Source organism: Bufo bufo, chromosome 4 (assembly GCF_905171765.1).
Source record: "Bufo bufo chromosome 4, aBufBuf1.1, whole genome shotgun sequence".
NCBI lineage: Eukaryota > Metazoa > Chordata > Amphibia > Anura > Bufonidae > Bufo > Bufo bufo.
The window spans coordinates 36,885,537-36,957,625 of record NC_053392.1 but is presented as its reverse complement, the minus strand read 5'-3'; the positions used below and the strand labels follow the sequence as shown (position 1 = coordinate 36,957,625).

Sequence of the window (72,089 nt, the reverse complement as noted above, 5' to 3'; positions counted from 1 at the left end):
CACTGATCAGCAATAGGAAGCACATTCTCAATCTGTTCCTCTGTTTCACTGTATCCTTGAAATAAAAGTTGAATTAGATGTTGCTCTGGAGTCAATGAGTTGCTTGGATGGAGTTTAGCTGCCCGTCAACCTACGCCCCGCTCACACGTAAAGAGGACAGAACAACATCGCTCTGCGTAAACCAGAATGTGCTGCCGACAAACAAGGAAAGTGTATGGGGACGAAGGATGTCTTTGCTTTGTGACCCCCTCCACCATTGATTCACTATCTTATGGGCTTCAGGTCTAGTAGCCTGTTGGGCACGGAGCCATCGGCTTCCGGGACCAGCCATAGTATTCAACTGTACCCTGAGGATGGCGATAAGTTGACCTCAGCAGGGTGTCCTCCCAGACCTTTCCGGTTGCCGACCAGGTACATAAGAATCTGACTCTTCCAAGGTTAATTAATTCAAGGAGCGTTAGGTCGTAATGTATTTGACCAGCAGTCGTGAGAGACCCCCTGGGCATTTGTCCACCAGCAATGTGCATACATGTTCTGCTGACCTGACTAGGGGTCACATACATTTTGCCCACTACTGATATAAACAAGCAAGTGAGCCATTGACAGGTGCACTCAATGGAAAAGAAACTGTGAGGCTCTAAGAGATGCACCTACAGGGCAGGATTATGGGAAGCCTTTAGGAGCCTTCATCAGGTGCCTCATAAAGATTCACAGCATGGATCGACTACCCAGGACCTGATCTGTGTTCTGCATTGTCTATCACTATTATTGGAGCACTGTTTCGTGCCGTTATTTGGTCATTTTTCAGGCTGGTTTCCCCAGCATGTCTCCCTTTTAGGGTTCATGCACACGACCGTATGCCCTCCGAGACATACGGTCCATGAGCAGGCCATATGTCCCGGGACGGACATATGATCTCATGAGTGCAGGACAATAGTCCCACGGGCGGCCCGATGCGCGCAGCATCATAGTAACCTATGATGCTGTGCGCTCCCACGCGCACGATGTATGCCGCTCCGGGACATATGGACCGCTCACGGACTGTATGTCACGGAGGGCATACGGTCGTGTGCATGAGCCCTTAAACAGATGAAGCAAGCATTGAATAAAATTCCTCAAAGCTTAGACTATGGACATTATGTAATGAAAGTTTCCAGGATTTAATTCTGACAGGGGCACAGATTATCATTAGGCATCAGCTGTCAAAACAGAACCCACCCGGCTGAACTATATGCCCCCGAGACAAATGTCAGAGTCTGAACTGCTCAAAGTGTCTTCATCTCAATGTCATCTGATGCAAAGAGGCAACAGCCTAGGGTTAAAAGCAGGGCTAGTTTTGGGGATATCTAATTAGTGAGACACCAGGAGCAAAGTTAACTTCCTAGTATGGTGGCATTATATTGTAACTGAATTACAGTATTATGTGAGAACCATATGGAAGTATGATGCAGGCCCTTTAAGGGAGTATCATTTTAGACTGCATGTTATTTGGGCATTGTGATGTAGTAGTATGTTGGCTATATATAGCAGTATTATTGTGACAATATATCCTACACTGATCCTGAGTTACATCCTGTATTATACTCCAGAGCTGCACTCAATATTCTGCTGGTGGAGTCGCTGTGTACATACATTACTTATCCTGTACTGATCCTGAGTTACATCCTGTATTATACTCCAGAGCTGCACTCACTATTCTGCTGGTGCAGTCACTGTGTACATACATTACATTACCTATCCTGTACTGATCCTGAGTTACATCCTGCATTACACTTCAGAGCTGCACTCACTACTCTGCTGGTGGAGTCACTGTGTACATACATTACATTACTTATCCTGTACTGATCCTGAGTTACATCCTGTATTTTACTCCAGAGCTGTACTCCCTATTCTGCTGGTGGAGTCACTGTGTACATACATTACATTACTTATCCTGTACTGATCCTGAGTTACATCCTGTATTATACTCCAGAGCTGCACTCACTGTTCTCCTGGTGCAGCCACTGTGTACATACATTACATTACTTATCCTATAGTGATCCTGAGTTACATCCTGTATTATACTCCAGAGCTGCACTTACTATTCTGCTGGTGGAGTCACTGTGTACATATATTACATTACTTATCCTGTACTGATCTTGAGCTACATCCTGTATTATACTTCAGAGTTGCACTCACTATTCTGCTGGTGCAGTCACTGTGTACATACATTACATTACTTATCCTGTACTGATCCTGAGTTACATCTTGTATTATACTCCAGAGCTGCACTCACTATTCTGCTGGTGCAGTCACTGTGTACATACATTACATTACTTATCCTGTACTGATCCTGAGTTACATCCTGTATTATACTCCAGAGCTGCACTCACTATTCTGCTGGTGTAGTCACTGTGTACATACATTACATTACTTATCCTGTACTGATCCTGAGTTACATCCTGTATCATACTCCGTAGCTGTACTCCCTATTCTGCTGGTGCAGTCACTGTGTACATACATTACATTACTTATCCTGTAGTGATCCTGAGTTACATCCTGTATTATAATCCAGAGCTGCACTCACTATTCTGCTGGTGCAGTCACTGTGTACCTACATTACATTACTTATCCTGTACTGATCTTGAGCTACATCCTGTATTATACTCCAGAGCTGCACTCACTATTCTGCTGGTGCAGTCACTGTGTACATACATTACATTACTTATCCTGTACTGATCCTGAGTTACATCCTGTATTATACTCCAGAGCTGCACTCACTATTCTGCTGGTGCAGTCACTGTGTACATACATTACATTACTTATCCTGTACTGATCCTGAGTTTTACAGCAAGACACGGAGGCTTCGTATTGCTATCTCCTTCTTTACTTTTCCACCAATAGCAGCAAAGAAGAAATTTACATAATCATAACAATAAAGGACCCTCCCCTGACAGATCCTATAATAAGCAGTGTCCTCTTCAGTAACTTGCTCTTTCTTTGCTGCTTCCACCAAGATAAGTAACATCTATTCAGTATATTTTTGTGGCATGATTGCTGTGATTTAAGGGTTAAGCTCTGAGCTTCTGCAGCTCAGACTGCTGTATGTCAGACTGTGTCTCTTAATTGAGTTTATTCCCCTTATATATGTTTGTATATTGTTTCTAGGCCTTCATATCTTAGGGATTCATTCTAGGCCCCTTTACCTTGCTTAGGGGTTCTCCCCCCCTTTTTCTTATTTTTACCCGATTTGTTTTTCCCTGTATTATTTTCCGTTTGCGATTTTGGGCTTCCGATTCCCACCCTTATTCTGTCCGTTACCTGCGGCCTGCTCCGGTGTCCGGAGGTGTTCCTCCACTCTCTTCTCTCTTCTCCTTGGTGCCCCGTTCACCGTCTCTCTCCGGCGCCGGCTCTGTTTATTTCCCGCGGGTCGCGAGATCTTGCGATATCTCAGCGGCCATTTTGGGAACTCCCGCACGTGTTCTCGCGGGATTTCGGCACTGCATCTACACCGGCCGGTCTCGGCTCCTTCTCTGCGGCTCCTGGGGTGATTAACCCCTCGTTTTGGTTAGTTGGGGGGTTGTTAGGCTAGCACTTGCCATTTTAGCTCCCCCTTAAGTTACCTGCAGCTGTAGACCGGGTTTATTATTTATCATTATTATCTGAATAGACCAAGCATGTCATCCGACCGATCCCCATCTGGGCCTACCCCCCCTCCATCTGGGGAGCCCAGAAGGTCTGAGATGAATGCACAGGCCCTGGAGTTGCAGCGCTCAGTATCTAGCGCAATAATTGAAGCCATGGAATCCATGTCATCCATGATATCCCAGACCATCTCCCAGGCTTTGTCTGCCCATGCCCCTGGCCCCTCTAGTCTGACGCCTGCTATACCTCATCCGCGGCCTGCCGTTTATGATACTCCTAATATACAGGAGAACCTGACTGGTGTGATTTCAGCCACCCTTGATAGCGTGCATAGATCACGCAAAAGAGCCTTACCGCGCCAGGCAGAAAGGGCGCGCACGTGGAAATGTGCTAGAGCACAAACTAGTGATGTGGAATCAGAATTGGATTCTGATACGGAGGCTAATGCGGAGGCGAGCTGCCATTCCGAGGAGGAGAGTGAATATGATATTCCAGGCACTACTGGCCCTATGCCTTCCACCTCTGGGTCTATGGGTCCTGCCTCCACCGCCCCTAATGCGGCATCTACCCTGGTGGATCCCTCTGGCACCCCCTTATTCGACCCTGATGCCCTCCACCACCCTAGGTCAGCGGAGTGGCTGCCGATAGCTCATGTGAGCGATTATTTAGAGCATTGGGTGCGCCGTCCTCTGAGCAAAGAGGCGCGCAGCAAGCTCAGATCTGAGTGCCCCAGACCATTGATCCCCAACAAGGTCTGTGAAACGCCGGGCAGTTGATCCCAAGATGACACAGTTCTTGGCGAAATCCGGCTGGAACCCCCGTAAGGGGTTGGATTCGGCAATTAAGAGCTGCCAGGACAAGCTCCTTGACATTTTTGGCCCCCTTGCCAAAATTTTTGAAATGGCCGAATCGGCCAGAGTGGACGGCTCTCCGATAGATCCGGAGGAGCTTACTGGCTGGATACAGAGAGCCATTTGTATTGTGGGCAGCACCAACTCCTCCCTGGCCATTGAACGGAGTAAAGCCATACTATTCAAAATAGATCCTAAATTGGCCAACCTGGCACTTACTGAGGCAGGTAAGGATGCACAGGGTCTGCTTTTCGGGGATTCCTTTATCAAGGACCTCAGCAGATATGTGGGAGCATTTACTGCCCTGGACAAGGCCCAGTCCTCTATGCGTAGGGTTTTTCAGGGACGGGTCTCCACTAGGGCCGGCAGTAGTAGGGGCCGTCTGTCCGGCCATTCAAGTTTCCAGGCCCGCAGCTCGGGCAGAGGCTCCTTCACCCAAAGACCACCCTTCCAGGACCAAAGGAATCCCCCTCCATTCTTCCCGGCCAGAGGCGGCCAATGGCGCTCAAGGTCCGTTAGAGGGAATCCGAATTTCCGAAAATCCTTCGGTAAGTCTTTCCCCAGTGGGGACTTCTTTGGTTCCTTGTGTCGGGGGCAGACTCCGTCTTTGTTCCCACGTTTGGTCCAGCATTACATCAGACCCGTGGGTGCTGACCACTGTGCAGGGGTTCCACATAGAACTTACGGAATCGCCAGATCTTATCCCTTCAACCCCACCACTTCCTCTGGCATTACCAGACAGGGAGCTTGTGGATTTAAAACTGTATTCCCTTTTTCAAAAAATGGCGATAGAAAGGGCCCCTCCTACTCCGGAGGGTGTTCTCAGCCACATTTTTCTAGTGCAGAAAAAGGGTGGGCAAATGCGTCCGGTGATAAATCTCTGTGTCCTGAACGCTGTGGTGCGCTATCGCCACTTCAAGATGGAGGGAATTCACCTCCTTCGGGACTTGCTGATTCCGGGGGACTGTATGGTGAAGCTGGACCTCAAAGATCCCTATCTGACGGTCCCAATTGCCTCCTCGTCCAGGGATCTCCTGCGCTTCCTGTGGAGGGGCAAAGTGTGGCGCTTCACTTGCCTGCCGTTCGGCCTTTCTTCGGCGCCTTGGTGCTTTACCAAGCTTCTGCGCCCGGTCATGGCCTGGTTACGGAGTCGGGGTGTGCGTCTAGTCATCTATCTAGACGACATCCTCATTATGCATCAATGTCAGTCGACGCTGCTACAACACCTTCAGTGGACCTCGAACCTCCTTACGGCTCTTGGATTTCTGCTCAACCCCGAGAAATCCTGCCTCACGCCGTCTCGACGGATGGAGTTCCAGTGCTTCACGGTGGACTCTGTTGCGGAATCTCTCAGTCTTCCGTCAGAGAAGTTGCGGACGATACGCAAGGAGTTGAGACATGCCCTCTCAGCTACCTCTCTATCCCTACGCCACCTGGCTCGCATCATTGGCCTGCTGGCCTCCTCTATTCAGGCGGTGTTCCCCGCTCCTCTCCATTATCGGGCCCTACAGCTCCTGAAGATTGCCCACCTTCGTGCCGGGGCCTCGTTCGCGGACGCGGTGGTTCTGGACCAGGAAGCGCAGGAGGAACTTCGTTGGTGGATATGCAACTTGGAAGCCTGGAACGGCAGAGCAATCTTCGGATGTCAACCAGAATTCACGGTGGAGTCGGACACGAGTCTCCAAGGCTGGGGTGCCCACTGCGAGGGTATTTCCATAGGGGGTCGATGGTCGGAGGCCGAGAGCCAACTTCACATCAACGCTCTGGAACTCCTGGCGGGCTCGTTTGCCATCCGGAGTTTTACCAATGGCATCGCACATGCCTGCATCCGATTACGCATGGACAATGTGTCGGCGGTCCGCTATGTCAATCACCTGGGCGGCACCCAATCGGCTACCTTGGCCCGACTGGTGAAAGAGTTCTGGTCCTACTGTCTTTCCATGGACATCATGATACAAGCGGAGTACCTTCCGGGTCTACACAACTACCGAGCGGATCGGAGTTCCAGATGCTTCACGGACGGCAGCGACTGGAGGCTCGCACCGGAGATGTTCTCCACGATCTCGGACACCTGGGGTCCTTGCGCCCTAGACCTCTTTGCGTCACGGCTCAATACTCACCTGCCCAGGTTCTTCAGCTGGCGCCCAGATCCGGAGGCGGAGGCGGTGGACGCGTTTCTCCAGGACTGGTCGTCAGCTCTACATTACGCGTTTCCACCTTTTGCCATGATCCCGAGGATGTTGCTACAGACTCGTCGTCAGGATGCGGATTTGGTGGTGGTGATCCCCTTCTGGAGGACTCAAGCCTGGTACCCGATCCTCCTGGAACTCCTGGTGGATGTACCTCTCCTCCTTCCGGATCGGACGGATCTCCTCCAGGACCCTCTGGGTGCTCCACATCCCCTGCTGGTCGACAGATCCCTTCAACTTCTGGCGTGCCGAATCTCAGGACTCCCGGAGAGGTCGAGGGCATTTCGGAGGCAACTAGACGCCTCCTGGACAACGCTTGGGCTCCCGGCACCCGAAAGTCTTACCGGGCAGCTTGGGGATCTTGGGTTAGCTGGTGCGTGGAACGGGACCTGGATCCCAATTCGGCGCCTGTGACCCATTTATTACAATTCCTTACGTCTCTTTTTGAAGCAGGAAAAGCTTATCGGACCATTAATTTGTTCCGTTCAGCGATTTCTTCTACTCATCAGGGTTTTGATGGTGTTCAGGCGGGTCAACACCCTTCGGTGTCACGCCTACTACGTGGCTCACGCTTGGCTCGGCCTCCTCGGCCACGCTTCACCACTACGTGGGACGTTTCCCTGGTCCTTTCTTTCCTCTCTTATTGGCCTGAAAACGCGGCTCTTTCCCTCCGTCAGCTGTCAGCCAAGTTGCTGACCCTCTTTTGCCTCTTTTTCTGTAAGAGGGTTTCCGATGTCAGGGCTCTGGATCATGATGCGAGATCCTTTACTCCCGAGGGCGTCACATTTAACATTACGCGGCGCACCTAGACCAATATTCGGTCCGTGTCTTATCCCTGTTTCCCGTCTTCTCCGGCGCTTTGTCCTGTAGCCTGCTTGCGGGAATATGAGTTGCGCACTCGGACTCACCGCTCTGCGGACATCCCACTACTGTTCCTCTCTATTCGCCATCCTTTTGGCCCGGTGACTAGTCCCACTTTGGCGCGTTGGATGACGTGGGTCATGTCCCTTTCGGGGATTAATACGGCGGTCTTTACCGCTCATTCGGCCAGGGCCGCGGCTGCCACTGCCCTGGCTGTTTCGGGGGCTCGTTTGGAGGACATTTTGCGTTTGGCTGACTGGTCTAGGGCCACGACGTTTAGAGAATTTTATTTCCGTCCGCCCCCTCATGTGTTTTCATCTATTATTGATCAGCTTTGAACTTGCAATATGAGCCTCCGTGTCTTGCTGTAAAACTAAATGATTTTCCTATTTCATGACGTAAAGTCATAGTTTTATTAAAGACACGGAGGCGAGTATTGCCCGCCCTGGGTTTTTCCTGCCCGCCCTTTTATTGTGTGATTATTATTGGACTGTTTACATTGTCTTTTATTGTTATTTATTACGTATATTTATATTACTGAATATTTATGGTTCTGTTTATCAGTGACCTTACGGTGTACGACCGTTTCTAGGGTCGATCTTGTTCAGTTTCTTCCTGATTCTTACACTGGCTATATTATTTACTCTGTTTCAGGTTGAAGTTTCCACGGCGTATGGAATTCTACGTTGTCCCAGGTTTCCTGAGGTGTTAGCCAAGTTGGCTTGAATTCTACAGTTGATGGACCAGAATGGTTGTCGTTTCTCGGGTCCAGTTCCAGTTTCCGGTTACGGTTCCAGTTACGGTTATGCGGTTGGTGTCGCGGATACAAAGAAAGAGGAAGTTACTGAAGAGGACACTGCTTATTATAGGATCTGTCAGGGGAGGGTCCTTTAATGTTATGATTATGTAAATTTCTTCTTTGCTGCTATTGGTGGAAAAGTAAAGAAGGAGATAGCAATACTCGCCTCCGTGTCTTTAATAAAACTATGACTTTACGTCATGAAATAGGAAAATCATTTAGTTACATCCTGTATTATACTCCAGAGCTGCACTCACTATTCTGCTGGTGCAGTCACTGTCTACATACATGACATTACTTATCCTGTACTGATCCTGAGTTACATCCTGTATTATACTCCAGAGCTGTACTCCCTATTCTGCTGGTGGAGTCCCTGTGTACATACATTACATTACTTATCCTGTACTGATCATGAGTTACATCCTGTATTATACTCCAGAGCTGTACTCACTATTCTGCTGGTGCAGTCACTGTATACATACATTACATTACTTATCCTGTACTGATCCTGAGTTACATCCTGTATTATACTCCAGAGCAGTACTCACTATTCTGCTGGTGCAGTCACTGTGTACATACATTACATTACTTATCCTGTACTGATCCTGAGTTTTACAGCAAGACACGGAGGCTTCATATTGCTTTCTCCTTCTTTACTGTCCACCAATAGCAGCAAAGAGAAAAAATTTACATACAGGAAACCATAGCAACCAAGGTCCCTCCCCACTGGCCCCTATAATAGGCCGCTCTTCCTCTGGACCTTCCTCTTTCTTTGCTGCTGCCACCAGATAAGTACATTTGTGAGATTTCCTTATCAGAGATTGTGTTTTATAAGTGATTTGTCTTGCTGTGTATTTGCGCTCTTAACCCAGGGTGACTAACCCTGTTTTGCTAGCAGCGCTCCCCCTTTCGCTTTATTTGCCCGCTTTTACTCTGCTGAGTTTTGTTTGGGCCGTTGCGCTTATTCCCTGCACTTTATTATACCTCCACTTGCGCTTCCCTGCGCCCCCTTCACTACTGGCAGCCGCTCACTGCGGCGATCCATCTCGCTGGTGCGGCGCCTCCCCCCCTCCGTTTTACCCACCGGAGCAGTCTCCTCTCGTCCAGTGACGTGTGGGGGATGGCGACTCCTCTCCCAGGGTTAGCGGCGCCTCTCCTGAGCGCTTTCGGTGGTCTAAGCGGCCGCGAGATCTCGGCGGCCATTTTGGAAATGCTTCCAGTAACCCGGCCGGCCGCGAGATCTCGCGAGATCTCAGCGGCCGTCCTGTATTAGCTTACCGCATTTTGCAGGCTTTGCAATAGTGCTTCCGGTTCCTCCGTCACTTCCGGCCCGGCGTGTCTCCAGCTCCTGTGCTCGGTCGGCGGCTCCTGCTCTCTGCCTCTGCGTTTGCTGCTTATTCAGGTGCCATCAGTTTTTAGCCAGCGCTAATATTACTCCAGGTTGCTTGAGCTTCAGGCCTTAGTGTGGGATTATGTCTGCCCCTACGCCTCCTGCGACTAATATGCCCCCCTCCTCCCCTGAGGGTCACAATCCCACAGATGTGGATGCACAGGCGCTGGCCCTGCAGCGCTCTGTATCAGACGCTATCATGGCGGCCATGGGTTCCATGTCGACTATTTTGTCGCAAACCATTACCCATGCTCTGTCCGCCCAGCCAGCTAGTAGGTCTTTGCCAGACCATAGTACTACTCCGCAGCCTACCTATAATGACCCTCCTGTGCCACAGGAGACTTTGACTGGTGCGCATCCTGCCACCCCAGAGACCGTGCATTGTTCACGGAAAAGGGCCTTTTCCCGCCAGGCAGAACGGGCGCGGACATGGAAGTGCGCTAGAGCACAATCACCGGAGATGTCTGACTCAGATAGAGCATCAGACGAGGAGGCTATTGCAGACTTCGATTATGGGTCAGAGGAGGATGTCGTCCCCCCAGTTCAGGATCCCCCTCTATCCGCTACTGCGGCCTCCTCTGCCAAAGATGTGGCATCCTCTTCTAACGTTAATCGTTCAGAGGGTTTGCTAGATGCGTCAGGCGAACCGATGTTCGATCCTGAGTCTCTGCATCACCCGCGCTCGGCAGAGTGGCTCCCCACTGAACATGTGGGGTTTTATTTAGAACACTGGGTACGTCACCCTCTGAGCCGTGAGACACGTAACAAGCTTAGGGCCGAGTGCCCCAGACCTTTAGGCCCAACAAAGTGTGTGACACCCCCATAGTGGACCCCAAGATGTCACAATTCTTGGCCAAAACTGGCAGGAACCCTAAGAAGGGCCTGGATTCAGCTCTCCGCAGCTGCCAGGACAAGGTTTTGGATATCTTTGGCCCGCTGGCAAAGATTTTTGAATTAGCTGAGGCAGCTAGAAATGAGGGCTCCCCTATAGACCCCGAAGAACTGCGGGGTTGGACCCAGAGGGCAATTTGCATTGCCGGTAACGCCAATACCTCCTTGGCAATCGAGAGGCGCAAGGCCATCTTGTTTAAGATCGACCCCAAGTTGGCAAATTTGGCTCTCACGGAGGCTGGTAAAGATGCCCAGGGTCTCCTCTTCAGAGACTCGTTCATTAAAGATATGAGCAGATTTGTGGGTACCTTTACCGCACTTGACAAGGCCCAAGCCAATATGCGCAGGGTATTTCAAGGACGGGTCTCTCATCGGGCCGGCAGTAGTAGGGGCCGCCTGTCCGGCCGTGCAAACTTTCAGGCCCGTGGCGCGAACAGAGGTTCCGGTGGTCAACGACCTTCATTCCAGGACCAGCGCAACCCGTCACCTTTCTTCTCCACCAGAGGAAATCAATGGAGATCTCGTTCCTTCAGAGGCAATCCAAGCTACCGCAGACCCTTGGGTAAGTCCTCCCCAGATTGGGGATTCTATGGTGCCTTGTGTAGGGGGCAGACTCCATCTTTTTTCGAATGCTTGGAGTCTCATCACCTCAGATCCATGGGTACTTACCACGGTCAGGGGATTTCATATAGAACTCACGGGTTCCCCCTCCCTAATCCCCTCCCCTCCACCCATACCTTTGTCGCGCCCAGATTGCGCTCTTGTGGACGCGGAACTGGTATCTCTCAGACAAAAACAGGCGATAGAGCGAGCCCTTATGGGGGAGGGGTGGTCAGCAACATCTTCCTCGTTCGGAAAAAAGGGGGTCAGATGAGACCTGTCATCAACCTTCGCGCTCTAAATTCGGTAGTACGCTACCGGCATTTCAAGATGGAGGGGATCCACCTCCTTCGGGACTTGTTAGTTCCCGGGGACTGGATGGTAAAGCTAGATTTGAAGGATGCTTACCTGACGGTCCCAGTGGCCATTCATTCCAGGGATCTTCTCCGGTTCCGGTGGAGAGGAGAGATCTGGAGGTTCACCTGTCTACCATTCGGACTGTCTTCAGCTCCTTGGTGTTTCACCAAGTTGCTCCGTCCGGTCGTGTCATGGTTGAGGACACGGGGCGTACGCCTCATCATCTACCTGGACGACATCCTGCTGATGCACGAGTCCAGGGTCAGACTACGGGAACATCTCCAGTGGACAGCGAACCTGCTGTCGGATCTCGGTTTCCTCCTCAACAAGGAGAAGTCTTCTCTCATCCCATCCCAGAGGATAGAGTTCCTGGGATTCATGGTGGACTCGCTCTCGGAGTCCCTCAGTCTGCCGGCGGTGAAGTTGCGGGCCATCCTCAAGGAGTTGAGGCATGCTCTTCTCATTCCCCGCCTCTCGTTGCGTCACCTAGCTCGCATCATCGGTTTGTTGGCCTCATCGATTCAGGCTGTGTTTCCTGCCCCGTTGCACTACCGGGCTTTACAGCGGCTGAAGATCGCCCATCTGCGGTCCGGTGCCTCCGTTGCGGACGAGGTGGTTCTGGACTCGGAGGCCCGAGAGGAGTTGAGTTGGTGGATCGCCAATCTGGAGGCGTGGAACGGCAGAGCGATCTTCGGATTTCTGCCGGAATTGACCATCGAATCGGATGCGAGCCTCCAGGGCTGGGGCGCCCATTGCAATGGGGTCTCCACAGGGGGAGCCTGGTCGGCGGAGGAATCCCTCCTCCATATCAATGCCTTGGAACTACTAGCCGGTTCGTTTGCGGTGAGGAGCTTCTCCAACGGGATCGCCAACGCGTGCATCAGGCTACGGATGGACAATATATCGGCGGTCCGGTATGTCAACCGTTTGGGAGGTACTCACTCGGCAACCTTGGCTCGGTTAGCCAAGGAATTTTGGTAGTTTTGCCTGGCCAGGGACATCATGGTACAGGCGGAATACTTACCGGGGCTGAGCAACGTTCGTGCGGACTGGAACTCACGCTACCTAGCGGATGGCAGCGATTGGCAGTTGGATCCACAGATCTCAGCAATCTCGGAGATATGGGGTCCGATGTCTGTTGATCTCTTTGCCTCTCGACTCAACAGGCAACTCGTCCGGTTTTTCAGCTGGCGTCCAGATCCGGAAGCAGTGGCGGTGGATGCGTTTCTCCAAGATTGGTCGGTATCCCGCCTCTACGCTTTTCCTCCTTTCTCGATGATTCCGAGGACTCTCCTTCAGGTCCAACGTCACCTGGCGGATGTGGTGTTGGTGGTTCCGTTCTGGGGGTCTCAGGTCTGGTTCCCTTCATTGATGAGGATCCTAGTGGAAGTACCTCTTCTTCTCCCATCCCAACCGGATCTCCTGAGCAACCCTCAGGGTCTACACCATCCACTTCTCGACGGATCCCTACGGCTGTTGGCGTGCCGGATCTCCGGACACCTGGAGCTGTCGAGGGCATTTCGGCAGCGACTCGACAGTTACTGGATAACGCATGGGCTCCCGGAACTAGAAAGTCTTACCGGGCAGCCTGGAGAACTTGGGCTAACTGGTGCGTGGAACGGGACTTGGATCCCATTTCGGCACCTGTAGCCCACCTGCTGGAGTTCCTCACCTCTCTCTTCGAGGCGGGAAAGGCGTATCGGACCATCAACCTTTTCAGGTCCGCTATTTCTTCTTCCCATGCTGGGTACGAGGGTGTCCCGGCTGGTCAACATCCTTCTGTGTCCCGCCTTTTGCGTGGGTCACGGTTGGCTCGCCCTCCTCGACCTCGTTTTTCCACTACGTGGGACGTCTCCCTGGTCCTATCCTTTTTATCCTCTTGGCCCGAGAATTCTGCCCTTACGCTTAGGCAATTGTCCGCAAAATTGTTGGCATTGTTTTGCCTTGTTTCTTGCAAAAGGGTCTCGGATGTGAGGGCCCTTGACTACGACGCTCGTTCATTTACCCCGGATGGGGTCACCTTTAACATTTCGTGTCGAACCAAGACTAACATCAGGTCTGTCTCCTATCCCAGTTTTCCTTCCTCTCCTATTTTGTGCCCTGTGGCTTGCCTTAAGGAGTACGAATCTAGAACTTTGGCACATCGGTCTTCCGGCGTTTCTCAATTATTCCTTTCTATCAGACATCCTTTTGGTCCAGTTTCTAGCCCTACATTGGCGCGGTGGCTTAAATGGGTCATGTCTCTAGCAGGTATTGACACTTCTATCTTCACGGCCCATTCTGCACGGGGTGCTTCTGCCACTGCTTTGGCGGTTTCGGGGGCCAGATTGGAGGATGTCATGCGTTTGGCTGATTGGTCGAGTGTTACCACGTTCAGAGAATTTTATTTTCGCCCTCCGTCTAATTTGTTTGCCTCTATTATAGACAGGCTTTGAACTTGCAATATGAAGCCTCCGTGTCTTGCTGTAAAACTAAATGATTTTCCTATTTCATGACGTAAAGTCATAGTTTTATTAAAGACACGGAGGCGAGTATTGCCCGCCCTATTCCCTCCCTTGGGGCTCCTCGCGGTCTTTTGTTACAGGGGTTATTTAGTATTGCCTCAATGTATTATTAACCTTTTAAGTTATTTTGTTTAGGTATTTATTATCCTAATGTTTGTTTAATTGCTATTGTATTTCATGTTATTTATTGCAATTTCTATTGTTCTTCAGTCGCTTGACACCTATTGGGTCAGTTGAGTAGATGGCTTCCGGACATTCTGTCCTGACATGCTTGTTTCACCTAGGCCTATGGTCTGTTTTCTTTTTCAGGAGGAAGTTTTCCATTCTAAGCTGCCGTGTTCCCGGTTGATGTCTCTTACAGTTTAGCCAGGTTGGCTAGTTGAATGCGCTTTGTTGGCGTTGGATTTTCCGTTCCAGTTACAGTTCGGAGTTATCGTTGGGATGGTCGTGATGTCAGCACCAGGTTTTCAAAGAAAGAGGAAGGTCCAGAGGAAGAGCGGCCTATTATAGGGGCCAGTGGGGAGGGACCTTGGTTGCTATGGTTTCCTGTATGTAAATTTTTTCTCTTTGCTGCTATTGGTGGACAGTAAAGAAGGAGAAAGCAATACTCGCCTCTGTGTCTTTAATAAAACTATGACTTTACGTCATGAAATAGGAAAATCATTTAGTTACATCCTGTATTATACTCCAGAGCTGTACTCCCTATTCTGCTGGTGGAGTCACTGTGTACATACATTACATTACTTATCCTGTACTGATCCTGAGTTACATCCTGTATTAGGCTACTTTCACATTAGCAGCAGCCTTCTCCGGCAGGTGAACAGCCTGCCGGATCCGTGCTGCCGCTAGTGCATGCGTACCGCCGGAGGTCCGCTCCGGCCCCATTGACTATAAGGCTGCCGCTAGTGTGAAAGTAGCTGTCACAGACACTCCCGTGACAGGGGCCAGGAGATCAGAGAGAATGTCAACACGTGGGTTAATCTGAATTATTCCTTGTGGATCTGTTGTGTCTGTGTTGTTTTGGTAATGACCACACCTCTGGCAGGTGTTGTTGGTTTGGTCATTTGGCAAGCGCCCGACTGTTTAGGGAGGGTTCACAGTGACTGGTGGTCCCCCTTCCCCCCACCTTTTTTCCCATTTAGGTGGTTTGGGGAGCTGGTCCCGTCACAATAACGGTGAAGTAGGTGTGGGCGGTTCAGGGCCATTAAGGGTTAATTCACTGGGGATCCTTCTTTATGCATTAGGGGGTGGGGCAGAAAATTCCCTCCCTGTCCCAATTACTTCCTCTTGCTAGTGGAAGCGATGTGCCCTCCCTCCCTTTTCAGTTATTCTTGGGAGACGGATTGATGTATGTGGTTATGATCAGTTATGGATACTTGGTTATTCTGTTTTCTTTTCTGCTCTTAAGTGCTGTGAATTCTGGTCGAGTTTATGAAGTCACAGCTGGCGGCATTTGAGTACAGCGGAGATATGGTAGTAGCGGATGGCGAACTTGCCCGCTGGGAATCCAGCGGTTGGCATACTGCTCCGATGATTACAGTTTAACTTGCCCGCTTGGACTCCGGCGTTTTGGCATACCGCTCCGATGATTACGGTTTATTAAGGTTTGCAGCTTTAATAAAGAAGCTGTGGCCAATCACCACCCAGAAATAAAGTGACACAGTTGTCAGTATTTTTGTTATGGGTCAAGGTTGGGTAAAGGGGCCAGGTGTGTGTTAAAGGGCCCCCCTCTGTCCCTCCCCCCTTGTTTACCAATAGTCTAACTTCCCCTATTTATTACTGCTTACCCCTTCTAGGGATGCAGTTTATAACTTCAGTTTATGACTCTGGGCTAGCTGATTGTTGGATCTCGGTTGAGCTCCAGGCGCTGCCTTTGCTCCTCGTGAAGTTAAGTGTCGTCTTTTCCTATTTGCATTTTGTTTGTGGTATTCCCCTGGCTGTTGTATCCAGGTGTGAGGGAGACTCGTGTTCATCCTTCTGGTAGAGGGATAGTTTGTCTTAATTTCTGTCACTATACCAGGGCCCTACAGGGTGTGTTAGTGCTCTAGGTTCCTGTGTATAAACTTTCCTACCATCAAGGTCAGTTCATACTTATAGTGAGTCAAGACGGATTAGGGTTGTTCTAGGAGGTGACCTTCTCCCCTACCCTAGTTTCCAGGCCTCCTTTCTATTCCCTTCCTTCCTGTGCTCGGTGTGGAGTGTTCCCACAGACTCCATCCGTGACAGTAGCCTTATTCTACAGAGCTATGCTCACTATTCTGCTGGTGGAGTCACTGTGTATATACATTACTTCTTCTGTACTGATCCTGAGTTTAATCCTGTAATATACTCCAGAGCTGCACTCACTATTCTGCTGGTGGAGTCACTGTGTACATACATTACATTTCTTATCCTGTACTGATCCTGATTTACATCCTGTATTATACTTCAGAGCTGCACTCACTATTTTGCTGGTGGAGTCACTGTGGACATACATTACTTCTCCTGTACTGATCCTGAGTTACATCCTGTATTATACTCCAGAGCTGCACTCACTATTCTGCTGGTGCAGTCACTGTGTACATACATTACATTACTTATCCTGTACTGATCCTGATTTACATCCTGTATTATACTTCAGAGCTGCACTCACTATTTTGCTGGTGGAGTCACTGTGGACATACATTACTTCTCCTGTACTGATCCTGAGTTACATCCTGTATTATACTCCAGAGCTGCACTCACTATTCTGCTGGTGCAGTCACTGTGTACATACATTACATTACTTATCCTGTACTGATCCTGAGTTACATCCTGTATTATACTCCAGAGCTGCACTTACTATTCTGCTGGTGGAGTCGCTGTGTATATATATTTTCTCTAGGTTGACATGTAAGTACTCAGTGACTCCGCTTATTATGTCGATTTATTCTGTATATAACCTGTCAGTACATAGCCTCCAAGTGAAGTAATGGACTCATTATAAAACCTGTTTCGGGTCCAGTATAATTTCCTCTGCTGTGTTGGAACGACTGGTTATTATTATTATAATTTATGGCCAGGCTTTGCCCAGTTCTCTCTTGGCCAGTTGTCCTCACTGGATACAAGTCAAACCCCTGCAGTAATGAAAGTTTTGGGTGAGGAGTATAATTCAGCAGGCCGGGCCAGCTCTGCCATGACACAAGTGAGTGCGACACACATTATGGCCAGGGGCGCAGCAGCAACGTCTTGGCATATTGTGATTTTCCAGCATTGCAGTCCAGGGGACAGAAGGTTCTAGACCATGTGCCAGGATTTCCACCGTAAAAATACACATTTTTTGATAATATTTACAAGCCAGCTACTCTGCCCCATGAAGGGAAGGAACGAGAACCACATGTCCTGATAGAACCAAAAACAACCTTTAAATTGACCTGTAGACCCCCATCTTCTTTATTATCTCTTCCCTACATCCTATCTTCAGCAGTTTCCTGATAATCTCCTTTTCCTCACCAGTGGATCAGTTGCTCATAGTTTATAATCATCTCCCCATGCGGTGACTTTTTGCCGAGCTTGTGCTTCTACCCAGCAGCCAGTCTGGCAGAGGACTAGAGCAACAGCCTCAGCCTCTGGTGGAAAAGGACCTTTGTCTCAGGCTACTGCACCTTACAGAGTGATTTCAGGTTCTGCTAGTGTTAACCATAACCTGGAGGGATGCTTTGCTTAATCTTTGCTTAGGCCATCTTACCACTATGTACAGTGCCTTGAAAAAGTATTCCTACCCCTTGAACTTTTCCACATTTTTTCTCGTTACACCCACACACTTAAGTGTAATTTTTGGGGGGATTTTATGTGATAGATCCACACAACGTAGCAAGTATGTGTGAAGTGAAAAGAAAATGAGACATGGTTTTCCACATTTTTAATGAATAAAAATCTGTGTGTCATGCATTTGTATTTAGCCCCCTTGAGTCAATACGGTGTAAGACCACCTTTTGCTGCAATTACAGCTGCAAATCTTTTGGGGGATGCTTCTACAGTACCTTTGCACATCGAGGATGAAATTGTTGCCCATTATTCTTTGCAGAAGAGCTTGTGCTCAGTCAGATTGTATGGAGAGCGTCTGTGAACAGCAATTTTCACATCTTGCCACAGATTCTCAATTGGATTTAGGTCTGGACTAGAGATGAGCGAATTTCTTAAAAATTTGATTTGGGCGGTTGACTGAATTTTCTAAAAAAGAATCGATTCGATCCGAATTTATTCGCGGCGAATCGCGTAAAAAAAACAGCTATTTCCTGGCTGCAGAGAGCCTGTATATAGTATGTATAGTGGTGTAGAACACTGTGCCTTGCAGTAACAGGCATAGGGAGTCTGCTGTGGTGGTGAAATAATACTGTGAGTCTGTATGACATGCAGATGACAGGCGTCGCTCTTAGAATCACTGCACACTTCACGGGGCCAAAACTGACCAAATAACTCTAGTGTGAACTCAACCTTACAGGTCGATGTTAGCGCCAAGAAGAAGCGCACTCCTTTTACACCGTCGCCAGCTGATTCCACATAGATGTCAACAGAACCTGTTCTATTAAACGCTTATACAAGTAGAGCCCCCCGACAGAGTGGAGAGGGTGTCAGCAGTAAGTTTGTGTTGACGTCACTGATTATTTTGCTCTTCCTCTGATCCGTCAGAACAATAACCCCCCAAAAAATGGATCCTGCCTGTTCAGCATCTGCCTTTACTCGGTCAGCATTTGGTCAGTAATCCATAACGCAAAAAAAAAAAAAAAAAACTGGAGTGGATCCAAAACAGAGATGACACGTGAATGGAATATTTGTATGTCTTCTGTGTTTTGTACCCCTGCTTTTGGCTACTAAATCATAAGCCAATTCTGATATAAAACAGGGACCATGTCATGCAGGCCTTACAGCTGCTGCACAGACAGGATCCATTGTGCATCTAATTTTTCCTTCCTTCTGACAGATCAGAAGGGTCAAATAAATGATGATGTCAACCAGGCCAAAAAGGCAAAATAGTGGCCCATTCATAAAGTGGGGAGGGTGGAAACAGCATGAGGATTCCACAGAGTGGCCCAATGACATAGTGGTGAGATGACAGCAGCATGAAGAGACCACAGAGTGGCCCAGTGACATAGTGGTGAGGTGGCAGCAGCATGAGGAGATCACAGAGTGGGGAGGTGACAGCAGCTTGAGGAGACCACAGAGTAGTGATATGGCAGCAGAGTGGCCCAGTGACAGAGTGGGGAAGTGGCAGCAGCATGATGATACCACAGAGTGGCCCAGTGACATAGTGTTGAGATGGCAGCAGCATGAGAAGACCACAGAGTAGTGATGTGGCAGCAGCATGAGGAGACCACAGAGTGGCCCATTGACATAGTGTTGAGGTAGTAGCAGCAGCATGAGGAGACCACAGAGTGGCACAGTGACAGAGTGGGGAGGTGGCAGCAGCATGAGGAGACCACAGAGTAGTGATGTGGCAGCAGCATGCGGAGACCACAGAGTGGCCCATTGACATAGTGTTGAGGTAGCAGCAGCATGAGGAGACCACAGAGTGGTGAGGTGGCAGCAGCATGAGGAGACCACCAGTGGCCCAGAGACATAGTGTTGATGTAGCAGTAGCATGAGGAGACCATAGAGTGGCACAGTGACAGAGTGGGGAGGTGAGGGGCAAAACTAGTACCAGCTGAAGATGGTGGCTGGCAGTAGGAACACCTGGCAGCAGGTGTGGCATCAGGTGGGTGGCAGCATCAGAATAGTAGCTGAAAAAGGTAGCCAGAAAAAACAGACCTCTTTTGTCAAAGTGTAGGTGTGGCACTATGGATGATCTAATCTGATGCATCAGGCACTGGTGTTTGAAAATCCTGGCTGATCCACGCCCTGATTCATCTTCACAAAGGTCAGTTTCTCCACATTTTGGGTGGACAGGCGAGTTCTCGGGGTAACTATGGCCCCCACCGCACTAAAGACCCACTCTGATGCCACACTGCTGGCCTGACAAGAAAGCTTGTCAAGGGAAATCTCGCCCAGTTGCGGCCACAAATTGAATTTGGCTGCCCAGTAGTCCAGGGGATCTTCGATTTGGGGTGGCAGGGTGCACTCCAAGTATGCCACAACCTGCTGGTTCAGGTTCTGCTGTATGTCTACCTGCTGCTGCTGGTGAGTAGTTTCTTCAGTAGGGGGGTGAAGAAAACTGCTCATCAGTGACTCTAGACTTAAGTTGCTGCTGATAGAGCTGGTACTGCTCCTGCCCCTCCTCCCCCAGCAGTCATGGCAGTGGAACGTGAGTGCAGAGGGCCCGCCCGTGCAGACCTGCGTGAGGATGTGCAATGGCACACATAGGCAGCGGCCAACTGACTACATAGGGTGTCTCGATAGTAGTTCAGTTTGTTCTCCTTCTCAATGGGTGTAAAAAAGGCCCCCATTTTGGACCGGTAGCGAGGGTCTAACATGGTGGAGAGCCAGTAGTCATCTCTCTGGTGAATGGTGAAAATTTGGCTGTCACTACGCAAGCAAGTAAGCATGCATCAGGCCATTTGAGCAAGTGACTCAGAGGGACTCCCTGCCTCCATCTCCACTGCATGCTGCCACGGTATGTCTTGGTCCTCTGCCTCCTCTTCCTCATCGCCCTTTAGCTCATCTGGCTGCTCCTGCTCCTCCTTCTCCTCTTCTCCTGTCACCTGTGTAGAAAAACCACCCATTACTCTACACATTACTTGTGCTCGAATGTCCTCCTCCTCTAGTTCAGCCCCCACAGGGATAATGTGGCCATGAGATGTAGACGCCACGTCTCCTCTCCCCTGGCCACCCAGATTTATCAGCATCTGTTCTAAAACATGAATCAGTGGAATAATGTTGTTCATCCCGTAGTCCTGGCGACAGACAAATAAAGTGGCCTCCTCAAAGGGCCCGAGCAAACGGCAGGTGTCACGCATGAGCTGCCACTTGTTAACATCGAAGTTACACAGGGGAGTACCTCTGTCCGCTTGTATCATCAAGAAATCATTTATGGCCGTTCTTTGTTCATATAATCGGTCCAACATATGGAGGATGGAATTCCAACGGGTGGAAATGTCACATATCAGCCTATGTTGGGGGATGCCTTTCTGCCGCTGCAGATCAAGGAGGGTGTGCTTTGCAGTGTACGAGTGGCTGAAGTGCATGCAAATTTTCCTGGACGTTTTCAGGATTTCTTGCAGATGGGTGGAAGACTTCAGGAACCGCTTTACGACCAGATTGAACACGTGCGCCATGCAGGGAGCATGGCTCAGCCATCTTTGATGCTTTGCCGACACCACGTTCTTCCTGTTGTCGGTCACCATGGTTCCGATTTTGAGTTGTCGAGGAGAAAGCCAGGATTTGATTTCTTGATGAAGGCCACGGAGCAGTTCCTCCCCTGTGTGACTCCATTCGCACCGGCAAACTAGGTGCAGAACAGCGTGACACCTCCGTGCCCTGCACATGTGGTATGCTGGTGGGGCACTGTGAATTGTCCCTGCAGTGGAGGCTGAGGACACGGTGGAGGATGAGGAGGCAGAGGCAGACATTGTCGCAGGACCAACGGCGTGAGAATGTGGAGGCGGAAGCAGCGTCAACTGGCCAAGTTGCTAGTGTGCAGGAACCACATTTACCAAATGGGCCATAATGGACATATATTGTCCTTGACCATAGTTACATCTCCACACGTCAGCGCTGCCATGAACTTTAACCTGACCTGTCTGGTGTGTTCCTTGGTTTTCATTATGCTGTTGATGTCACTAATGTTCTCATAACAAACCTCTGAGGCCTTCACAGAACAGCTGTAGTTATACCGAGAATACATTACACACAGGTGGACTCTATTTACTAATGAGGTGACTGGCCCACCTGTAGTGTCCCACTAGGTAAATGTGGGCACTACACAAGGGTCAATTGGGCCACGTTGTTCTCCACCTCCTGTGGACCAGGGCCCTAGGCAGAGGGTAGCTGGGATCCAGCCTCTGATATGCAGCTAGACAGTCCAGGCTTTTAGTTGCAACCAGGAGAAGAGCCTGCCTCCTGAGAGAAACCAAATTCCCATAAACAGAGCAGAGCAGAGCCAGTATTCCAGCCAGACAAGAGAGCTGAAGGGCAGAAGGATTTATTTGAAAGCAAGGACATATACCTGAGGAAGTTTCCCTAACCAAGGATAAAGCCAACAATAGGGCATATGGGCCTTGGGATAAAGACAGACAGGATCTGAGGAAAAGTGCAGCCTGATCTGTAAGTGTGTTAACCCTCTGAGTATCGTGCAAGAACATTGTGCCTGCCATTATTGTATAAGCCTGCTTGTGACTGCTGCTGTCATATGGAACTGAACCTAAGACTGTAAATAGTTAATTGTTTCCAGTAAAAGGAAGTTTTGGTTCACCACAACATCGTGTTCCTCAATTATTCCTATTATAAATCGGTGTGCCACCGTTACCGGCACTGGCGTCACGAACTTAAAGGGACCTTGCCACCGGCACATTAAACCTGCAACACCCAGGGAACCTCACCTACCACCGGCCTGATCCCTATACATTGAGAGTGCCCCAGACAACTTCTGTGCCAGCCTCTCCATCACTGTTGTACGCCTGCCCAGGGTCTTCCTATAAACTGTAAGTAACCAAGAGCAACCCTATTTGCCTATTAACCGTGACCTCACCATCGCAATACCCTGCAGGGCTGCGTACTGCATATTTTTCTGTTAGACATACATGTGCAGGGCTGGCACTGCTTTTTTGGAGAAGTAGATGTAAGCCGTGTACTGGGGGTGGGTCCCCAGGATACAGTGAAGTCACAAACGAGGAAAGCAACCCCAACACCAACTTTTGCCAAAACAGAATTTTACCTAAATGTGGCAATAAAAACAACCATAAATTCTGGGAACATACAATCAATTTACATACACCCTGCCCAAAGGCTGAGACCCTTGTGCTGCACAGCACGGCGCCCTCCGATAGATGAAGGCGGAAAGTGCAGTAATTTACCTACTGGCAGGCACAACTAAACTGCCACACCTTACCTGTTATAACCCTTGCAATGAACAGTAGAAACACTTGTGGCCTGACACAAACAGAAACCCTAACTAACTAACTACAAGCCTGGTCTCAGTCTCTAGGGTCCAACACTGTAATGAGGTGTGTGCACGATCTTACCGATCTGGGTCTGCTTTGCATCCGCTGGTGACTCTGAACAGAACAAATGTCTCTCCAACAAGCATGCAGTACTGCAGTGTATGTTGCTTTGTTCCTCTGCTTTCATCAGCATTCCTGGCAGCAATCTTCCTTCCTCTGGACAGAATCAGGGTCTTGGATATGATCAGCTTCACTAAGCTGCAGCTCTGGTCACTGAGGGATGCTCTCACACCTGGATGCCGTCAGATTCTCTGCTCACAGTTCCTCAGTGTCTCTCACAGCCTTAGGCCTCATGCACACGACAGTATTTTTTCACGGTCCACAAAACGGGGTTCCGTTGGTCCGTGATCCGTGACCGTTTTTTCATCCGTGGGTCTTCCTTGATTTTTGGAGGATCCACGGACATGAAAAAAAAGTCGTTTTGGTGTCTGCCTGGCCTTGCGGAGCCAAACGGATCCGTCCTGACTTACAATGCAAGTCAATGGGGACGGATCCGTTTGACGTTGACACAATATGGTGCAATTGCAAACGGATCCGTCCCCCATTGACTTTCAATGTAAAGTCAGGAGTTAATATACCATAGGATCGGAGTTTCTTCCTACTGGTAAGTGAAAGGTCTGTGCGGCGCATTGCTTATAGCACAGACCTTTTACTTACCAGTAGGAGGAGCGCCGGCCGGTCACAGACATCGCAGCTCGCAGGTAAGTATAATGCTTCTAAAAATTGCTAAGTAACCATGGCAACCAGGACTGCAGTAGCGTCCTGGTTGCCATGGTTACCGATCGGAGCCCCAGCGATTAAACTGGGATTCCGATCGGAACTCTCCACTGCCACCAATGATGGGGGAACGTGATTTTAACTCGGGGGGGGGGGGGGGGGAGATGTGAGGCCGCACTGGCCACCAATGATGGGGGATTGGGAACGTGATTTTAACAAGGGGGAGGGACACATGTACACAGTTCTCAGTATATTCTAACATCACTATAGGAATGCCTCTGTGTTAGAATATACTGTCGGATATGAGTTTTCAAGAAGTGAAAACTCATATCTGAAAAAGCTTTTATGCAGACGAATCTGCGATCCGTCTGTGTGAAAGTTGCCAACGGCCACGGACGCGGATGCCAATCTTGTGTGCATCCGTGTTTTTTCACGGACCCATTGACTTGGGTCCGTGAACCGTTGTCCGTCAAAAAAATATAAATAATAAAAAATATAAAAAATAAAAAATATTTTTTGGACGGACAGGAAACACGGATCACGGATGCGGCTGCAAAACGGAGCATTTTCCAATTTTTCCACTGACCCATTGAAAGTCAATGGGTCCGCAAAAAAAAAACGGAAAACGGTACACAATGGTCGTGTGCATGAGGCCTCACTCTAAGATGTCTGCTGCCTTCTATACAGACTCTGTGTAAAACCCCACCGCTCTCATGAATATGGAGATATATATGCAGTCTGTAGCTGTGTTTAGGAAACAGTGGCATCTTGTGGCAGAATGTTAGTCCATAACATTTAATTTAATCCACACAAACAGTGTTCAAACAATGAGAGCTGTTTCCCCATCTCACATAATGACGGCTTGAGACTCTCTACTTTGGCTCGGCACAAGCCATCAGAACCCTCGTTCTCAGAGTACTTTGCTCCATGTCCTAAGATGTGCAGCAGCCATTTTAGGAAAAAATGCGATTCGTTACCACAAAGCGTGAAGAAATTTGAATTCGTTGCAATTCGAATTCTACTTCGTCAACTTCTATTCGCTCATCTCTAGTCTGGACTATGACTGGGCCATTCTAGCACATGAAGATGATTTGATCTAAACCCCTTCAATTGTAGCTCTGGGTGTATGTTTAAGGTCGTTATCCTTCTGGAAGGTGAACCTCCGCCCCAGTCTCAACTCTTTTGCAGCGTCTAACAGGTTTTCCTCCAGTATTGCCCTGTATTTAGCTCCATCCATCTTCCTATGAACTCTGACCAGCTTCGCTGTCCCTGCTGAGGAAAAGCCTCCCCACAGCACCAATGCTGCCACCACTATGTTTCGTTGTGGGGATGGTATGTTCAGGGTTATGTGCAGTGTTAGTCAATTTAAGACAGAAAGTTCAACTTTGTCCTCATGTGACCAGAGCACCTTCTTCCATATGTTTGATGTCTGATGACTTGTAGCAGACTGCAAACCAGACTTTTTTATGGCTTGCTTTTAAAAATGGCTTCATTCTTGTCACTATTCCATAAGGTCCAGATATGTGGAGTAGACCAATGATTGTTGTCCTGTGGACAGATTTTCTCACCTGACCTGTGGATCTCTACATCTCCTCCAGAGTGACCATGGGCCTCTTGGCTGCTTCTCTAATTAGTGATTTCCTTGCCCGGGCTGTCAGTTTAGGTGGACAGCCATGTCTTGCTAGGTTTGCAGTTGTGCCATACTTCAATTTTTGATTAAACAGTGCTCTGTGAGATGTTCCCTGCTTTATACTTCTCCACAGCTTTATCCCTGACCTGTCTGGTGTGTTCCTTGGTTTTCATTATGCTGTTGATGTCACTAATGTTCTCATAACAAACCTCTGAGGCCTTCACAGAACAGCTGTAGTTATACTGAGAATACATTACACACAGGTGGACTCTATTTACTAATGAGGTAACTTCGGAAGGCAGTTGGTCACACTGGATTTTATTTAAGGGTATCAGAGTACAGGGGACTGAATGCAAATGCACACCACAATTTCCAGATTTTTATTTATTAAAAATTTTGAAAACTGTGCAGTATTTTATTTTCACTTCACACATATTTTGTGTTGGTGTATTACATAAAATGTATTTAAGTTTTTGGGTGTAACGTGAAAAAATGTGGAAAAGTTCAAGGGGTATGAATACGTTTTCAAGGCACTGTACTCCATTAGGGCAGGGTAATGTTGCATGGCTAAGATGCAATTTAGGATAGAGGATGCCAATCTTGCTGCTCACCAAGAAGCTAATGTACTGTTCGTTCTTGTATCGCATCTTAAGCTTTTGTGACTCTGATCCCATAGGCAGTCCCTACAGTACTTCTGAGATGAGTTTGAGAAGAAGAGAAAGTTCAAGTCTCCTCTTCACATCCTGCGGATAAAGTTCTCCTCCTAAAGTTTTCACATCCTGTCCAGCAGATAAAAGGGAAAGTCTTCTTATTACTTGTAAAATGTTAGAAGTTCTTCATGTAGCCATCATCCTGTCTTTACATGTGGTCATTCTGAGGACCACAAGTATATTTTCTCAAGACATACCAAGACTCAAAATCCTTTGTTTGTATTGACTGCAAAGCTATAAAACCACGTCTAAAGTTTGTCATGGTGAGAGGATCATAGTGAGACTTATATGGTAAAGACTTGAGTGAATGAGACCTCACTACAACTGAAGCATCAAAGAGACCTAAGCAATATGGTGACCAAGAGGCAAGTGAGATATTGGTTTGTAGAATATAATTACTGTAATGCAATAGAGATGGTCTTCTGAAAATCAGATGTCTACATGACATTCATATAGCAGGTTTTTGCACCAACGTCCCATATGGTGGTTTTGGAAATGTGTTACAAACTCATATACTGTGGGCTTTACCTGTTGGTGAACCGTCTAGGTCAGGCACAACAGAACTTCAACCTATCCATTAACTTCACCTCCTTCTTAGTGTAGCCATCTGAATTGGAAGCTTTAGTTGGACATTCGATGGATCGTTAAAACAAAATGGAGTAATGCAGACCTTAACGTGGTTAGAGATGGTGATGGCTGTCACGACCGCTATCCCAGCAGCAGTCGTGTCGCACCAGACGGAGGGGAAGGGGGACCCTATTCTACGGATGGGAATAGTATGGCCACCCCTGACTAACCCTAAGCTGGCACCTGTCTGCCCTGATACCCTAGACGGGGTGTGAACCCGTGCGGCGAGCAGTATGCCTAAACCCTCAGTCACCCTAACAAGCCTAGAGTGGGGAAAGGCCGATGGGAGCACTAGTCACCATCACTCATGTCTAGGAGAACAGCAGGGGAAGACAGCAACAAACAAACTATAGCAGAGATAGACTTATCCAGTCACGAGCAGAGAAGGCAATCCCAATCACAACAGTCCACGCCGGACAAGAGCTCCACAGCAACACCATCAAACGATCTCCTTCAAAGGTCAGAATAGAACTGGAAGTAAGGACTATATCTGGCAATGACTGCAAGTGAAAGTGAAACTAATATAGTAGCTGGGAGTGGCAGACAGGACTCACCTGAGAAGGATGCCTACAAACTCCCAGTCAGGACAAAAAGGTTCACAAGGCAAAACCCGGATGACATACCCTGAACCATAGAGCAAACTCACAAGCTATCGCGAGTAGCAAGTCGCTGCGACCTTCTCCTCCCAGACCTGTCTGGATCAGTCACAGTCGTGACAATGGCCTTCTGAATATCTGATGACTACGTGGCCTTTTTACAGCAGCTAGGGTTTTGCACCATCATCTCTTGTGGTTGGGAATGTGTCACACGCTATGGGCTTTACCTGTCGGTGAGCTGTCTCGGCCGGTCATAAAAAAGCCTCAACATATCTATCTACTTCATATTGTATCCGTCTGAATTGGAAGTTTTGGTTGGACATTAGATTGATTGTTAAATTAGATTAACCCAGACCTCAAAGGATTTTCTATTTTAACAAGCTCAGAATGGGTTTGTGACGGACTGAACCGTCACTGGGGCTGCTGGAGAAGCCTGAGGGCCAGCCTCCTTCCTACAGACTATGGACCGAGAACTATGGAGACCCCCTAAGACCTTTTGGGGTTACAAGGAACTATGAACCCTGATTTATGTGTGTAATTTATATGCCACATATTTCCTATTGCTCATTAAAAAGGCATGGTGTGGATTTAGCAACACAAAAAGGGTTAACTCTGCACTGAGACTCCCACTGATTGTGTTAGGGATGGGATTAAGATAGTTGATTATAATAGCAGCCGACTCCTAGATGAGTAGATCACCCTATGATACACTCAGGAGATAATCCCATCACATGTGTCTCCTCTCTTCCTATTCATTCATTATGGAGGGGGTAAAGATGTCTGTTTGCATGTTGTTCATTGTTGTTTGCGTCAAAGACAATGCCATTGTGTTTGTTAATTGCGTCACAGACAATGCCATTGTGTTTGTTGAATAGGGTTAGTTTTTGTGTTTAAACTGTAAAGGATTGGCTGCTATGTCATGTCCTCAGTTCCCAACCAGGTCCACGGGGGTGGTACCCTTGTTGGAAAATGTGTATATAAGTCAATGCTTGTGTGTTCAATAAAAAGTTCCTGTTTTACCCTTCATCATGTTGAGGCTGGTGTTTGGGTAACTGATCGACACTGGGGATTGCTATACGCTGGAGATTTGCTATACTCCCCTGGCTATAACTACTAGCTCTTGTAAGAGCTTGTTCCTGTTACTTGTTCCTGCATCGCTCTCTGAAGGAATAGAAGTTCACCCACTGGAGCCTGGAGCCTTGTCGTAGGTCCAGAGTGGGTAGGAGACGGCGAGACCTCAACCAAGCTTCGGCGGTTCGTGGGGTCTGCAGCGCTTACGGTGTCGAGTGGAGTGCTTGGAGTCCTCGGGAAGCACTAGGAGCATCCATCAACGGAGGTACCCGGTCGGGGTGCCAGGAGATCCGTTACAGGGTTAAAGCCATTTCTGTCTCAGAAATCCTCCACTACTGCTGTTCTGAAGCTTTCAAGGTGGTTTCTGCTGGAAACAGCAGTCATTAGCTGAGCAATTATTTGCCACCTAGCTAGTGTACATGTCCTACTCTTTAAATGCCATTGCAGCATGACTAAAAATATTAGCCAATCCAAAAAACTTTTCCAGACAACCGATCTGCAGATATCTGTTTTGTGGTTCTTGCCACTCATGAGAGTGATGAGGGGTAAGAACCCCGAAACAGCTGTCTGCAGATGGGTTCCCATTTGCTTCTTGGAGAAGACTATTGGTTTGGCTAATATCCTTAGTCATCTGTTAAAGGGCTGGTCATTGACTATAAGGTAGCTAACCTTTAAAAGGCAGCAGCCTGCCAAAGACAGCTTTTTGTCTCCTGGAAGTGAACTAATCTGCATATGCTTTTTTCCAGGGAGCACTGCATGGCCTATAAGACTCCCTTTGTCAGTTCTGGTGCTCTTCACAAAGAGAAACTGTACCCTCCATCGGGTGATAAGGAAACCTTAGACAGATATATTGGAAGGGAGGGAGAAGGAAAAACAGGGATCAAAGAAGATAACCAGAGGATAAGAAGACCCAATTCTGACCTCAGAACTGGGTAACGTTGTGGGATGCACAATGGCTAAAATGTCAAGCAAATACAGTCAGTCAGGTAGGGAGGGTGGGACAAGGAAAAACAGGTTTTGATAATAGCAATGTTCGGAGGAAAGGAAATGGGAATAACCAGAAGATAAGGAGACCCATTCTTATGAGAAGATTTCCTGGTGGGATGTTCATTGAGATAATTTGGAGCAAATGTATTCAGTATAAGGAAGATCTACATGACAGGTACAATAATCATGGTAACCACACCAGCAAACATTGCACATAAATAGGTTGTAGAACCCCAAAAGGGAGGAGAGATGTGAAGAGCATCAGATCTGAGCATCCATCTTTTAGCCCCTAAGAAGAATTACCAGCCCCAGTGAGTCCTTTGAGGATGTTTCATTTTATTGTTATTATATGTAGTCCTTCTCAGGTCCATTGATCTCAATGAACATTGACACAACCTCTAATCAATAGTCCTGCCTTGATGAACTTTGAGAAACCATTGCCCTTGTCTAGAACTGATGGAAGAGCTAAGATTCTAGAAAATCTATGGAAAATATTTTGACCTTAAGAAAAAACTCAACACAACAATTTCTTGTAATGGGACTGCATGGTTTTCTTGAGAACTATCATCTTCAATGTAATTACTGTTTTTACAATGAGCTCAGCTATGGATTTGAGATGCATTAACCAAAAAGTCCCAAACCTTGCAATTTAGTATTTTCAATTACACCCCTGAGTTATAAAACCATGATGTGGCAGTAAGAGGGTTTCAGAAAGTCTTCTATGCTGTGTAAAGTTTACATATATGATCTCAGGGTCTTACTGAAGAGACGTTACCTCACAGGCTGAGAACAGACATTTGCTGAGACAATGACGGAAAACACATATTAGACCTCCAGTCTCTACGAGTCGTGGAAACGGATGTTACTTGTGTATGTTGTGTTTTAGGATATGGTCCATGAAGTTTTATGCATGATAGATATTTGAAGATTTAAAGGGGAAACCTGGACAAAATAATCATCATAAATGTATGTGAAAAGATGGAAGTGGTATAGTCTATGATCTAAAACCACAACTGATTACCAGAATGAAAGGGCTCTTTAGAAATCTCTGAACACCAAACATGTTTAGACCCTTGGCTCAACATTTTCTGTGTGTCATGAGGCACCCTTAAGCTGAACACAACGGCGACCCAGGTGAATGTTGTAAGAGAAGCAGCAGGGAATCTTAGAAGTGTCCACCATGTAGTGCAGGGGTCAGCAACCTTCGGCACTCCAGCTGTTGTGAAACTACAATTCCCAGCATGCTCCATTCATTTCTATGAGAGTTCTTAGCCAGTATGCATGCTGGGAGTTGTAGTTTCACAACAGCTGGAGTGCCGGAGGTTGCCTTCCCCTGGTTTAGTGGATGGAGCTGGCTAGTGCAGTGCTGCTCCAAGGATAGGCCATCAATATAAAAGTATCTTTAAGGTCCAAAATAGACCAGTCCTTAACCTCTTTGTGACCACCAATACGCCTTTTTACGGCTGTCACTGAGGTCCTTAGGCTGGGCCGCTGCCTTTTTACACGGGTGCTGCATGGGTCTCTAATGGCCTGGGCCAGCAGGGGTGCCGATCCGGGCGCCGTTTAACCTCTTACATGCCACAGGCAATAGTGTCCGCAGCATATAAGTGGTTACAGAGAAGGCAGACTCCCGTTGTCTCCCATTGGCACCCCTCTTATGAGATTACGGGGTGCTGATGTCAGTGCACGCAGGCCAGAGCCTAATGAAGGCCCCAGGCCTGCCTCCAGCGTGTCACAGTAGGCTGTGCTCTGCCATTAAAATACATTGCACTACAGGAAAAGTGCAATGCATTTTAGAAGAGATCAGAAGATCGCTTATTATAGTCCCCTTGTAGGACTATTGAATGGTTAAAAAAAAGTAGAACAAATGTATAAAAAAATGTTAAAAAATGAACCTTTTTTTATTGAAAAAAAACACACTTTTCAATGGAAAAAATTGCAAAGATAAAATCTCCTCTCCATATATTTGGTATCACATCTGTAACGACCCGCACTGTGCCATTTTCATGTAACTCATTCCATACGATGAATGGCGTAAAAATAAATAAATAAATAAATGTCAGAATTGCTGCTATTTGCTTGTTCGCCAAACAAAACTGAATAAAAAGTCATCAAAAATGTACCCCAAAATGATACAAATGAAAACTATAAGTCTTCCTGCAAAAATCAAACCCTAACACAGCTCGATAGAGAAAAAAATGCAAAAGTTAGGCCTCCTGCACACAACCGTTTCCCCCCCCGTTTACTGTCCGTTTTTTGCGTTCCGTATACGGTCCATATACGGAACCATTCATTTCTATGGTTCTGCAAAAAAAACGGAATGTACTCCGTATGCATTCCGTTTCCGTATTTCCGTTTTTCCTTTCCGTTTAAAGATAAAACATGTCCTATTATTGCCTGCAAATCACTTTCCGTGGCTCCATTCAAGTCAATGGGTCCGCAAAAAAAGGAACACATACTGAAATGCATCCGTATGTCCTCCGTTTCCGTTCCGTTTTTTGCTGAACCATCTATTGAAAATGTTATGCCCAGCCCAATTTTATCTATGTAATTACTGTATACTGTATATGCCATACGGAAAAACGGAACAGAAACTGAAACACAACGGAAACAAGAAATGGAACAACGGATCCATGAAAAACGGACCTCAAAGCACTGAAAAAGCCATTCGGTCGTGTGCAGGAGGCCTTAATCAGTAAGTTATGTGTTCCCCAAAATGTTGCTCTCATGCGGCTACATACAGTATATAGTTATAGCTCTTGGAAGGCGACAATCCGAAAAATTGCCTGGTCATTACAGGGGTTGTGTGGGGGGTGGGAAGTGGGGGTTGGCAAACCCTCTCACTAGGCCGGACTTGCAAAGTAAAGATTACCTACCTGCTTCCCAGCGTTGGCTCCCCACTCCTTTTTCTGCAGGCCTGCGATGCTCCACTGATCTCGATGTCAACCGCTTTCCACTTTGGCCAAGAGATTAGGGTTCTGAACAGGGGACCCCCTTCTATTAACCTAGTAGTGCCTATCTATGAAGCATCATATAGAGTACTTTGTGGACACATCTAGGTCATGAGAATATCTTTCTTGATCCTAGAACTATCTTGATTATATAATCAAGGGTATATAAAGAGAAATTGTGAAAATTGGCCTATTTACCAACTTGCCAACTATCCTCTTGTGGACCTAAAGCCACCTCATATATTACAATGGAGGTTAAAAGAGAAATCCATCACAGAAAACACCTCTGACCACTGTTGCCCAAAATGTAGCTCTCTCTATGCTGATCTCTACCATTGTCTGTGGTCTTGTCCTTCCAGTAAAAACTCCAGGATATGTACGAAGAATTTTACTACCTCTCTCCATCTTCGAGAGTGTCCTAATACTCCAATTTGGAGTCTCCTTGGTATCTTGCCAGAGGACATTTCAATTAGGCTGAGACCGAGAATTTTTTTTTCACTTTCTTTATATCTGCGGTGGTTAGACCATTCTTCATGCATAGATCTTTCCTTCCTCTCCCACACTACAACCCTTCTTATAAAATGTGTCCTTTGTCTTCTGAATGGACTGGATCGAATCTTATCTATGCTAGGAAAGCATCGGCCTAGGAAAAGTTGATAGAAGGCCGCGGTGCTACTGCAAGCCCTGATGCCTTCTCAAACAGCTGATCTGCAGGGGTCTCAGGCGTCGGATCTGCACTGATCAGATACTGATGACCTATCCTGAGCATAGATCATCAGTTAAATAATCTCGGAAAACCCCCCTTACAGCGTAGTAAGTCAGTTCCTGTTAATTGTTGTTCAAGATACCATGTGGTAAGACCAGAACACTGCTTCAATTTAGAGTGGAGATGTGCAGGTAAAATGAGAATAAATCTGCCCCACTGTTGAAAGAAATGCTCCATCCTGCTGGGTTGGTGTCCATTAGTCCAACCAGTCTATTCTCATTGTTATTAGGACAAACACATTATTTTTCTTAGGACCTGGAGTTTTAAAATCATGTTAGTTCCTACATCACCAGATCCTTACATCTTCCTTAGATTTCATTTGTAGAAAGGTTGCTGCCGGAGGCCTTCTTGATCGTAGAAATATAGCCTAGCGGGTTGTGTGTAATGTTCTCAGAGCTTTTGAGCTCTACACAACTGGGGGGGTATTTATTTTTAAGCCTGTCTCTGATATCCCCTGCGCTGCCAGAGGATACACATAATTTATAACGAGACGCAGACCTCGTCATAAATTAGGCGCATCCTCCGACAGTCTATACATCTAGATTGAAATCTACACCAGTCTCTTACTTGTGTAAATTTCGATTGTCCTTTACAACAGGAAACTGGCGTAAATGATAGTGAATTTGCCAGGGTTGCTGACCTGGCTTCCGTCAAGCTCCCACACTGTTCCCACCACTCCCCAGTGTCGAAGGTGGCATAAAAAGGTTGTGTCACTTACAACTTGTTTATGTCAAAAAATGGTGTAAAGTGCCATGATAAATGACCCCTAATTGCTATCAGGTCTGTATTATCACAACAGCAGAGGCTTCTGAGTATCATTCGATCCCAGAAATCAAACAGATAGCTTGGGGAGTGGCCACATGGAGGGGGAGCTGCTTCACAGGAGAAGCCTACTGAGATCTGAACTTGCAGCTCCACAAGCAACATGTTATTGAAAATAGATCATAAATGTGCATACCTTTTGACGATAAACACAAGTCCTAATTCAGTATTTTAATAAATTAGTAAACATGTAGATACCATGTAGATATGTCAAGCTCCTCCTGCTGAATTATTGTTATTAGAGCTCTCCTCAACCCTATCTGGTTAAAATCAATAAAAATATTTTTGAAAAAAAAAAGATGAATCCATACAGTATCCTCCATTCTCTTGTAGTAAATAACATTTCCTTCACAGGGTATAAGGTAAATGCGTTCATTTCTAGTAATAATAAGAACAGTTACTTAGTGGCACCACTGTGGAGATACTACGTGGCCTTAGTATGGGGACAGTCTACGGTGCACACTACTACTGCCTTTTGATACTAAAGCATAAAAATGTTGAACAGAGGATCTTCTTGTTGTTATAACTAGGGCTATGTCAGGAAGTGTTGCCAAGATATCAAAGGATGGGGCTTGCACATAAATATTTGACTTCTACGAGATTGAGGGTCCTGAATAGACGTAATTGTGGATTCCAAAAAGGCTTTGAGCTGACCAACCATTTTTACTTTTTTATGTAAGAACATGATGGCACATATGAGAAGTCTTCATCTGGAGCTAGGTGGACAATTGCTGACACTTCAGGTGAGTATTAGCACAACAGCAGAGGCTTCTGAGTATCATTTGAGCCCAGAAATCACACAGATGGCTCGGTTGTGTCAGTGTGAGAGAATGAAGGAGGGAGGCCACATGAAGGGAGAGCAGCTCCACCGGGGAAGCCCACTGAGATCTGAACCTGCAGCTCCACAAGCAATATGTTAGGAAAAATAGATCATAAATGTACATACCTTTTGATGACAAACACATGTCTTAATACAGTATTTTAATTATTTTTTATTTTCCTTTGAATAAACATGTATATACCATGTAGATAACACATTGTGACCTACAGTAACACGGAAGCATCCACTACTGCACAAAGTGAGTGCAATCCAGTTGCACATTTACATAGAGAGATATGAATGTTTTGATTAACTATGAAAACCTCCTTGCTTTAGGATTATAAGTTTCAGGTTAAAATTTTGCCTTCATTACCACTTTTTGGCCATTACATCTTCCAGACGGTGAACCTTCATTCACCATATGTGGAAATGCTCATGTAACAAGGAGATTTTGATAAATAATCAATCCAACTTTATATATTATACTCTAAGGAACAAGAAAGCGACATACATACAAGGAGAAGATGCAGCATTTGTGCGTTGAGATAAAGATGTATCTCTGTAGTAGTTTTATTATTACAGTATGTCACTTTGTGGTAGATATTACATAGTCTAAATCATGATATTGTGCTTATAAAGCCATAACCTTCACCTAATAATCTTTTATTACGTATTACATATGTCTTTTCTGTAGTCCCAGTTTTGTCTTCTCTGTTATTGTGCTTTGGTACCATACTTGTTTCTTGTCTTGTATGATATGTGTCTTTTGTCTGGTACCATTCTTATCTTCTTGAGTACAATACTTGTCTCTTCCTTGGCACCATACTTGTCCTTTCCCTGGTACCAGGCCTGTCTTTCTCATACACTACCTGTCTTCTCTGGTGTCATACTTGTTTTTGCTAGTATCACACTTGTTACTTCTCTGGTGCCATACAGTATTTCTCTCTTCTCCGGTATAATACTTTTCCCTTCTCTGGTGCCATACTTCGTTAGTATCATAATTGCGTTCTCTGGTACTATACTTGTCTTCTCTGGTACTATACTTTTCTCTGGTATCATACTTGCGTGCTCTGGTACTATACTTTTCTCTGGTATCATATCTGTCCCTTTTCTGGGCCACACTTCTATTCTCTATATCATACTGTACTTTTCTTCTCTGGTACTATACTTGTCTTCTCTGGTACTATACTTGTCTTCTCTGGTACTATACTTGTCTTCTCTGGTACCATACTTTTCTCTGGTACCATACTTCTCTTCTCTGGTACTATACCTTTCTCTGGTATCATATCTGTCCCTTTTCTGGTGCCACACTTCTATTCTCTATATCATACTGTACTTTTCTTCTCTGGTACTATACTTGTTTTCTCTAGTATCATATTTGTGCTCTATGGTACTATACCTGTCTCTTCTCTGGTATCATAATTGACTTCTCTGGTATCATACTTGTCTTCTCTGCTACCATACTTGTCTCTTCTCTGGTGCCATAGTTCTGTTCTTTGGTACCCTACCTCCTGTTTCTGGTAGCATACCTATCTTCTATGGTAGTCATCACATGATCACACAGGGAGCGCACAGTGACTTCATCATGCTCAGCGAAGGTCCTACAGCAGGTCTTTTTCAATCAAGAGAGGAGTGGACTGCCTCTGCACAAGCAAGTGGGTGCGGTGACTTTTTTTTTTCTACTCTAGCCACCATTTTAGGAAAAAATGATTCGTTACCATGAAGCGCGAGGAAATTTGGCTTTGTTTAGAATGTAATTTTTCCTAAAATTTGGACCGAATTCCACTTTCTATGCTTCTCTTTGCTCAACATTATTCTATGGTATCATAATTGTCCTTTCCCTCATACCATACTTGTCTTGTGCAATGCTTGACTTTCTACTATTACCATACTTGTGTGGTACCATACTTTTTATACTCTTTTTATACTCTTTTCTCTGGTACTATACTTCTCTTCTCTAACACCACATAGTCTTTTCTCTGGTACCATACATAGTGATTTTTATACAATATTTGACTTTTTACTAGAACCATATTTGTCTTTTCTTTGGTATAACACCTCCGTTACCTGCACTACAATATGTTTCTTTTGGTATTCTGGATTGTTCATTGGTGTTATGTTTGTTTTTCCTGTGCTTCTAATTTTGGATTACTTTTGGTCCCATGATGTTTCTGTGGTAGTAAAATAAAGTTCTACCATAGTTTATTTTCTTTTTGTTCTAATACTTAGATTAGATTACATTGTTCTATCATTGATGATTTTGTCATTGGCCGTCTATCTGACTTTCCTAAATTCCATAAAGAAAAGAAAAAAAAACAACAAACGTCCATATATATTTGTAATGGACCACCGTAGAGGATCTTTTGTTTAATAGACAATGAAGACCTTATTTCAAAAGCACTTATCCAGCAAGTGCAGACATATTAAACATGAGTTTCTAAGAGAGGTTGCAGAAACCGTCTAACATGTGATAACATTTTAGGCAAATTCTATTGGAATGCAATTCTGAACATCTTAACAGAACACTCTGGTTAAAACTGATACATTATGTTATGTCTAGTGCATGGTCTGATGAGGGCGGAGCATGACACAGGGAATCTCTCATTGCTGCTGTGTCATGCACCACCCCCTCAGGCCTTCTCTAGGCTAACACAGTGTATATTAGTTTTGCTTGGAGTGTTTCTTCAATTTGTCAATACTAACACACACAAAAAATGCAAAGAGTGCATTGACCTCATATTTTTATCCATACATTTGGAAATTAACCATACAGGCGACTTGTTGTGGTTCAGGACTTTCAATAGAGGTTCGAACTGTTCGACATACATATAGAACACTCAATATGTCCTATCAATCCTCCAAAGAAAAAGGAACAAGCTAGAAGATAGGTAGCTCCAGCCTTATGAGTACATGCAAGTATTTCACCGCGTGTCCATCTGGTCTTCTGCTTTACTGTCCAATAGAATGCAATAGGCTCTATTTGCTAAAGTAGGGCAACTCATTTTCCTGGATGCACAGACAATGGGAAGGTCACAGATCAATTTGCCAACCAGGCATTTCGATTTTCATTTATCTCAGAGTTACATGGTCTATTTCTTCTCGAATTACATCTAAAGCCAAATTTGAAATTCTGCTGGTTTCCTTACACCAAAGAACAACACATTGTGGGAAATCAGATAGTTCATAAAGTTAAGGAGAAACTCTAAAAACACATGAAATCATCCCTACCACCCTCTTACCTCACCCACTTATTAACAGTGTGCAGAACACTAGGGAGACACACTTGTAGGTCCAATGCACAGGAGAGGTGGCGGGCTGTGCCTGTGCAGTAGCATGCAGCATGTCACAGGCAATAGCCAAACCCAGCCCACTGCCTGGAGCAGTAGAGATTATTTGTTACCAATAATTGCCTTACATCATGTAGAGGAAGTGGTCAGCAGTATACAGATTCAGCGACAACAAGACACACAGGGATAAAAAGACGTGAAGTTGCCACCTAGGGCGTGGGGGGGTTCCTTAATTGTTGCCATTTCATGGTTTAGCCATACTCAGCTCGATATGTTATAGTTCAGAAACGTACAATATACTGCATTAACGTGAGACTTCAGGATTATATTGGAGAATTCACATGGAAAAATATGGAGTCTTCCTTTAAACTGTTAGGTCACGTGTCCGTCAACAAAGTGTAGTCTGTTTCCAAGGGCAACCAGCAAAAATTTGAAAGCAGCTCTGAGAGCAGCAGTAAGGATAGAACAAAAGCATAGTATTCGCTATGAATTCTCAGTATGCTAAAACTGGAGATCTTGACAGGTGGGCATCTGAACAGGTCAAGAACCTACACAGATATGATACTAATAATGAATGAGAATAATGAATGCAGCAATGCATCCTACAAAAACATGTCTATATTTTATATGATTCGGTAGAATTATGTGGAAAAATTAGATTATGTTCCAGCCACGACTTCATGACCAAGGTTAGAGTCCAAAGTCTGGTATCTACAGCACTGAGTCAACTCTCTACCCCACTCATGGGTTATTCTGTGTTCATAAAGTCTTTTGGAAATACATTCATTTTGATACGGCAGCTTTTCCTTTTGGCCCAGGAGGTCCGGGCAAACCAGAAGGACCTGGAATACCAGCTTCCCCTTTCAAGCCCATTGGTCCGTCTATCCCTTGTAACCCAGGGTGTCCCATAAATCCTGGCAGTCCAGTCAAGCCTTGAGGTCCTATTGCACCAGGAGGGCCAATAGGTCCAGGAGGACTTGGATCACCTTTAATTCCTTTCTGACCTTTTGGACCTGGTGGACCCATACTGCCCTTCTCACCTTTAATTCCTGAACTTCCTTTAATTCCAATAGAACCCTTCTCTCCTATTGGTCCAGTTTCACCGATAGGTCCCCTTGGCCCTTGAGGACCTGGAGGGCCTAATTCACCTGTGTCACCTTTTTCTCCCTTCAAGCCTATGGGTCCTTTTCCTCCCATATCACCTTTAATCCCTCTTGGACCTGGAAGTCCTGGTGCACCTAAAAAAAATAATAATTCACAGTTATTGATCAGTTATTCTAAGGCTACTTTCACAGTAACGTTTTTTGCGGATCCGTCATGGATCTGCAAAAACGCTTTCTTTACAATAATGCAACCATATGCATCCGTCATGAATGGATACGGTTGTATTGTATCTTCTATAGAAATGACGGATATGTCTTGAACACCATTGAAAGTCAATGGGGGATTGATCCGTTTTTTATTGTGCCAGACTGTGTCAGAAAAAACTGATCCGTCCCCATTGACTTACATTGTGTGCCAGGACGTTTGGCTCCGCTTCGTTAGGCGGACAGCAAAACGCTGCAGGCAGCGTTTTGGTGTTCGCCTCCAGAGCAGAATGGTGACTGAACGGAGGCAAACTGATGCATTCTGAGCGGATCCTTTTCCATTCAGAATGTATTAGGGCAAAAATGATCCATTTTGGACCGCTTGTGGGAGCCCTGAACGGATCTCACAAACGCAAAGTCAAAACGCTAGTGTGAAAGTAGCCTCAACAGATACAGTTGCAAGAAAAAGTATGTGAACCCTTTGGAATTATATGGATTTCTGCACAAATTGGTCATAAAATGTGATCTGATCTTCATCTAAGTCACAACAATAGACAATCACAGTCTGCTTAAACTAATAACACACAAAGAATTAAATGTTACCATGTTTTTATGACCAATTTGTGCAGAAAGCCATATCATTCTAAAGGGTTCACATACTTTTTCTTGCAACTGTATATGTAGTTGTACATATTTTCTGACATCTTCATCATTGTATAGTACATTCAATGAAGCAGAGCTGGAAGAAAATGATCCAGGAGAGATATTGTCCAGGACAAGGAATATTTGAAAACTTGCCAATCATATTCCATTAGTTTAAAAAAATCCAGGGGAAATTGAATCCACTATAGTTTAAATGTTTAGATTACTGCCCAGATCTTCCTCATAGTGGGGCAGTATTATAGTAGTTATATTCTTGTACATAGGAGGCAGTATTATAGTAGTTATATTCTTGTACATAGGAGCAGTATTATAGTAGTTATATTCTTGTACATAGGAGCAGTATTATAGTAGTTATATTCTTGTACATAGGAGGCAGTATTATAGTAGTTATATTCTTGTACATAGGAGGCAGTATTATAGTAGTTCTATTCTTGTACATAGGAGCAGTATTATAGTAGTTATATTCTTGTACATAGGAGCAGTATTATAGTAGTTCTATTCTTGTACATAGGAGCAGTATTATAGTAGTTCTATTCTTGTACATAGGAGCAGTATTATAGTAGTTATATTCTTGTACATAGGAGCAGTATTATAGTAGTTATATTCTTGTACATAGGAGCAGTATTATAGTAGTTATATTCTTGTACATAGGAGCAGTATTATAGTAGTTATGTTCTTGTACATAGGAGCAGTATTATAGTAGTTATATTCTTGTATATAGGAGCAGTATTATAGTAGTTATATTCTTGTACATAGGAGCAGTATTATAGTAGTTATATTCTTGTACATAGGAGCAGTATTATAGTAGTTATATTCTTGTACATAGGAGGCAGTATTATAGTAGTTATATTCTTGTACATAGGAGCAGTATTATAGTAGTTATATTATTGTACAATGGAGCAGTATTATAGTAGTTATATTCTTGTACATAGGAGCAGTATTATAGTAGTTATATTCTTGTACATAGGAGCAGTATTATAGTAGTTATATTCTTGTACTTAGGAGCAGTATTATAGTAGTTATATTCTTGTACATAGGAGCAGTATTATAGTAGTTATAGTCTTGTACATAGGAGCAGTATTATAGTAGTTATATTCTTGTACATAGGAGCAGTATTATAGTAGTTATACTCTTGTACATAGGAGCAGTATTATAGTAGTTATATTCTTGTACATAGGAGGGAGTATTATAGTAGTTATATTCTTGTACATAGGAGCAGTATTATAGTAGTTATATTCTTGTACATATGAGCAGTATTATAGTAGTTATATTCTTGTACATAGGGGGCAGTATTATAGTAGTTATATTATTGTACAAAGGAGCAGTATTATAGTAGTTATATTCTTGTACATAGGAGGGAGTATTATAGTAGTTCTATTCTTGTACATAGGAGCAGTATTATAGTAGTTATATTCTTGTACATAGGAGCAGTATTATAGTAGTTATAGTCTTGTACATAGGAGGCAGTATTATAGTAGTTATACTCTTGTACATAGGAGCAGTATTATAGTAGTTATATTCTTGTACATAGGAGCAGTATTATAGTAGTTATATTATTGTACATAGGAGCAGTATTATAGTAGTTATGGTCTTGTACATAGGAGCAGTATTATAGTAGTCATATTTTTGTACAGAGGAGCAGTATTATAGTAGTTATATTCTTGTACATAGGAGGCAGTATTATAGTAGTTATATTCTTGTATATAGGAGCAGTATTATAGTAGTTATATTCTTGTACATAGGAGCAGTATTATAGTAGTTATATTCTTGTACATAGGAGGCAGTATTATAGTAGTTATATTCTTGTACATAGGAGCAGTATTATAGTAGTTATATTCTTGTACATAGGAGGCAGTATTATAGTAGTTATATTCTTGTACATAGGAGCAGTATTATAGTAGTTATAGTCTTGTACATAGGAGGCAGTATTATAGTAGTTATATTATTGTACATAGGAGCAGTATTATAGTAGTTATATTATTGTACATAGGAGCAGTATTATAGTAGTTATATTATTGTACATAGGAGCAGTATTATAGTAGTTATATTATTGTACATAGGAGCAGTATTATAGTAGTTATATTCTTGTACATAGGAGCAGTATTATAGTAGTTATATTTTTGTACAGAGGAGCAGTATTATAGTAGTTATATCCTTGTACATAGGAGCAGTATTATAGTAGTTATAGTCTTGTACAAAGGAGGCAGTATTATAGTAGTTATACTCTTGTACATAGGAGGCAGTATTATAGTAGTTATATTATTGTACAAAGGAGCAGTATTATAGTAGTTATATTCTTGTACATAGGAGCAGTATTATAGTAGTTATAGTCTTGTACATAGGAGGCAGTATTATAGTAGTTATATTCTTGTACATAGGAGCAGTATTATAGTAGTTATATTCTTGTACATAGGAGCAGTATTACAGTAGTTATAGTCTTGTACATAGGAGGCAGTATTATAGTAGTTATACTCTTGTACATAGGAGCAGTATTATAGTAGTTATATTCTTGTACATAGGAGCAGTATTATAGTAGTTATATTATTGTACATAGAAGCAGTATTATAGTAGTTATAGTCTTGTACATAGGAGCAGTATTATAGTAGTCATATTTTTGTACAGAGGAGCAGTATTATAGTAGTTATATTCTTGTACATAGGAGGCAGTATTATAGTAGTTATATTCTTGTACATAGGAGCAGTATTATAGTAGTTATATTCTTGTACATAGGAGCAGTATTATAGTAGTTATATTCTTGTACATAGGAGGCAGTATTATAGTAGTTATATTCTTGTACATAGGAGCAGTATTATAGTAGTTATATTCTTGTACATAGGAGGCAGTATTATAGTAGTTATATCCTTGTACATAGGAGCAGTATTACAGTAGTTATAGTCTTGTACACAGGAGGCAGTATTATAGTAGTTATATTATTGTACATAGGAGCAGTATTATAGTAGTTATAGTCTTGTACATAGGAGCAGTATTATAGTAGTTATATTTTTGTACAGAGGAGCAGTATTATAGTAGTTATATTCCTGTACATAAAAGCAGTATTATAGTAGTTATATTTTTGTACAGAGGAGCAGTATTATAGTAGTTATATTCTTGTACATAGGAACAGTATTATAGTAGTTATATTTTTGTACATATGAGACAGTATTATAGTTGTTATATTCTTGTACATAGGTGCAGTATTATAGTAGTTATATTCTTGTACATAGGAGCAGTATTATAGTAGTTATAGTCTTGTACATAGGAGGCAGTATTATAGTAGTTATACTATTGTACATAGGAGCAGTATTATAGTAGTTATATTCTTGTACATAGGAGAAGTATTATAGTAGTTATATTATTGTACATAGGAGCAGAATTATAGTAGTTATAGTCTTGTACATAGGAGCAGTATTATAGTAGTCATATTTTTGTACAGAGGAGCAGTATTATAGTAGTTATATTATTGTACATAGGAGGCAGTATTATAGTAGTTATATTCTTGTACATAGGAGCAGTATTATAGTAGTTATATTCTTGTACATAGGAGGCAGTATTATAGTAGTTATATCCATGTACATAGGAGGCAGTATTATAGTAGTTATATTATTGTACATAGGAGCAGTATTATAGTAGTTATAGTCTTGTACATAGGAGCAGTATTATAGTAGTCATATTTTTGTACAGAGGAGCAGTATTATAGTAGTTATATCCTTGTATATAGGAGCAGTATTATAGTAGTTATAGTCTTGTACATAGGAGCAGTATTATAGTAGTCATATTTTTGTACAGATGAGCAGTATTATAGTAGTTATATTCCTGTACATAAAAGCAGTATTATAGTAGTTATATTATTGTACATAGGAGCAGAATTATAGTAGTTATAGTCTTGTACATAGGAGCAGTATTATAGTAGTCATATTTTTGTACAGAGGAGCAGTATTATAGTAGTTATATTATTGTACATAGGAGGCAGTATTATAGTAGTTATATTCTTGTACATAGGAGCAGTATTATAGTAGTTATATTCTTGTACATAGGAGGCAGTATTATAGTAGTTATATCCTTGTACATAGGAGGCAGTATTATAGTAGTTATATTCTTGTACATAGGAGCAGTATTATAGTAGTTATAGTCTTGTTCATAGGAGCAGTATTATAGTAGTCATATTTTTGTACAGAGGAGCAGTATTATAGTAGTTATAGTCTTGTACATAGGAGGCAGTATTATAGTAGTTATACTCTTGTACATAGGAGGCAGTATTATAGTAGTTATATTCTTGTACATAGGAGCAGTATTATAGTAGTTATATTCTTGTACATAGGAGCAGTATTATAGTAGTTATATTCTTGTACATAGGAGGCAGTTTTATAGTAGTTATATTCTTGTACATAGGAGCAGTATTATAGTAGTTATATTCTTGTACATAGGAGGCAGTATTATAGTAGTTATGTCCTTGTACATAGGAGCAGTATTATAGTAGTTATAGTCTTGTACATAGGAGGCAGTATTATAGTAGTTATATTATTGTACATAGGAGCAGTATTATAGTAGTTATAGTCTTGTACATGGGAGCAGTATTATAGTAGTTATATTTTTGTACAGAGGAGCAGTATTATAGTAGTTATATCCTTGTACATAGGAGCAGTATTATAGTAGTTATAGTCTTGTACAAAGGAGGCAGTATTATAGTAGTTATACTCTTGTACATAGGAGGCAGTATTATAGTAGTTATATTATTGTACAAAGGAGCAGTATTATAGTAGTTATATTCTTGTACATAGGAGCAGTATTATAGTAGTTATAGTCTTGTACATAGGAGGCAGTATTATAGTAGTTATATTCTTGTACATAGGAGCAGTATTATAGTAGTTATATTCTTGTACATAGGAGCAGTATTATAGTAGTTATAGTCTTGTACATAGGAGGCAGTATTATAGTAGTTATACTCTTGTACATAGGAGCAGTATTATAGTAGTTATATTCTTGTACATAGGAGCAGTATTATAGTAGTTATATTATTGTACATAGTAGCAGTATTATAGTAGTCATATTTTTGTACAGAGGAGCAGTATTATAGTAGTTATATTCTTGTACATAGGAGGCAGTATTATAGTAGTTATATTCTTGTACATAGGAGCAGTATTATAGTAGTTATATTCTTGTACATAGGAGCAGTATTATAGTAGTTATATTCTTGTACATAGGAGGCAGTATTATAGTAGTTATATTCTTGTACATAGGAGCAGTATTATAGTAGTTATATTCTTGTACATAGGAGGCAGTATTATAGTAGTTATATCCTTGTACATAGGAGCAGTATTACAGTAGTTATAGTCTTGTACACAGGAGGCAGTATTATAGTAGTTATATTATTGTACATAGGAGCAGTATTATAGTAGTTATAGTCTTGTACATAGGAGCAGTATTATAGTAGTTATATTTTTGTACAGAGGAGCAGTATTATAGTAGTTATATCCTTGTACATAGGAGCAGTATTATAGTAGTTATAGTCTTGTACATAGGAGCAGTATTATAGCAGTCATATTTTTGTACAGAGGAGCAGTATTATAGTAGTTATATTCCTGTACATAAAAGCAGTATTATAGTAGTTATATTTTTGTACAGAGGAGCAGTATTATAGTAGTTATATTCTTGTACATAGGAACAGTATTATAGTAGTTATATTTTTGTACATATGAGACAGTATTATAGTTGTTATATTCTTGTACATAGGTGCAGTATTATAGTAGTTATATTCTTGTACATAGGAGCAGTATTATAGTAGTTATAGTCTTGTACATAGGAGGCAGTATTATAGTAGTTATACTCTTGTACATGGGAGCAGTATTATAGTAGTTATATTCTTGTACATAAGAGCAGTATTATAGTAGTTATATTATTGTACATAGGAGCAGAATTATAGTAGTTATAGTCTTGTACATAGGAGCAGTATTATAGTAGTCATATTTTTGAACAGAGGAGCAGTATTATAGTAGTTATATTATTGTACATAGGAGGCAGTATTATAGTAGTTATATTCTTGTACATAGGAGCAGTATTATAGTAGTTATATTCTTGTACATAGGAGGCAGTATTATAGTAGTTATATCCTTGTACATAGGAGGCAGTATTATAGTAGTTATATTATTGTACATAGGAGCAGTATTATAGTAGTTATAGTCTTGTACATAGGAGCAGTATTATAGTAGTCATATTTTTGTACAGAGGAGCAGTTTTATAGTAGTTATATCCTTGTATATATGAGCAGTATTATAGTAGTTATAGTCTTGTACATAGGAGCAGTATTATAGTAGTCATATTTTTGTACAGAGGAGCAGTATTATAGTAGTTATATTCCTGTACATAAAAGCAGTATTATAGTAGTTATATTATTGTACATAGGAGCAGAATTATAGTAGTTATAGTCTTGTACATAGGAGCAGTATTATAGTAGTCATATTTTTGTACAGAGGAGCAGTATTATAGTAGTTATATTATTGTACATAGGAGGCAGTATTATAGTAGTTATATTCTTGTACATAGGAGCAGTATTATAGTAGTTATATTCTTGTACATAGGAGGCAGTATTATAGTAGTTATATCCTTGTACATAGGAGGCAGTATTATATTAGTTATATTATTGTACATAGGAGCAGTATTATAGTAGTTATATCCTTGTACATAGGAGGCAGTATTATATTAGTTATATTATTGTACATAGGAGCAGTATTATAGTAGTTATATTCTTGTACATAGGAGGCAGTATTATAGTAGTTATAGTCTTGTACATAGGAGCAGTATTATAGTAGTCATATTTTTGTACAGAGGAGCAGTATTATAGTAGTTATAGTCTTGTACATAGGAGGCAGTATTACAGGGAGTGCAGAATTATTAGGCAAGTTGTATTTTTGAGGATTAATTTTATTATTGAACAACAACCATGTTCTCAATGAACCCAAAAAACTCATTAATATCAAAGCTGAATATTTTTGGAAGTAGTTTTTAGTTTGTTTTTAGTTTTAGCTATTTTAGGGGGATATCTGTGTGTGCAGGTGACTATTACTGTGCATAATTATTAGGCAACTTAACAAAAAACAAATATATACCCATTTCAATTATTTATTTTTACCAGTGAAACCAATATAACATCTCAACATTCACAAATATACATTTCTGACATTCAAAAACAAAACAAAAACAAATCAGTGACCAATATAGCCACCTTTCTTTGCAAGGACACTCAAAAGCCTGCCATCCATGGATTCTGTCAGTGTTTTGATCTGTTCACCATCAACATTGCGTGCAGCAGCAACCACAGCCTCCCAGACACTGTTCAGAGAGGTGTACTGTTTTCCCTCCTTGTAAATCTCACATTTGATGATGGACCACAGGTTCTCAATGGGGTTCAGATCAGGTGAACAAGGAGGCCATGTCATTAGATGTTCTTCTTTTATACCCTTTCTTGCCAGCCACGCTGTGGAGTACTTGGACGCGTGTGATGGAGCATTGTCCTGCATGAAAATCATGTTTTTCTTGAAGGATGCAGACTTCTTCCTGTACCACTGCTTGAAGAAGGTGTCTTCCAGAAACTGGCAGTAGGACTGGGAGTTGAGCTTGACTCCATCCTCAACCCGAAAAGGCCCCACAAGCTCATCTTTGATGATACCAGCCCAAACCAGTACTCCACCTCCACCTTGCTGGCGTCTGAGTCGGACTGGAGCTCTCTGCCCTTTACCAATCCAGCCACGGGCCCATCCATCTGGCCCATCAAGACTCACTCTCATTTCATCAGTCCATAAAACCTTAGAAAAATCAGTCTTGAGATATTTCTTGGCCCAGTCTTGACGTTTCAGCTTGTGTGTCTTGTTCAGTGGTGGTCGTCTTTCAGCCTTTCTTACCTTGGCCATGTCTCTGAGTATTGCACACCTTGTGCTTTTGGGCACTCCAGTGATGTTGCAGCTCTGAAATATGGCCAAACTGGTGGCAAGTGGCATCTTGGCAGCTGCACGCTTGACTTTTCTCAGTTCATGGGCAGTTATTTTGCGCCTTGGTTTTTCCACACGCTTCTTGCGACCCTGTTGACTATTTTGAATGAAACGCTTGATTGTTCGATGATTACGCTTCAGAAGCTTTGCAATTTTAAGAGTGCTGCATCCCTCTGCAAGATATCTCACTATTTTTGACTTTTCTGAGCCTGTCAAGTCCTTCTTTTGACCCATTTTGCCAAAGGAAAGGAAGTTGCTTAATAATTATGCACACCTAATATAGGGTGTTGATGTCATTAGACCACACCCCTTCTCATTACAGAGATGCACATCACCTAATATGCTTAATTGGTAGTAGGCTTTCGAGCCTATACAGCTTGGAGTAAGACAACATGCATAAAGAGGATGATGTGGTCAAAATACTCATTTGCCTAATAATTCTGCACGCAGTGTATAGTAGTTATACTCTTGTACATAGGAGCAGTATTATAGTAGTTATATTCTTGTACATAGGAGCAGTATTATAGTAGTTATATTATTGTACATAGGAGCAGTATTATAGTAGTTATAGTCTTGTACATAGGAGCAGTATTATAGTAGTCATATTTTTGTACAGAGGAGCAGTATTATAGTAGTTATATTCTTGTACATAGGAGGCAGTATTATAGTAGTTATATTCTTGTACATAGGTGCAGTATTATAGTAGTTATATTCTTGTACATAGGAGGCAGTATTATAGTAGTTATATCCTTGTACATAGGAGGCAGTATTATAGTAGTTATATTATTGTACATAGGAGCAGTATTATAGTAGTTATAGTCTTGTACATAGGAGCAGTATTATAGTAGTCATATTTTTGTACAGAGGAGCAGTATTATAGTAGTTATATCCTTGTATATAGGAGCAGTATTATAGTAGTTATAGTCTTGTACATAGGAGCAGTATTATAGTAGTCATATTTTTGTACAGAGGAGCAGTATTATAGTAGTTATATTCCTGTACATAAAAGCAGTATTATAGTAGTTATATTTTTGTACAGAGGAGCAGTATTATAGTAGTTATATTCTTGTACATAGGAACAGTATTATAGTAGTTATATTTTTGTACATATGAGACAGTATTATAGTTGTTATATTCTTGTAAATAGGAGCAGTTTTATAGTAGTAATATTCTTGTAAATAGGAGCAGTATTATAGTTGTTATATTCTTGTACATAGGAGCAGTATTATAGTTGTTATATTCTTGTACATAGGAGCAGTATTATAGAAGTTATATTCTTGCAAATAGGAGCAGTATTATAGTAGTTATATTCTTGTACATAGAAGCAGTATTATAGTAGTTATATTCTTGTACATACTGTAGGAGCAGTATTATAGTAGTTATATACTTGTGCATAGGAGATAGTAATATAGTAGTTATATTCTTGTACAAAAGAAGGCAGTATTATAGTAGTTATATTCTTGTAAAAAGGAGCAGTATTATAGTAGTTATACTCTTGTACATAGGAGGCAGTATTATAGTAGTTATATCCTTGTACATAGGAGCAGTATTATAGTAGTTATATCCTTGTACATAGGAGCAGTATTATAGCAGTTATATTCTTGTACATAGGAGGCAGTATTATAGTAGTTATATTCTTGTACATAGGAGCAGTATTATAGTAGTTATAGTCTTGTACATAGGAGGCAGTATTATAGTAGTTATATTATTGTACATAAGAGCAGTATTATAGTAGTTATAGTCTTGTACATAGGAGCAGTATTATAGTAGTCATATTTTTGTACAGAGGAGTAGTATTATAGTAGTTATATCCTTGTACATAGGAGCAGTATTATAGTAGTCATAGTCTTGTACATAGGAGCAGTATTATAGTAGTCATATTTTTGTACAGAGGAGCAGTATTATAGTAGTTATATTCCTGTACATAAAAGCAGTATTATAGTAGTTATAGTTTCGTACAGAGGAGCAGTATTATAGTAGTTATATTCTTGTACATAGGAGCAGTATTATAGTAGTCATATTTTTGTACAGAGGAGCAGTATTATAGTAGTTATAGTCTTGTACATAGGAGGCAGTATTATAGTAGTTATACTCTTGTACATAGGTGCAGTATTATAGTAGTTATATTCTTGTAAATAGGAGCAGTTTTATAGTAGTAATATTCTTGTAAATAGGAGCAGTATTATATTTGTTATATTCTTGTACATAGGAGCAGTATTATAGTTGTTATATTCTTGTACATAGGAGCAGTATTATAGAAGTTATATTCTTGCAAATAGATGCAGTATTATAGTAGTTATATTCTTGTACATAGAAGCAGTATTATAGTAGTTATATTCTTGTACATACTGTAGGAGCAGTATTATAGTAGTTATATACTTGTGCATAGGAGATAGTAATATAGTAGTTATATTCTTGTACATAGGAGGCAGTATTATAGTAGTTATATTCTTGTAAAAAGTAGCAGTATTATAGTAGTTATATTCTTGTAAATAGGAGCAGTATTATAGTAGTTATATTCTTGTACATAGGAGCAGTATTATAGTAGTTATATTCTTGTACATTTGAGCAGTATTATAGTAGTCATATTCTTGTACATAGGAGCAGTATTCTAGTAGTTATATTCTTGTACCTAGGAGCAGTATTATAGTAGTTATATTCTTGTACATAGGAGCAGTATTATAGTAGTTATGTTTTTTTTTTACATAGAAGCATTATTATAGTAGTTATATTCTTGTACATAGAAGCAGTATTATATTAGTTATATTCTTGAACATAGGAGCAGTATTAGAGTAGTTATATTCTTGTACACAGGAGCAGTATTATAGTACTTATATTCTTGTACATAGAAGCATTATTATAGTAGTTATATTCTTGTACATAGGAGCAGTATTATAGTAGTTATATTCTTGTACATAGGGAGCAGTATTATAGTAGTTATATTCTTGTACATAGGAGCAGTATTATATTAGTTATATTCTTGTACATAGGAGCAGTATTATAGTAGTTATATTCTTGTACATAAGAGCAGTATTATAGTAGTTATATTCTTGTACATAGGAGCAGTATTATAGTAGTTATATTCTTGTACGTAAGAGCAATATTATAGTAGATATATTCTTGTACATAGGAGGCAGTATTATAGTAGTTATATTCTTGTACATAGGAGCAGTATTATAGTAGTTATAAATCTTTCACATACGAGCAGTATTATAGTAGTTATATTCTTGTACATACGAAACAGTATTATAGTAGTTATATTCTTGTACATAGAAGCAGTATTATAGTAGTTATATTCTTGTACATAGGAGCAGTATTATAGTAGTTATATTCTTGTACATAGGAGCAGTATTATAGTAGTTATATTCTTGTACATAGGAGCAGTATTATATTAGGTATATTCTTGTACATAGGAGCAGTATTGTAGTAGTTATATTCTTGTACATAGGAGGCAGTATTATAGTTGTTATGTTCTTGTACATAGGAGCAGTATTATAGTAGTTATATTCTTGTACATAGAAGCAGTATAATAGTAGTTATATTCTTATACATCGGAGCAGTTATTATAGTAGTTATATTCTTGTACATAGGAGCAGTTATTATAGTAGTTATATTCTTATACATAGGAGCAGTATTATAGTAGTTGTACATTGATGTATTATATTTGTTATATAGCAGCAGAATTATTGCTGTATTGCTGGTACTGGAAATATATAACTGTGTAAGCCATATATATTTATAAAGTTTATTATATTCCACATGTCTGTAGAATTAGTAATGTCTTCCTTCAGTTCAGGAGTTGTTCCAGCACAATTTAGTGCCTGAAGAATATCACACCCTGAGTCAGGTTCTTATCCTCCCTTTTATCCCCTTTGATTTTTCAGGCTGCAAATGAGGAAAAATAGCATATACCGTATATGTGCCGTCACTCTGCCATCAGAACACATTTCATATTTTTGGGTGATGCTATTCGCAGTTGATGGATTTGGTTGTTTTCTTATATTTCACTGACATGTTTATTTTATTTGCTGGATGGAAATTCGCCTTCACTGTTTTCCCTGCTCGAGGTGAGGTCAGATTTGGAAGTCATTTATCCCACCAGCAGTGGATGTGAGCGGTGAACGCGTTAACGACTTGTGGAGTCCAGTTCTGAGTCACCAGGCGTGTTTTATGAGGGACCTGCTTAGCTTCTCACTGTTTCCCTTAAAAATCTCTGCTACTCTTTATGTTCTACTACTTTCTGCCACATAAACTGATGTCAGCGCTCGCTTCCTTTGTTTTGCAACTCGGGAGCTTTTGCAATTGAAATCGGGAAATCATTATAAATCTAACTTATTTATAGTGATTTAAATTCATAAAAATGCTAAAAACAAGCTGTGAGAGCTCTGTATGTCTCTTCTGTAGCTCAGATCTACTGAGTACTGTATACTGAATATACCATGGCACAGTGACTGACCAAGGTCTATCACATGAGATTACCAAGTCCAGAACCTGTATTTATCTGGATAACATTAGCATTCAGTGGGCATTGTTTGGTCAGATGTGATTCCTGCAGAATAGTCTCGAAGTTTTGAGGTCCCAGACACTCGAGAAGAACATACAAGTTTCCCTTAAAAGGGTCCCTACTGTATCACATTTTCACAAACTTCTAACATGTCATAGTGCTGTGTCAAAGATTTTGACTGGTGGGCGCGTGGGTGCTTAGACCCCTACCCATCGCTAAAACTATGGGGAAGAAGTGCTCAGCTGAGAGCTGCCCCCTTCATTCTGCTTCGCTCGCTCTGTACAGATTCATAAAAAGTCCACTTTCTGCCTCTCCGAGGAGAGCTAAACAGAGATGATGGGTTCATGGGGTCAGCACGCAGCTACGCTCTTTTCCTGCCTCATTTTAGCACCTGATGGGGGTATCAGCACCAAAATCCAAACCTCTGACATTTTAAAGAGCATTGATCACCAGGATGAAATCAGATCTTTTCTGGCAGGGTGGATCCTGCTGATTACAATGATACCTGTTTTGTGAAAATCGGTTGTGGCATTCCTGAGAAAAAAAGACATTTATTCTTTATTAGAAATGAGGGCTAGAGTGCACTGAGGGGTGGAGCCCAACCCCTGATGTAGGTCCGCTTTCCAGTGCTAGCCACACCCCCCAGTTCTCTGAAGCCATCATTTGCATAAACAATAAAAGTCCTTTTTTCTCAGGAATGCTGCAACCGATTTTTGCAAGACAGGTATCATTTTAATCAGCAGGAAAAACCCTACCAGGCCATATGCCTGGTTTAATAGAGTTCACCCTGATGACAGGTGGTCTTTAAATACTGAAGACCATGAGAGAATGCTGTCGAACACTGGAACAGTCTACTGCTTGATGATGCTGTTTATGGGGTGCTCTGTCTCTGACGTTCTGACACTGTCTCTGGTGGGGATACTTGTTTACTGACAGTGTGAAAATGCAAATACATGTTTGGCTTTCTAATATACTTTTGATCATTATTTTCAAGATCCCTGCTTGCTGTCAGTGACCTAAAACTTCAGTCGTTTTGCTCACACACAGCTGCTTTTTTAAGGTAGTCTGTTACCTGGAAATTCACTAGAATAGACACAATGCCTTTTAGGGCTAGCTCAGATGAATGTAATGATCTCACATTGTGATCAGTTGCTTGATTCTGGAGAAAAATGACTTTTCCTTATGCAAATAAGCAGTTAAGTGCACCTAGGGTGGGCTCAAGACACTCTGTACACCCTTGATCCTCCCGCCAGCCCCTCCTTTTTCTTGAATGAGGTGAGATGACTATGTAGGAAAATAGCCCTGTCATTTAGGAAGGAGAGGGAGGGGCTAGTACAGGAAGCAGGAAGAGGAAAGGTGCACAGAGTGCTCTGAGCCCGCCCACGGTGCACATAACTGCTTATTTATATCTGGATTAAAAGTACTTTTTCTTCAGAATGAAGAAACATATCACTAAGTGAAAGATATCAATACATTCAGCTGAGCTAGTGCTACACGGCATTGTACTCCGGCAGACTGGAGATTTCTGCGTGTCCTCGGCAGCCACAGAAACCCATCAGCTGTGTCCTACAACATGATCACAGGATCTGCGATGGAGCTACTACCCTCTGTCAAACTCCTCGGATGGTGTGGCCACCATCTTGGATTTGAAATAAATGTGATCTTGGCCATTGCAGCAGAATGTATTCTGCGCTTGCCGTCCACTAGATGTACTGTATCATTACATCCTATTGTGGTAATAGCACCACAATTAACACTTAAAGGGAGTCTGTCAACATTTTTGACCATGCCAAACTACAGACAGCACTAGTTAAGGGTTCAGACGAGGAGGGATAAACATACTTTTCTTGGCTATTTTATTATCAGGACTAGTGTGAATATGGATTTTTATTCTGCTAGGTCAGGTTCTTGCAAGTGTCCAGGAGGCTGTGCCTCTCTGTGAAGTGCTGCCTGGTCTCTACATTGAGCTGCTTCATAGCCCCTCCCCTGTGCGCTGAATGACAGCTGTAGCTTCCAATCAGGAGACTACTAAAGCTCCTCACTCAGAGGAGAGGGACAGGGTTGTGAAGCAGCTCAATCCAGAGAGCACTTCACAGAGAAGCACCACCTCCTGGGCACTTGCAGAAGCTCCACAAAGTATATGCTTGTACTCCTCTGTCCAGCCCCTACCTAGTGTTATCAGCAGTTTAGCATGGTCAAAACTGCTGACAGACTTCATTTAAGTGTACATTAAGAAATTAACCAACAATTAAGAAGTTAACCAATGCAGTGTTTTGGACTGCTTTAAACCTTTGTGCCCCTTCTTGATCCTTAATTAATCTATGCCAGTTTTGGCTTGACTTGAAGGCCAAACTAATCTCAGATAGGCTAGTTGCTGTCGACTTGTTGAAGGCAGTGTATCCCTAACAATTAGACCAGTGTTTCCCAACCAGTGTGCCTCCAGCTGTTGCAAAACTACAACTCCCAGCATGCCCGGACAGCCTTTGGCTGTGCGGGCATGCTGGGAGTTGTAGTTTTGCAACAGCTGGAGGCACACTGGTTGGGAAACACTGAATTAGACGACCAGATATGAAAAGAGGTGAAGAACCCTTTTAAGAAAAAGTAGATCTTTAAAGAGGTTGTGCCACAGGATAGGGAATAACTAACTGATCAGTAGGGGTCTGGCCATTGGGACCCCATCAATCCCAAATCCGAGGTCCCATATCCCTGTCCCGTTGGAGCACCAGACCGAACATGCACCCACCCGCTCCATTCATTCTGTATGGGACTGCATGTTCTGTACTTGGCAATCTCCAATAGTCCTATAGAGAATGAATTGAGCATCAAGGTACGTGTCTGGTCTGCCGCCCCATCAGGATGGGGATATGGGACCCCTATTCACAGGATCAGTGGCAGTCCCCGCCAATCAGTTAGTTATCTCCAATCCTGTGGATAAGGGATAACTTTAATACTTGACACAAGATGCTTGAGATGCTTACCTTGCACAATTGTGACTTTCTGGAGGATGTCCCCATGTTTGATGTCCACCAGTTTCATTTCTTCCATGATCATTGAAAGGTTCCTAACATCAAAATCTAGACGAGCATTCATAAGACTGAACCTCTCTCTCAGCAAATCGGTGGCCCCTTCCATGAGGCTGACAGACTTGTTAAGGTAGTAGAGTTCCTCAGCATGAGAATTGAACCCGTGTGTGCAAGAGAGACGTACATCGTCCAGATACTTCAACATGCTGTGCACGTGGTTGTCAGTAGCATTGATATTTGTGAATATAGTCGCGATTTCAGTCTCATGAGAAAACATCCTGCCCTCGAGGCTCTCGAACCGCTCAACAGTCCTATTTTGCGTGTACTTGGTATGATACTGGAGATCTTGCATGTTTTCTTCATGGTCATCAAGAAAAGAAGTGATGTTGTCCAATTGGAGCTGAAGCCCCATAACTTGTAGGACCAGATCATGCATGACCTCCGTGTTCATAGTGATACGTTGGGCTGTGGCTGTAATGCTGCTTTGAATGTTTCTTACCAGGTCAATGGTTTTGACAGAAGTGGATTTAAATCCACCCAAAATTTTGCTATAATTTTGCCAGTCAGTGACAATTTTTTGTAAGGTCAACGTTTCCTCATCGTTTTTTCTCTGGATAACCTGTATCCACTCCGAAGTTTGCCTAACAGTAAAATTTATCTGCTGGACGGCGGCTGTGATGTCATACCTCTCCTGGACCAAGTTTTTCACCGAAGTTTCCAGCTCGGCTGCGGTGGTTTGCCACCCTTTGACCTGCGACAGGAAAAGTCCCAAAGTCTGATTGATCTGTCGAAGGGAGATGTTACTCCTCTCTATCTGATTGTCCATTTTGCTGTTGGTGGCTATAAGGAGCTGATGATTTTGAGATGTCTTGTCCAGTTGCATGTCCTGGGCCAAGAGCATCTTCTGTATCTCTTCCAACTCCCCCTGAAGTTTGCTGATTTCTTGTCCCAAGTAGGTGGCATCGTGGCAGTAGGAGCAGTTTCCAATAGATTTTATGTCTAACGATTTAAAAACATAATTATCAAAATTTGCTGCTATTAAAGGAACTATTAATAGGATAATTACTTAAACATTGCTAATTGATATCTCCTTCTAACACTTTTTTCTCTCAGTCTTGTCAAAATCTGACTAATCTCTAATGATGTCAACCTATTAAACACATCATAAAATTGTAAAATTGTTCATGAACCATGCAGAGATGCAGGATAAGATGGGGGTGGAACATGACACAAAAAGGTTCATCCTGCCCAAGAACTCCAAGAACCTTAGAGAGGACTACATAGGTCATAAAAAAGATCCCTGAGTTAACCCTGTAAGACAAGGTGGATGGATGTCATTCTGCTGACAGATGTTTTGTCCTGAGGCTGGTATAGGAATGGGCATAAACTCCTGGAGATCTCTCAGATTCCATTTCTTTAAATTATGTTCACCTCTACCCGTTCTTGCACTCGTCTTCACTCCTGGATATCAGAATTTTGTCTATGGTCAGAATTGAGCAGTGGTGTGTAAAAATGGGGAGGGATGAATATAGGATAGGTCATCAATATTAGATCGCGGGGGGCCCGCTGATCAGCTGTATGAAGAGATCGGTTATGTTGACAGCGAGCAGAAAGAGAGACAGGAGACGGCATACGTGCACGGCGCACGCCTTATATTAATACAGCTGATTGGTGGTGTTGCCGGGTGTCGGACTCCCACCGATCTAATATTGATGACCTATCCTGAAGATAGGTCATCAATATTAAAAGCCCGGAAAACCCCTTTAAATAAAGCTTCTTTTGCCGTTTAGTCCTTGGAGTTCTTAACACAGGGGTTCACTTACTTTTCCTTCTTGTCTACTCAATGTGTTGTGTGTGTGCTATTAGTTTATTAGATTGCAACTTACCTACCAATTAGGTGACCGACACAAAGTGCAAGTACCAGTCACACAGTTAGAAAAAGTTAAGCCTTTGTGACAGAAAGGCTCAATATTTTTAATAAAGGCCAATTTTAAAAAATTATTTTTAGCCAAAAATGAGTAAATGCAATTATAAAAAAATTGTCTCCGAAGGTGTACATAGTCTTTAAGACTTTATGATTGAATTTGTCTGGAGACTGTGTTAAGGGGGATGTGGTGTACAGCTAATTTAAAGGGGTGTCTGAGATCTGCATTGTGCTGGGGGTTTCGGTCGGGGGTCTGTATTCATCCCTTTTTCAGAATCTCATTGACACCCAAACTTGATAACCTTTGTATGTCTACCTTCCACCTCACATGACCAAAAATCGCCTTCGAAACCTACCAGAACTGAAAATATCTGCCTAAAGATGAGCTAAAGAACCTGGACCTTACGCTGATATGTTGTTGCAAATTTCTAAGACTATAGAACTAGTTTTCCTCAGTTCTACACTGGATACAATTGCAATAACCCCCCAGCTGGGAGGAGTGTTAGGTCAGGATGATCTCTGGAAGCAAACAAGAATGCTCCCATTCACTGATGGCCAGCGGTGATCTTATAAACAGTAAAGAACTGCGACACAAAGTATGTTGGAAGCCCTTGGAGCTGTACACTGTGTCTGCACTTGCAGCGGTTTTGGCCCAGTCTCACCCTCCTCTATGATCTATTGGCTGTAGCCGTATAATCGGATATCGTCCTGTAATTAGTTAACGAGCCTCAGTAGACTCTCCGCAGCCAATAATAAGTCCTCCGCGAGGACAGGATGAGGGATGTGATGGCTGAACAGTCCGTCACAGGACTAGAACTCGCCCGGGTTGTAGGAAAGCCTGGCTCATCGTAATGGCGGCCATATTGGTTGTCAGTCTTAACGCCGGGGTCCTCCCAGGGATTAAGCCCCCGGAAATACTTATGTCTGATGGACGTTAAGTAGAAACAGATTTTTGGAAAACTTTCAAATTCCCATGAAATGTGCAAAACAACACCCAGCCGATTCTGCCTGGAAACGAACGCAGTGATTACACAGCCGGTGCTTTACCGCCGAGTACTCCGGGGGATATCATGTGACCGGCAGAATACGCCAGATGTGAACATGTTCTTATTACACGGAGATATTACCCAATGTTGTGAGGAGTCGCTAACCTACCCCCTAGCCTTACTAACGCTAGCCATCTCACCCTAATTCTGCTGAGGCTCTCTCCCTATTAAAACTCATAGGGCATGTCTTTTCTGCTGCAGCTCAGGGAGCATATCCTTCTCAGGTTGTGGGTCCTTTCTCATCAGGTGTGTCATTTCTGCTGAAGCTCGCTCCCTATCACAGCTGAGGGGGTGTGTCCTTTCTGGTGCAGCTCTCTCCTTATCACAGCTCATGGGTGTGTCTTTTGTGCTGAAGCCCTCGCTCTATCACAGCTCAGGGTCATGCCTTATGAGGACACCTTTAAGATGGTGCCTCTGGCAGGGAAATGTCCTCTGTGCGCCGAGGCCTACAGTGGTGCCGCATGGGCCCTTATACTTCTACAGATGCCAATGTGGCTGTGTGGACACATCCTTGACCCGTACATGTACTAATGTGGTGGTCACCCAGACAAGAAGACAATGGTTGCTAGGCAACCTGACTAGAGAAAACAGTAAGAAAAAGGCAGAAGTCTGGCGGGCAGAGTTCAAAGCTTCTGACTGGCTCTTTAAACAAACTAATGGAAGAAACTGAGCCGGAGAGTTCAGCCGGGAAGGAAAATCCCAATATTTACCGAGCTCCTGAAGATCCACTTGGACGGAGACAATCTTCTTCTCATAGCCGGACTTTGCCGAGCTGAAGTCATCGTACAGGGAATTGACTTTCCTGAAAACTGTAAATAACACAGGGAAATGAGGCGTCATCCCTCAACATCTACTCATCTCCTGACATTTGACTTCAGTGCGGTCATTCTTATTTACCCCGAGGTCCTCGGCCATGTCTCTTAAAGAGACAGTACGTATTTTTGGTCCCTTTGTTTTCTTCTCCTTCCTCCCTAGAAGCTATACTTGCGTTCAACCTGGTCTTTCTGGCTTAGGGACAGAATGTCAGAATGCAGTACAGACTGACACTTCTATAGGTAAAGCTGGTGGTCTGTGGTAAAACACCTCTGGGCACTGTCATGGTGGCCACCAGTGGCTGAATAGAACATCAAAAAAAGTCACATGAGAAACTCATGTTTTTTTTCCGTTTTTTTCAAGTCCCTTTTGTTTATTTTTATCTCCTTGTTGAGAGTTATAATACTGCAGTCTGCTAAGAAGCTGTTCACCCTGAACATAATGCTAGAGCTACAGTGAAGACTGACAGCGCGCAGTGAGTGAAGGATGTAATGTGCATAATAATGCAGGCTCCCAATTGAATACAGAAAGGTAAAGCTAGCAGAGCTGAGTTTGTCATTTGGCGCGAGACTTGGTGATTTTAGTGTGTTAGCAGTGCTTCTGGCATAGAACTGCAGTATCTAAGCCAGATGCTTGTTACTCTACACAAGCTGTGCCACCCCAACAGGTTTAGCTCTGCTACATGTGAGCAGCACAATACGTGAGCTGTTTGTTACATCCTTGATGTTGCTACTCAGCCTGTGATGTGCAGTTTGTCAGTTGTCAGCCTCCGTCCACCAGGGTCGAGGTCTCTGCTGGCGCCAAGTGTTTGTTGTTGTCGGCGGCTTTGTCACCCCCCCCCCCCCCCCCCACCGCTGTTTATGTGTATTCTCTCCAGTAAACGATATACAGATATCAACCTCGGAGAGGACAAGCTACCAGTGGAGGTCTGACCGCCAGATAAAGGGGCACCCTTTTCTCTGTGTAAAGGGTACCTGACATCTCCATAATGATCCCAAATGCCCACCTACTTCTTTTTTCCTTGCGCTTGCGCTGTCCTCCGGCGCCTGCACAGTGCTCCCTGGATAGCGCAGGGCAAGGGCTCTTTTATTTACTATAACACACTGCTGGGTGGAGGCTTCCGCCCAGCAGTGTGTTCGGTGACGTCACCAGCTCTGATGGGATGGCTTTAGCGCTGCCCTAGCCGTTTTACAGGCTAGGGCAGCGCTAAAGCTCGCCCATCAGTGCCGGTGATGTCACGGGGCTCACTGCTGGCAGTGTGAAGGAGAGCCTGGTTCGTCACCGGGACTCCACAAAACAAACTGCTCCGATGCTCTTATGAGGGGGGCTGCCTGGGTGAAATTCGGGGTATGTCCGGGTTCAGCTCTGAACCTGGACAACCTCTTTAAGTGACAGATACAGTCAGGTCCATAAATATTGGGACATCATCACAATTCTTACATATTTGGCTCTATACACCACCACAATGGATTTGAAATGAAACGAACAAGATGTGCTTTACCTGCAGACTGTCAACTTTAATTTGAGGGTATTTACATCCAAATCAGGTGAACGGTGTAGGAATTACAACAGTTTGCATATGTGCCTCCCACTTGTTAAGGGACCAAAAGTAATGGGACAGAATAATAATCATAAATCAAACTTTCACTTTTTAATACTTGGTTGCAAATCCTTTGCAGTCAATTACAGCCTGAAGTCTGGAACGCATAGACATCACCAGACGTTGGGTTTCATCCCTGGTGATGCTCTGCCAGGCCTCTACTGCAACTGTCTTCAGTTCCTGCTTGTTCTTGGGGCATTTTCCCTTCAGTTTTGTCTTCAGCAAATGAAATGCATGCTCAATCGGATTCAGGTCCGGTGATTGACTTGGCCATTGCATAACATTCCACTTCTTTCCCTTAAAAAACTCTTTAGTTGCTTTTGCAGTATGCTTTGGGTCATTGTCCATCTGCACTGTGAAGTGCCGTCCAATGAGTTCTGAAGCATTTGGCTGAATATGAGCAGATAATATTGCCCGAAACACTTCAGAATTCATCCTGCTGCTTTTATCAGCAGTCACATCATCAATAAATACAAGAGAACCAGTTCCATTGGCAGCCATACATGCCCACGCCATGACATACCACCACCATGCTTCACTGATGAGGTGGTATGCTTAGGATCATGAGCAGTTCCTTTCCTTCTCCATACTCTTCTCATCACTCTGGTACAAGTTGATCTTGGTCTCATTTGTCCATAGGGTGTTGTTCCAGAACTGTGAAGGCTTTTTTAGATGTCGTTTGGCAAACTCTAATCTGGCCTTCCTGTTTTTGAGGCTCACCAATGGTTTACATCTTGTAGTGAACCATCTGTATTCACTTTGGTGAAGTCTTCTCTTGATTGTTGACTTTGACACACATACACCTACCTCCTGGGGAGTGTTCTTGATCTGGTCAACTGTTGTGAAGGGTGTTTTCTTCACCAGGGAAATAATTCTTCGGTCATCCACCACAGTTGTTCTCCGTGGTCTTCCGGGTCTTTTGGTGTTGTTGAGCTCACCGGTGCTTTGCTTCTTTTTAAGAATGTTCCAAACCGTTGTTTTGGCCACGCCTAATGTTTTTGCTATCTCTCTGATGGGTTTGTTGTGTTTTTTCAGCCTAATGATGGCTTGCTTCACTGATAGTGACAGCTCTTTGTATCTCATCTTGAGGGTTGACAGCAACAGATTCCAAATGCAAATAGCACACTTGAAATGAACTCTGGACCTTTTCTCTGCTCATTGCAATTGGGATAATGAGGGAATAACATACACCTGACCATGGAACAGCTGAGAAGCCAATTATCCCATTACTTTTGGTCCCTTAACAAGTGGGAGGCACATATGCAAACTGTTGTAATTCCTACACGGTTCACCTGATTTGGATGTAAATACCCTCAAATTAAACCTGACAGTCTGCAGTTAAAGCACATCTTGTTTGTTTCATTATAAATCCATTGTGGTGGTGTATAGAGCCAAAAATGTTAGAATTGTGTCACTGTCCCAATATTTATGGACCGGACTGTATATTGAGCTAACAAGTTTTTATAAAGCAAAGATAGATGTTCTGCTACTCACCCAATGACGCTAACACGATGACAGCAATGATGAGAATCACCACAAAGACGTAGAGAACCTTCACCGAGTTCTGGAGGGACAGGTTCTTCTGGCACTTGGCACAGTTTGTCCTGGTCCTACCTACAATTTATAGATTACAGACAGAATTGTCACTTCTTCAACAATTCTAGCTCATGCAATAGTCTGGTACTGAGAACCATTTTTTTTGCTTAACCTAGAAGTTCAGACAGTTCGGTTGCTACAGATTCACTGTGTATCTTTATCTGTTTCTATGGTTTTGTGAGGCATCTTGTCCCTAGCAACTGGTCTTCCTCTTATGACTCAGGTCCTGAAGGTTGATATGGTATTGAGAGGACGGTAGACTCAAGTCAAACCTGAACTCTTCTAGCACTTTCTGTGGAGATTGGACGTGAACAGATTTTTACTTGCTTTCTGAGGGTCACTTACCATTTTGCCTGTGTCTAGACGAGGGCATGTCATCGTCTTCTTGTAGGAGCTGCTCGTCTGAAAGACAAAATAAGTCTGTCTTCGTTTATAGTAAGTAGATGTGAAGCCTTGTAGCTTACAACAAAAATTAGTTGGTTACTGATAGACGTCAAACTGGTGGGAATCCCATCGATCAGCTCTCATCTGTGGAGGAACCCAACAGCAGGTGCTGAGTTCTCCTACAGCGCCACCACAGGATAAAATGAGGCATTACATAGTTCTCAACAGACTTTTTATGTAATGCATGTACACGCCAGGTCCTCCAGACTGAGAGACACTCTTTGTGGCCACTCTCTGCTTTAGGTAATAGATGAAGGTCCTTAATATGAAATCCTCACTATGTTAACTTAGAATTCCCTTAAAAAAGCAATACGGAAATGGGTTAATTAAACCAGACAACCCCTTTAATGATCAATTGTCTCCAGGACATTCACTTAATTCTACCATATACCATAATACCAAGAGGGATCAACTCTAACTCCTAAGGGGCTTCCAAATATGCCAACCAGGGGTGGAAAAATGACTCCCCCCTCCTTCTATGATACATTGTAGCAGAGCAAAAGGGTCTATTTTTAAATTTTGAGCCTTAAACCTGTTCAATCATGGTTTATAGCATTGATATCTTCTTATGGGGTAAGGAGACTTTTGGCAACCCAACACCAGGAGCCCAAGTGCAACCACAACCACTGCACTTACTTTGGTACCATTTGGAGAGTGCAGTTGCACCCACCATTGACTTGGACGTTGTATGCATGCCCGCGGTCTACCCAGGTAACCTATATAACATCATCTGCTAGCATGATGTAATATGACATCATGATGTACACGAAATTTGAATCAGTGTGACGACATCATCAAGTGCAGCAGATGTTCAAATTACTTCTTATTATAAGACTTAAGTTCTCCTATGTTCCTGATGGGCTTATAGGGGTCCATGTTGGTTCACAGATTTGTTGACCCGTTTGGGTACACCACTAAATGTCCTAACAAAAGCAGAGGCTGACATTTACACAAGCTGAGCTTATGGGAACAGACATGGCAACGAGTAGAGATGGTCACCTGCCATGTGTAGGAAACCACTGGTGGCCGCTGGGCGTTTTATCCCGATCCATTAAATAATTTTACAAGTGACATTTCTAGAACTCTAATGGTTAATTTGTATCCAATATTATTTTTCACTTGTCAACATCATTTTCTGGCAGGCTGGGGATAATAAGATGGAGACTCGAGGCCAGGAATAGTGGGATGACATCACTGGTTTAGCAGGGTGGGATTATTTTCCAGCAAGTGTGACATCTGGGAATTGAGGATTTGATGTAACGGAGCTCCCTGTGTTATTCAGTAATCTCATGTTCTTACTCTATACGAGGAGAAAAGCAGACGCCGCTCCCCTCTGGGGGTATCTATACTTATTTCAGAGGTTCCTATGGCACAGTTCCTGGTCATTGGCAATCGTCCATCCTCAAATGGTTTTGTAACTTTTGTATATATTACATAATACTGTGACACCGGCCAACATTCTGTCAAGTACGCGCTAACATGGACACGTTCTTCTTTCACCACTCGTTTTATTGGTTCTTATTCCTGTTCTATGGAATTTCTGTGCAAATTACACAACATGGTGAGAGCAGCCAACCATCTGACAAACTCATGGGGCTACAAGAACATGTTTGTGATAGGCTTATTCCACCAGGAGACCAATCAGCATACGCATGGCCACTCTGCCCATTACACAAGGGGCCACTCTGTTTGTTTCTCCACTAGTTTAAAATTAATTTTTTTTTTACAATGTGTAAGTCAAATATTACACTTGATCTTGTTTTCCCCTTTGCCACTCTATCTGTAATCTTTTGACTCTACTTGATGACTACAAGACCACCTGTTCCTTTACATTCCACACCTACTAGACATTTAGTACACACTGAAGTCTACCTATGGTTTCTGACCCTACTTGATGACTACAAGACCACCTGTTCCCTTTACCTTCCACACCTACTAGACATTTAGTACACACTGAAGTCTACCTATGGTTTCTGACCCTACTTGATGACTACAAGACCACCTGTTCCTTTACATTCCACACCTACTAGACATTTAGTACACACTGAAGTCTACCTATGGTTTCTGACCCTACTTGATGACTACAAGACTACCTGTTCCTTTACCTTCCACACCTACTAGACATTTACTACACACTGAAGTCTACCTATGGTTTCTGACCCTACTTGATGACTACAAGACCTCTTACATGTTCCGTCACCTTCCCTGACAGTTACTAAACACTGAAGTCTAGTTATTTCTGAGTGCAATTCAGACCCAGATTCATTAGACCTATAGATATTGATTTGAGACGATAAGTGTGGGTCTATATGGACAAGTCTCCCACCACACTTTTTATAGCTTTCTGTTCTGTAGTTACAGCCCAACCAAGAAGGCACGGAACGTTCTGTGTCTATTACATAATACTGTGGTAGCATCCAAAGTCTTGACAAATCCCTGTGATTCATCTTGGAATTTCTCATTATAACCACCTGCAGTTAACCACTAGTCCTCTCTTTGGTCTCAGTTCCTTCACTTGAGCTCCCAGATTTGTGGTACATAGCTTTGACTTGAGTGGTGGGGAATTCTATATTGTCAAGGTCGAGCAGTAGAGTACTTAAGGAGATAACATAGACTGTGTGTGGGCAAAGAAGATGTTACAAAAATCTCTCGAGTTTTTTTAAGCTTCAACTCTCTAGACCACCCAGGATATCAAACCCTTCAGCTACATACACCACCAGGGATGATCAACCCTTCAGCTCTTTACTCCACCATGGATATTAAATTCTTTAACTCTGTAGACCACCAGGGTTATTAAAACCTTCAGATGCCTAGATCACCAAGGATATTAAGCCCTTTATTTTTCTAGACCACTAAGGATAATAATCCCTTTAGCTCCCTAGAACATCAGGGATAGTCAGCTCATAAACTCTGTAGACCACCAGGGGTATTAAAACCTTTATCTGCACAGACCACCAGGGATATTTAACCCTTCAATTCCCTAGACCATCAAGGATATTAACACTTTTAGCTTCCGAAAATACCAGGGATATTAATCCCTTAGCTCCCTAGAACACCAGGGATGGTAAGCTAATGGACTCCCTAGACTACCAGGGATATTAACACCTTCAACTCCCGAGAATACCAGGTATATTAAACCTTTTAGCACTCTAGACCACCAGGGATATTAAACCTTTACCCTAAGCTATGAGGGATGCTAGGCACTATATCATTTTAGACCCTAAAGGATATTTACATTTTCATCCACTAGACCACTAGGGCTGTTAACTCTTGCCCATTACAGTGCCCGTAGGGTTGTTACCCAAATTTACACAGACTCTGACTGCCAATCTACATTCTTGAGTACAGTTACATTCTTGAACCATTCTCCCCCATTTTACTGTTCTGCCTGCATGTGTCAGTTTTCACTGTAGCTCTTGCATTCTATGCAGAATGAACAGAACTATGTGTCCTCCAGATAAGGGACAGTGCCGGGGATGGTATAATTTTGGTAAAGTAAAGAGAAAAGTACATTTCTAATGGTAAGAGGGATATTTTTTTTAGCTGGTGACCACCATCCTTGAATGCTAAGCAATGTTGCAGCCTTGTCTATCTGGCCATGTGGACAGCAGGACTTTGAAGACTCTGGGGAGATGCCTGTTCCTGTTTTGGGCAGTGATGGAGGCTGATGAGGTGAAACGTTGCCTTCTTCTGGCCTCCAGCTATTTGCTATGTCTTGTTTTCCTTCAGTACGGAAAACCGAAAACTTTGTGGTCACAAAAATAGACGAGGTTGGAGCTTTCATCGGCCTGAAACTGAACCAGCAGGAGATGAATGAGGCGGATTGTGACCAGTCTCTTTAAAGAGCCGGTGTCCCCCAGCATTTTCCCTTAGTAGCAGCCATGGAGCCCAGAAGGGCTCACCCCACTTTCCTAACACCTATTAATCTGCATTCTAACCCACGGTTAAATTCCTTCCTACAGTGCGTCAGTCTTCACTGCTCTTCTGGCATTTTATTCACAAACCAACCAATTAATATCCACAGATTTAATATTATACTAAAGTGAATCATGCCTGACAAACCAAAGGGTACGGAGAAATATAAAGGGGTCCTATAGCTGTTCTTATTTAAAGGGGTGTTCCACCACAGGAGACTCTTACAAATATACACCTGTGGTGGTTATGTCATTGTTTCAGGTTGGTTGTATACCATTATAACTTGTGAAAATTCACAGATGATACCTCAGCACTATGGGTGGTGCCACCTGACAAATTCATCCCTACTACATATGTACATTATATAGAAAGACAGAGATGTAGCAGTGCTCAGTTTGTTTATTGCCATAACTCATGGCTGTGCATTTTTACTGGCCTGCGGGTAACTTTATTGTATTAGCCTGAGTTATTGTGTGCATAAGAAACAAACAACGCACTCAGCTCTGCTACATCTGTTTTCCAATGACCTTCTGGACTTCATGTTCAGCAAATATGGCACAGGGGGAAGCAAAATGGGCCGTGAGAGGTGATTGTGGCTCTGCCCCCCTCCATCTGCCGTTGTTGTCCTCTGTCAGTGGGACCATTCCTTGCATACAGAAGCTGAATGCTCCTCCAGATCTAATGCTTCTCACAGCTGAGGGTTTGTTACAATTCTGTGAGCCAAACACATCGGCAGCACAACTTCTCTCTCCTGCCCTGATGGTTTGCTACAATGTATCGGTGCAGGTAAAAGGTATCATTAACCCTGGAGTCCAGAGCTATTCATCTCACAAGAGAGATACCATGAGATACAACTGTAACAGAAGTATTAGAACTCTGAATGGAAAGGAAAACGTTACAGTTGCGTGACAGCAAGCAGAGATCTTGAAAAAGGTAGACACAAAGATGCAATATTAAAATGCCCCAGAACTTTTCATCGTAAGGGAACAGGAAGCAATAGATTACGTTCACCCATCCCACAGGCAGTCCGCGGAACACAATAGAGAGTGTTCACATGGAAACGGCTGATAACCGGGATCAAGGGTGCACCTAGCCTTTCTGCTGCCAGAGGCGTAAACTGAAACGCCGCCACCCCCCCCCCAAATGCCAATTTCATAACCTAACCTCTTTGCCACAATGATAGCGCTCATTGCCCATAGCCCTTCCGCTGCCCCCCTCTTGCCCCTACCTGGTGGTGCCTCACCTGACCTCATTGGTGGTGCACCCCTGGCCAGGATCTATATACCACATGGCCAGTGGAAAGAAACCGTGCCTCTAGTATAGTGTCCCTTTAACGTCCCTTTTGTCAGATGCCAGCGGCTGGTTAAGACCTGCTTCCTCCTTGGCTTTCCTCTCCATCTCTGGTCTTGCACACATCTGCTATTGTTCAGCAGTAGTCCCCATAGTGGAGCTGCCAACGACCTACCTCTCATTGTTCCCTCGAGGACGACCCGGCTAAAGCCCGTTAACTGCTCGAATTACTCCCAGCAGCGCCGGTGGATGGTCTTTGTTAAGAATTTTTTTAAAAATGTTTTAATTTCTTCTTCTCATCTTTTCCTAGAAGACAATCAGAGCCCCATCTACATCTCGAGGAACTTGTGGCTGGAATGGAGCGGTTTTCTCCTCCATAACATCCTCAGACGTTATCAGTCCTGATCGGAACCGGCAAGAAGTTCATCCCGAAAGGGCTGCGTCCTTTGGTGTGAAGCCTAGACAAACTTCCTTGGTTGTGAGGAGCTCAGAAGCAAAAAAGTCAGTGTTTGCATCCTCCTATACTTCTCCGGCTCTGCTGCTCCAGGTTCAGCCTGCAAAAAAAAAAAAAAGGAGGCGATGGAGAAATCTGACACAGTGAAGTGTATGCAGAACAGAGGAATCCCTGCTCCCACCCAATCTAATGGCAAACAAATGTAAGGACCCGCAGCAGAGGGAGGGGGTGGGGGAGAAACGATGGAGGAACATTGTAGCAAAGTGACAAGTAGTAATAGGGATGGTCCAAAGCGGTGATACCCCCGTGCAGGGGCGTTGCTAGGGTCTTAAAACATCCCCACTGTGTTGAAATTGCACATTAAAGGCATGCTTAAAGGGGTGTTCTGGTTTAGGCAAATGAAGTGCAGACTGCAGTCATTATATAATACAGCCTTTGGTAACTTTCCAATATCTGTTATGTTTCATTTCCTCACCACTGCAGAAAACTTTAATATTGATGGGAGTGGACCCTGGGCAACCCCACAGATCACCCCGTCCCCACCGCCCTTGTACTTGTTCCGCTGATCCGCTACTTGCGGTGCGGACTACTTGGGCATGAGTTCAGTCACTTTGGTGCACAATCCCGTCCTGCGGCGCGTGATCCCGCGAGACCCGTGACCTACCGCGGCGGGTCTCGCAGGATGGGATTGCGCACCAAAGTTACTGAACTCATGCCCAAGTAGTCCGCAAGTAGCGGATCAGCGGAACAAGTACAAGGGGGGGGGGGGATGATCTGTGGTGGATTGGCCGGGTCCAATCAATATTAAAGGGCTCCGGAATAGCCAAATAAAAAAAATAAAAATGCTACAGTACCAGCATAACATTTGGGGCACTGGACAAAACATCCGGGGATCAAGCTCCGAATGTTTTGACCTAACGACGATACAACCTGTATATCATATAAAGGAGGGCCTCATTCACATTGTGGTATAATTGTTCAGGTAGTGGGACTCCTACACTCATAAAGCCTATGCACTAAGGGAAAGGGCTGCCAAAAATTACAAGGAACCGGCACTACAATAAACCCCTTATTACACATAAAGGAGGGCATCATACACAGCCTTGAAAAATTATGATTGATGGCCTGCTGGTGACCCTCAAAAACATTAGGGGCGAGGGCCTGCTGATATGACCATCTAAAACATTATGGGTGAGGGCAGCCTAATAAGCATGTTGATATGATGGAGGAGGACGAGAAAAGGAAGATTGAACCATATATCCATTTCTGTGGTGGAAGGGGTGCATGGGAATACAGTGCAATAAATACACCATAAAAGCCACATTTAAAGTGCCTTTATGTTCAGCCACTTTCCTCTGGTGGAGTCGAGAAGTCCGGAGCAATCCAGGCCTTGTTCATTTTGATAAGAGTCAACCTGTCAGCATTTTCAGTTGACAGTCGGATGCGCTTATCAGTTATTATGCACTAAATATCGCTCTGACAAAACGCTGGCGGCAGGGCAGGCCAGCACCTCCAAGGTGTAGAGCGCCAGTTCATGCCACGTGTCTAGCTTGGACACCCAGTAGTTGTAAGGCACTGAGGGATCATTGAGGACACTGACACGGTCTGCTACATACTCCTTCACCATCTTCCAAAACCTTTCTGTCCTTGTGACACTAGGCCACGGATCAGGGTGTCATGTAACTGTCCCAGGCCTTGGAGAGTGTTGGCCTGCCTGTGTTGGAACTGCTGTGTGTTCCCTTTGTCTCCCCTCCTCAGTTGCCCAAGGAAGTACGTACTCTGCCTCCAGCATTGTCAGCTGGAAATTTTTGGAGCAATTTTTCCACAAGGACCTTCTGGTATTGCACCATTTTTCTCTTCCTCTCCACCACAGGAATGAGAGATGAGAAGTTCTCTTTGTAGAGGGGGTCGAGAAGGGTGAACAACCAGTAATCCGTGTTGGCCAAAATGCGTATAACGTGAGGGTCAAGGGAAAGTCAGCCTAACATATAGTCAGCCATGTGTGCCAGAGTCCCAACAGACCACTGGCGGATCCAGGGGGGGGGGGCAATTGGGCAATTGCCCCCCCCCCTGAGCTGCTCAGAGGTGGGGGGGGCATCGGCGGGGCACAGGGAGATGAACGCTTCCATTGTGAAAGCGTTCATCTCCATAATCATCTGTATCACCGTCCTCAGGACAGCGATACAGATGACTGTGCTGAGGCAGGGGAGGGAGAGGCGTGTCCCTTTCCCTTCCTCTGATAGGCTGCTGGCACTAGGCCGGCAGCCTATCAGAGGCCGGCGCAGGCGGCGCAATGACGTCATCGCGCCGCCTGAGCCGCACAGCGCGGGACACAGGCCGGAAGAGGCCTGCATCACATCGCTGCCAAGGAGGTAAGTATAAGTATAAGCAAGATATTGCTGGATTTGTGGGAGGGGAGGCTGATTACAAGGCTGTTCATACGTACCTGTGGGCCCAGGCTGGTGGCTGATTACTAGGCTATTTATAGGCACCTGTGGGCCCAGGCTGGCTGATTACTAGGCTATTTATAGGCACCTGTGGGCCCAGGCTGACGCCGATTCAGCTGATTTCACTATCTCTGAGTGAGCTCTAGGATACAGCAGCATGGTGTGGAGGCTCCTTACGGCTGGGCGACGGGAGAATGTCTCAGGAGTGCGCTGGTAATCATAGTAGGATCTGAGTTATTTGTACGGGACCCACGCTGCGGTCGGCGACATGTAGCGCTCTGGGATGAAGCAAAGTTTGGGCGCTAATGGTCGAACGATGGTTGTTAAAATTGTTTGTCTGGCTATTCAGAGGCCTGGTGGGGCCATTGCATACAGTTATTGGGGTAACATGTGCTTAGTTCCCCAGGCCTGGTGAGTTTAAACTCACCAGGCCTAGTACAGGTGCAGGGCGGGAGGCATCTGGGCCTGCATCTTTGACAGGGGTTTGGCCAGCACATAACACAGGGGAAGAGGAGGCAGTGGTGTGACCCACAGACATTGATTGTGGACCCAGGCATTCGGCCCACCTATTAAGGTGCTTTGATGCCATGTGGCGGATCATGCTGGTGGTGGTGAGGTTGCTAGTGTTCACGCCCCTGCTCATTCTGGTACGGCAGAGGTTGCAAATGACAATTATTTTATCGTCCGCACTTTCCTCAAAAAAGCGCCAGACTGCAGAACACCTAGCCCTTGGCAAGGGAGATTTTCGCAGGGGGGTGCTCCGGGGAACAGTTGTGGGCCTGTTTGGTGTGGCCCGCCTTCTCCCTTTTGCCACCAAATGCATCTTCCAGCCTGTTCCGGTTCTGCGGATCCCTCCCCCTCTGTACTGCTGTCCTCGCTCGGCTTGCCACCTTCCCAGGTTGGGTCAGTGATTCCATC

General features: G+C 43.7%; 1 protein-coding gene across 3 annotated transcripts; it reads right to left on the bottom strand.

Moving 5' to 3' along the window:
* Window positions 1-37,134: 37,134 nt before the first annotated feature.
* SCARA3 (scavenger receptor class A member 3) lies at window positions 37,135-69,005 on the bottom strand. 3 transcript variants are annotated; one of them, XM_040427098.1, is made up of 6 exons: window positions 68,446-69,005; window positions 62,967-63,023; window positions 62,520-62,639; window positions 59,323-59,421; window positions 55,598-56,641; window positions 37,135-39,401 (listed from the first exon to the last, which is right to left on the bottom strand). In XM_040427098.1, the coding sequence occupies exons 1-6, from the start codon at window positions 68,450-68,452 to the stop codon at window positions 38,947-38,949; spliced, it is 1,782 nt and encodes a 593-aa protein (XP_040283032.1). In that variant the 5' UTR covers window positions 68,453-69,005; the 3' UTR covers window positions 37,135-38,946. The 3 variants fall into 3 exon arrangements, with proteins under 3 accessions (XP_040283032.1, XP_040283030.1, XP_040283031.1); XM_040427096.1 differs by having other exon boundaries at window positions 62,967-63,041; window positions 68,446-69,004; XM_040427097.1 differs by lacking the exon at window positions 68,446-69,005 and adding an exon at window positions 68,209-68,248.
* Window positions 69,006-72,089: the final 3,084 nt, after the last annotated feature.

What these genes read in the sequence shown, in the direction of transcription:
- SCARA3 (XM_040427096.1), bottom strand. An exon ending in AGTGGATCTTCAGGAGCTCG is followed by an intron (nt 56,642 to 59,322) that starts GTAAATATTGGG and finishes TTAAATCGTTAG; the next exon opens with ACATAAAATCTATTGGAAAC. An exon ending in GAAAGTCACAATTGTGCAAG is followed by an intron (nt 39,402 to 55,597) that starts GTAAGCATCTCA and finishes TATTTTTTTTAG; the next exon opens with GTGCACCAGGACTTCCAGGT.